This window comes from Triticum aestivum, chromosome 1A, assembly GCF_018294505.1.
Source record: "Triticum aestivum cultivar Chinese Spring chromosome 1A, IWGSC CS RefSeq v2.1, whole genome shotgun sequence".
Lineage (NCBI taxonomy): Eukaryota > Viridiplantae > Streptophyta > Magnoliopsida > Poales > Poaceae > Triticum > Triticum aestivum.
In genome coordinates, this window is record NC_057794.1 from 488,860,705 (window position 1) to 488,932,793 (window position 72,089).

Below are 72,089 nucleotides of genomic sequence, written 5' to 3' on the forward strand. Positions count from 1 at the left end.
TCGGCAAGTTTAAAATCATAATTAAGTTCTTTAATAGCCCAATAAGCCTTGTGTTCTAGTTCGAGAGGTAAGTGACATGCTTTTCCATAGACCATTTTATACGGAGACATACCCATAGGATTTTTATATGCAGTTCTATAGGCCCATAATGCATCATCAAGTTTCTTGGACCAATTCTTTCTAGACCTATTAACAGTCTTTTGCAAAATTAATTTGAGTTCTCTATTACTCAATTCTACTTGACCACTAGACTGAGGGTGATAAGGAGATGCAATTCTATGATTAACATCATATTTAGCAAGCATTTTACGGAAAGCACCATGAATAAAATGTGAACCACCATCACTCATTAAATATCTAGGGACTCCAAATCTTGGAAAAATAACTTCTTTAAGCATTTTAATAGAAGTGTTATGTTCAGCACTACTAGTTGGAATAGCTTCTACCCACTTAGTAACGTAATCAACAGCAACTAAAATATGTGTATATCCATTAGAGGAAGGAAAGGGTCCCATATAGTCAAAGCCCCAAACATCAAATGGTTCAATGACAAGTGAATAATTCATAGGCATTTCTTGACGTCTACTAATATTACCAATTCTTTGACATTCATCACAAGATAAGACAAACTTACGGGCATCCTTGAAGAGAGTAGGCCAATAAAAACCAGATTGGAGTACCTTATGTGCAGTTCTATCTCCAGCATGGTGCCCTCCATAAGCTTCGGAGTGACACTTAAGTAGGATCTGTTCCTGTCCATGCTCAGGTACACAACATCTAATAACACCATCTACTCCTTCTTTATAAAGATGTGGGTCATCCCAAAAGTAATGCCTCAAATCATAGAAGAACTTTTTATTTTGCTGGTATGTGAAACTAGGTGGTATAAACTTAGCAACAATGTAATTAGCATAATCATCATACCATGGAGCAGTATGAGAAGCATTTATGACATTTAATTGCTCATCAGGAAAGCTATCATCAATAGGTAGTGAGTCATCAAGCACATTTTCTAACCTAGACAAGTTGTTTGCAACGGGGTTCTCAGCTCCCTTTCTATCAACAATATGCAAATCAAATTCTTGTAGCAAGAGAACCCATCTAATAAGTCTAGGTTTAGCATCTTTCTTTTCCATAATATATTTAATAGCAGCATGATCAGTGTGAATAAGTACTTTAGAATCAACAATATAAGGTCTGAACTTATCACAAGCAAATGCAACTGCTAAGAATTCTTTTTTAATAGTAGCATAATTTCTTTGAGCATTGTCTAGAGTTTTACTAGCATATTGAATAACATTTAGTTTCTTATCAACTCTTTGTCCTAGAATAGCACCTACAGCATAATCACTAGCATCACACATTATTTCAAAGGGTAAATTCCAATTAGGTGGCTGAACAATAGGTGCAGAGATCAATGCTTTCTTAAGTATTTCAAATGCTTCTACACAATCATCATCAAAGACAAATGGTATACCATTTTGTAATAAATTAGTCAGAGGCCGAGAGATTTTCGAGAAGTCCTTAATAAACCTCCTATAAAAACCGGCATGACCAAGGAAACTTCTTATAACTTTGATGTCCTTGGGATATGGCATCTTTTCAATAGCATCAACCTTGGCTTTATCAACTTCAATACCTCTTTCAGAAACTTTATGCCCCAAGGCAATACCCTCATTAACCATAAAGTGGCACTTTTCCCAATTCAAGACAAGATTAGTTTCTTCACATCTCTGTAAAACTCGATCAAGGTTGCTCAAGCAATCATCAAAAGAAGATCCATAGACAGAAAAGTCGTCCATGAAAACCTCACAAATCTTTTCACAAAAGTCAGAGAATATAGCCATCATGCATCTTTGAAAGGTAGCAGGTGCATTACATAAACCAAAAGGCATATGTCTATAAGCAAAAGTACCAAAAGGGCATGTAAAAGTAGTCTTTGATTGATCTTTGGCTAACACAGGTATTTGAGAGAAACCAGAATAACCATCTAGAAAGCAAAAATGTGTATGTTTGGACAATCTTTCTAGCATTTGATCGATAAAAGGTAAGGGGTAATGATCCTTTTTAGTAGCCTTATTTAATTTGCGGAAATCAATTACCATCCTATAACCTGTAATAATTCTTTGAGGAATCAATTCATCTTTATCATTAGGAACAACAGTAATACCTCCCTTCTTAGGAACACAATGGACAGGGCTTACCCACTGACTATCAGCAACGGGATAAATTATACCTGCCTCAAGGAGCTTTAGTATCTCCTTTCCTACCACTTCTTTCATTTTAGGATTCAACCGGCGTTGATGATCACGAACTGGTTTAGCATCTTCTTCCAAATTAATTTTATGTTGACATAGAGTGGGACTAATGCCCTTAAGATCATCAAGAGTGTACCCAATAGCAGCGCGGTGCTTCTTCAGAGTTTTCAATAATCTCTCTTCCTCATGCTTTGAAAGGTTAGCACTAATAATAACAGGATATATCTTTTTCTCATCAAGATAAGCGTATTTAAGAGTATCAGGTAACGGTTTAAGGTTAAACACGGGATCACCCTTGGGTGGAGGAGGATCCCCTAGGATTTCAACAGGTAAATTGTTTTTCAGAACAGGCTCCTGTTTAAAGAATACTTCATCTAATTCCCTTCTTTCATTCATAAACATATCATTTTCCTGGTCTAACCAATATTGTTCTAAAGGATCACTAGGAGGTATGGCAATAGAAGCAAGACCAATAATTTCATCCTTACTAGGTAATTCTTCTAAACCGATAGTAACAACATCTCTTTTGCAATCTATGGTAGCATTAACAGTATTTAAGAAGGGCCTCCGAAATATAATGGGACGAAAGCTATCTTGTGGGGAACCAAGAACAAGAAAATCAGCAGGATATTTAGTTTTCCCACACAAGACTTCAACATCTCTAACAATTCCCATCGGTGAAATAGTATCTCTATTGGCAAGTTTAATTGTGACATCAATATCTTCCATCTCAGTAGGTGCAATATCATGCATAACTTCTTGGTATAAAGAATAAGGTATTGCACTAGCACTAGCACCCATATCACATAAGCCATGATAACAATGATCTCCTGTTTTAACAGAAATAACAGGCATGCCTACCACATGTCTAGGTTTATCTTTATCACGGGGTTTAGCAATTCTAGCAGTTTCATCACAGAAATAAATAACATGCCCATCTATATTATCAGACAAGAGATCTTTAACAATAGCAATATTAGGTTCAACTTTAACTTGCTCAGGAGGTGTATATGTTTTAATATTGCTTTTACAAACTACAGTTGAAGCTTTAGCATGATCCTTTATCCTAACAGAGAAAGGTGGTTTCTCAACATAAGAAGTAGGAACAATAGGATCATTATAAGTGATAGTCTTTTCTTCAACTTTAATAGGTGCAGCTACTTTTACTTCTATGGGAGGATGATATTTAAACCACTTCTCCTTGGGGAGATCAACATAAGCAACAAAAGATTCACAGAAAGAAGCTACTATCTCAGAGTCAAGTCCATATTTAGTGCTAAATTTACGAAAAATATCGGTATCCATAAAAGATTTAACACAATCAAAACTAGGTGTCATACCTGACTCCTTACCATTGTCGAGGTCCCAATCTTCAGAGTTGTGTTTAATTCTTTCCAATAAATCCCATTTGAATTCAATAGTCTTCATCATAAAAGAGCCAGCACAAGAAGTATCGAGCATGGTGCGATTGTTATCAAAAAGCTGAGCATATAAATTTTGAATAATTATTTCTCTTGAGAGCTCATGATTGGGGCATGAATATAACATTGATTTAAGCCTCCCCCAAGCTTGAGCGATGCTTTCTCCTTCGTGGGGCCAAAAATTATATATATAATTCCGATCACGATGAACAAGATGCATAGGATAAAACTTCTGATGAAATTCCAATTTCAATCTTGTGTAATTTCAAGACCTCATATCATCACATAGCCTATACCATGTCGATGCATCTCCCCTCAAAGATAAAGGGAAGACCTTCTTCTTAACAACATCTCCGGGTACACCTGCAAGCTTAAATAATCCACAAACTTCATCCACATATATCAAATGTTCATCAGGATGTTTTGTTCCATCTCCTAAAAAAGGATTAGCTAGCAGTTTTTCTATCATACCCGAAGGAACTTCAAAGCAAGCATTTTCATTTTCATTTTCAGTAGGTTGAGGAGCAACTCTTTGCTCTACTGGTCGGGGTGAAGATACCCTGAACAAGCCCCTCAGAGGATTACTTTCCATGATAACAAGTGACAGTAAATTTCAGCACACTATATAAATTTTTCCTTACCAAATTCCACCTACCAAAGGCGCTTCACTCCCCGGCAACGGCGCCAGAAAAGAGTCTTGATGACCCACAAGTATAGGGGATCTATCGTAGTCCTTTCGATAAGTAAGAGTGTTGAACCCAACGAGGAGCAGAAGGAAATGATAAGCGGTTTCCAGCAAGGTATTCTCTACAAGTACTGAAATAAGTGGTAACAGATAGTTTTGTGATAAGATAATTTGTAACGAGCAACAAGTAACAAAAGTAAATAAGGTGCAGCAATGTGGCCCAATCCTTTTTTTAGCAAAGGACAATCCTGGACAAACTCTTATAAGATGTAAAGCGCTCCCGAGGACACATGAGAATATCGTCAAGCTAGTTTTCATCACGTTCATATGATTCGCGTTCGGTACTTTGATAATTTGGTATGTGGGTGGACCGGTGCTTGGGTACTGCCCTTACTTGGACAAGCATCCCACTTATGATTAACCTCTATTGCAAGCATCCGCAACTACAACAAAAGTATTAAGGTAAACCTAACCATAGCATGAAACATATGGATCCAAATCAGCCCCTTACGAAGCAACGCATAAACTAGGGTTTAAGCTTCTGTCACTCTAGCAACCCATCATCTACTTATTACTTCCCAATGCCTTCCTCTAGGCCCAAATAATGGTGAAGTGTCATGTAGTCGACGTTCACATAACACCACTAGAGGAGAGACAACATACATCTCATCAAAATATCGAACGAATACCAAATTCACATGACTACTAATAGCAAGACTTCTCCCATGTCCTCAGGAACAAAAGTAACTACTCACAAAGCATAAACATGTTCATAATTAGAGGGGTATTAATATGCATATAGGATCTAAACATATGATCTTCCACCAATTAAACCAACTAGCATCAACTACAAGGAGTAATTAACACTACTAGCAACCTACTAGCACCAATCCCGGACTTGGAGACAAGAATTGGATACAAGAGATGAACTAGGGTTTTGAGATGAGATGGTGCTGATGAAGATGTTGATAGAGATTGCCCTCTCCCGATGAGAGGAGCGTTGGTGATGACGATGGCGATGATTTCCCCCTCCGGGAGGGAAGTTTCCCTCGGCAGAACAGCTTTGCCAGAGCCCTAGATTGGTTCCGCCAAGGTTCCGCCTCGTGGTGGCGGAGTTTCGTCCGAGAAGATGGCTTATGATTTTTTTCCCATCGAAAGACTCCATATAGCAGAAGATGGCCACCGGAGGGCCACCAGGGGGCCCACAATGTAGGGGGCGCGCCCAGGGGGTAGGGCGCGCCCCCACCCTCCTGGGCAGGGTGTGGCCCCCCTGGTGAAGTTCTTGCTCTCGGTATTTTTTATATAATTGGAAAACATCTTCCGTGAAGTTTCAGAACTTTTGGAGTTGTGCAGAATAGGTCTCTAATATTTGCTCCTTTTCCAGCCCAGAATCCCAGCTGTCGGCATTCTCCCTCTTTATGTAAACCTTGTAAAATAAGAGAGAATAGGCATAAGTATTGTGACATAATGTGTAATAACAGCCCATAATGCAATAAATATCGATATAAAAGCATGATGCAAATGGACGTATCAATGAGTTGTCATTTGATAACGGGATCACATCATTAGGAGAATGATGTGATGGACAAGACCCATCCATTAGCTTAGCATGTTGATCGTTCGGTTTTATTGCTATTGCCTTCTTCATGTCAAATACATATTCCTTCGACTATGAGATTATGCAACTCCCGAATACCGGAGGAATACCTTGTGTGCTATCAAACATCACAACATAACTGGGTGATTATAAAGATGCTCTACAGGTATCTCCGAAGGTGTTTGTTGGATTGGCATAGATCGAGATTAGGATTTGTGATGTCTACTATGCAACTTTATTCTTGTAGACTCGTGTTGGGCCTCCAAGCGCAGAGTTTTGTAGGACAGTAGCAATTTTTCCTCAAGTGGATGACCTAAGGTTTATCAATCCGTGGGAGGCGTAGGATGAAGATGGTCTCTCTCAAACAATCCTACAACCAAATACAAGAAATCTCTTGTGTCCCCAACACACCTAATACAATGGCAAATTGTATAGGTGCACTAGTTCGGTGAAGATATGGTGATAAATGTGTAATGTTGATGATAGAAATATATTTCTATAATCTGAATAAATAAAAATAGCAAGGTAGCAAATAGTAAATGGGCACAGAAATGGTATTGCAATGCTTGAAAATGAGGCATAGGGTTCGTACTTTCGCTAGTGCAATCTCTCAACAGTGCTAATATAATTGGATCATATAACCACTCCTCAGCGTGCAATGAAGAATCACTCCAAAGTTCCAATCTAGTGGAGAACATAAGACGGAATTGTTTGTAGGGTACGAAACCACCTCAAAGCTATTCTTTCCGATCAATCTATCATAAAGTTCGTACTAAAATAACACGAAGCTATTCTTTCCGATCGATCTAACCAAGAGTTCATACTAAAATAACACCAAAGCAAATTCAGATTCATAATATTCAATCCAACACAAAGAACTTCAAAGAGTGCCCCAAGATTTCTACCGGAGAAACAAAGACAAGATCATGCATCAACCCATATGCATAGATTACCCCAATGTCACCTCGGGAATCCGAGTTGAGTGCCAAAACATATATCAAGTGAATCAATACAATACCCCATTGTCGCCATGAGTATTCAATTGCAAGACATATATCAAGTGTTCTCAAATCCATAAAAGTATTCAATCTGATAACAACGAAATCTCAAAGGGAAAAACTCAATTCATCACAACAAGATGTAGAGGGGAAAACACCATATGATCCGACTATATTAAAAAAAGCCCGCGATACATCAAAATCGTGACATCTCAAGAACACGAGAGAGAGAGAGAGAGAGAGATTAAACACATAGCTACTGGTACAAACCCTTAGCCCCAAGGGTGGACTACTCCCTCCTCATCGTGGTGGCCGCCGGGATGATGAAGATGGCCACCGGAGATGATTCCCCCCTTCGGCAGGGTGCCAGAAAGGGTCTAGATTGGTTTTCGGTGGCTACAGAACCTTGCGGTAGCGGAACTTCTGATCTAGGTTAACCCCGAGGGTTTTTGGAATATTTGTGAATTTATAGGGTAAAGAGGGGGTGCGGGAGGCCACCGAGGTGGGCACAACCCACCTGGGCGCGTCTGGGCCCCCAGACATGCCCTGGTGTGTTGTGCCCCTCTCGGGGCACCCCGGGTGCTGCTCTAGCACATCGGGAGTCTTCTGGTCCATAAAAAATCCACAAAAAGTTTTGCGGTGTTTGGACTCCATTTGATATTGATTTCCTGCGATGTAAAAAACAAGCAAAAAACAGCAAATGGCACTGGGCACTGGGTCAATAGGTTAGTCTCAGAAAATGATATAAAGTTGCCATAAAATGATTGTAAAACATCCAAGAATGATAATATAACAGCATGGAAACTTCATAAATTATAGATACGTTGGAGACATATCAATTTGTCACTCTGGGTATCGGAGAGGTATCTCTGGGTCCTCTCGGTAATGCACATCATGATAAGCCTTGCAAGCAATGTGACTAATGAGTTAGTTGATGCATTACGGAATGAGTACAGATACTTGCCGGTAACGAGATTGAACTAGGTATGAAGATACCGACGATCGAATCTCGGGCAAGTAACTTATCGATGACAAAGGGAATAACGTATGTTGTCATTACGGTACGACCGATAAAGATCTTCGTAGAATATGTGGGAACCAATGTGATTATCCAGGTTCCGCTGTTGGTTATTGATCGGAGAGGTGTCTCGGTCATGTCTACATAGTTCTCGAACCCGTAGAGTCCGCATGCTTAACATTCTATGACGATTTTGTGTTATATGAGTTATGTGATTTGGTGACCAAATGTTGTTCGGAGTCCCGGATGAGATCACGGAAATGACGAGGAGTCTCTAAATGGTCGAGAGGTAAAGATTCATATATAGGACGATAGTATTCGGACACCGAAAAGTGTTCCGAGGGTACCGGGTACGTATCGGGTCACCGGAAGGGGTTCCGGGCACCCCCTCCCCCCGGCAAATATATGGGCCTTATTGGACCAAGGGCGGGATAGACCATCCCCTAGTGGGCTAGTGCGCCCCCATATAGGCCGAATAGGAGGAGAAGGAAAAAGAGGAAGGGAGAAAGGAAAGGGAAGGATTCGGCCTCCCCCTTCCCTTCTCTCCCCCCTCTCTTTCCTTCCCCCTCCAACACTTATGGAAGGGGGAGGCCGACTTGTGGGAGGCGCCCAAGTAGGATTACTCCTTCTTGGGGCGCCCCTTGCTGCCCCTCTCCCTCTCCCACCTATATATATGTGGGGAGGGGCACCGCTAGAACACATAACATTGGTTCCTAGCCGTGTGCGGCGCCCCCCTCACTGTTTACGCCTCCGGTCATATTCACGTAGTGCTTAGGCGAAGCCCTGCGCAGATCACTTCATCATCACCGTCACCACGCCGTCGTGCTGATGAAACTCTCCCTCGACACTTTGCTGGATCAAGAGTTTGAGAGACGTCATCAAGCTGAACGTGTGCAGAACTCGGAGGTGCCGTGCATTCGGTGCTTGATCGGTCGGAACGAGAAGAAGTTCGACTACATTAACCGCGTTGTCAAACGCTTCCGCTTTCGGTCTACGAGTGTACGTGAACACACTCTATCCCTCTCGTTGCTATGCATCTTCTAGATAGATCTTGCGTGAGTGTAGGAATTTTTTTAAAATTGCATGCTACGTTCCCAACAAAAGCCACCCACATTTGTCTCCGGTTTGCGGAAAAAAGTACGTCTGAACCTTGTCGTGGACCGATACATAACCGTGCTAGATGGCTTCTATGGTTCGATCAGTGCGGTCCAAACAAATACGAATGGTTTGAGGATCGACATTGAAGATGCCATCACAGCTCACGCAACACATGTGTGATGTGCCACTCAGTAGCTTGTGCAACTCAACATGTATACTTTTCCGTGCAGCACACGTGCGTAGCACGCGCATCACACTTTGCACGCACTATGCAGCATACCTGCATGGTAACGGAAAAACCGACAGTAAACAAGGAAGGCTGATATTGAAAGTGTCCTTCTGCTCTCAAGCTTAAATGAGTTCGATGAACAATAAAATAGAATAAAATTCTGGTTTTTTAATAAAAGTTTTAAGTGCTTGTAAAAAAATTTCATCAAATCACATTCTTGTAAAGCCTTAAGTTCAAACTTTTGTTAATGTTTGTCAAAAAATCAATTTTTTTGGAAACTTTTTAATTTTACTGTTCACCCGAGCTCATCAGAGCTCGGACTCAAAATCTCTACGTCCAGCCAATATTTGCATTTTAGAAGAAAAAATGGTTGTGCACACTCTCACTTTGCTTGCTCGCCTCCGCCCTACGCGCTAACCAACGGCCACACCGCAACGGCCCATGCGTCCCCACGCACTCCTAATTGGTAGCACCATTATCTTAAGCTTGCCACGTAATCAAGAGAAAGCAATAAAATATGATGTACGATGGATCATGTCTTATCCTTTATCTCTAGTAACTAGATATTCTAAATATGCGGTGAGAGGTATGATAAGATATCATCTCCAATTAAAAGTAGACAAGTCTTTTCTTCTGGTTTTTCTCTCCTCTACCTCAACATTTATCCTATGTGACACTTCTAAAATAGCATCATTTTACACGCTCTTAGATTGGGTTTAATTGATCAATGCGCATCCATGTTTATCTAAACTTTTATAGGGGACCTAATGGGCTAATTGTTACATATTTCCGTTTGGGCTATATGAGTTCATTGGCAATGAGTTTTTCTTGTGAATTTATGTTATTTTTCTCTTTTGTGGATTGACCAACCCAAAACGCGTGGTTCATGAGTTTTTACCCCACTTGGGGATGACAATGGGTCAATTTTACTTCACACAAAGCTATTTAAAAAAAGAATCATAAACACATGATATTCCACATGGACTGAGTTGACAAACTATGACCCAAGCCCGACACCCACTAAAACAGGTAGCATCTATCATGTAGGGTCCCCAAACCCCAAAACTCTATCTTAATCTCGCCTTCATCCCCTAATTTATCAGTCAACCCACTTCCAACCACGACACCATGAAGAAAACTGTCAAAAATCCCCAAAACCTAATGATGTTGTTAATGTGTTTGAGTGTGTGCCAATGTTGAATTCATGATGGAAAATGTTGTGCCAAATACTGCTGATTTTTTGATATTGCTATAGTTGTTTGTTTGCATGTGTGGGTTCCAATTTGGATGGGTAAACCAGACAAGAACATGGATGGTTTGGGCAAGCACTACCCTATAGGATTTTCTCCGTGGCCACTTGGCATCCTTACTTAGCAGTTAAAAAGGATCTGACATTGAGAGAGTGAGGAAGCATGCAAGTCGCTTCAACTTTGTGAATCTAGTTTTTGTCCTCCTTTCTTTCATGCTTATTACGATGGTTAGAGTGGAATTTTGAAAAAAAGCAGTATATGAATTCCCCCCCTAACATGCACATTTTTGTTCAATAAATCAAAGAATCTCCCATGACATTTTATATTCAACAGATCCAAGAATCTACCACGCACAATTGGCCACACAAATCATACATGCCTTTTCTGGGTTCTGGGACAAAATACAATTCAAATTCATCGGTTATTTATGCCTTACGTAAGACAAATGACCTAAACAACATTTCATGGTTCTTGTTCAAGTTTTATGTCCAATGGTAGTGACACAGCAGTATACTCCCTTCCCATAATATAGTGCACATTGGCTTCTAAAGAGTCAAATTTCACAAAATTTGACCATGTTAATAGAAAAAAAAATCTACAAATCAAATGTATACCATATAAAAATATATTGCATGATGAATATAATGATATATATATTTGGTATTATAGGTGTTAACAATTTTTTCTGTAAAATTGGCCAAAATTTACAAAAATTTGACCATAAAAAATCTTATACGCTCTATATCATGGGACAGCTGGAGTACTTGGGCTATCTTGCTTCTTTCTTGTGAAGGGATAACATGCGCTGCTTCTACATCTATTTATTGCTAGATCAGGAACACATAGATACACTAGGACACATACATGTCATTGCTCAAGCCCACATAAAGTCCACAGGGCGGGGCGAAGCCCAAACAAACCTGGGCCAAACACAATCCACAGACAGTACCACAGAAAAGAGACATGGGGTGGGGAGGGGGAGGTTTTTTTTGCAGAGAGGGGGAAGGGGAGTTTATAGTACAGTTAGACCCGATCGACTTTCTGTCAAAAAAAAGACCCGATCGACTAACACTTGAGGAGTTCTCGGAATTGATGGATGGGGAAGACAGAGAGGTCAACATCAGATTGATTTTGGGTCGATGTTGATAAAATGCAAGGTTCTAAATGCAAAAATGTCCGCTCACGTCCGCATCCACATTTGTCGTTGGTAGGTAGCTACTCAAAACAGACATGACAATAGACGAACACTTAGGAAAACCAATTCTAGGACCTTTAAGATCAGACGGGAGATTTTGTAAAAAAGATAATAGTAATAAAAACTTATCCCCACCACAGCCAAATATCACAGTCATGGCTCGGTAAGCTTTAAAATAGGGCATTTTACCGTACGATGCTCATGAGTATCGCATATGTCACGAAAATGCACCACTATACAATCTTTTTTTGACTGCCCCATTGAGTATCATGAACAAACTAGCATGATTTTCATTTTACTCATTGGCTCTAGCAACCCCTTTTGTGTTGTCATCGTGCACATCATCATGCACATTAGCGAATCTTTAGTTTTATTTACATGTAGTCCCTCACTTTACATTGGATTCTCCGACACTTTTTTGACCCGATTCACACATATATAGTTTCCTTCGCGTTGTTTAAGATTGCCATTGAAACACCAATTTGCACATGAATATCCCTCGCATAGATAACATATTAATAGAATCCATGGTAATTGCATTTAATTGGTGAAGGATTATAAGTGGTGGGCAACTTCTCATTTTTCTAACCAGGGTCAACATTAGCATACAGGTGCTCTTTTGTTCATGCCAAGTGTCCTTCTCCCATGACCGATTCGTCCAACAAGGGCATGCCCATCATTTTGGTAACTTTTTCATTCTCTTACACGATGAGGTGTGAATCAAACACCTCACCTGATTCTTGTCTTCTCCCCACCACTTGTCAAAAGCTATTTATTGGTTCTTCTAATTTGAAACGTCTGTTGACTATCATGTAAGTTTTTTTAGTTAAAAAAAACTGAAGGGGGCACTGCATTCTCACCAAGAAAAGATGCAGTATGACATACATTACGTACATTGGATTGTTTTTGTGAAGCAAAAAAATCATGAATCCCTGTAGGCTGTAGCAGTCGGTACTTAACGGCAACAATGGTACTAAGCAATTCATAAGCAAATTAACAGTTAAATTCATTTTCTGAACACAAAATTTCCACTAAATGGTACAGTACTACTTATTACTAGTAGCTAGGCTTGCAATCATCATAGTGAAAAATTAACAAAGTTATCACCGTTGGTGCTTGGGATTAGCGGCCGACAGAGAATCAGCAGCCCTCTGTGGGAGAGGAGGGGCAGTCAAACGTCTCACTTCACTCTTCCTCAGCAATTCAACGCACGCATAGGCATTTTGGCTAAAGGTAGAAATTCCAAAGAGGCAGAGATGGTACAAGATACACTTGATTTAATTAGCTCGCCACTAACTCTCTTTGATTGCTCTAAAATAAGAGAGGTACTCCGGTCCCTTATGCTAATCTGTTTTGCAAATTCCTACCATATATTAGGTTGGAAACCTACAATCTCTGAATTTAAATAACCTTTTTTTATGACGTATTACAGCTTCTTGTCACTTTAAATTTGACTTGATGGATCCGATGATTCCTTGCTTACTTCTTCATCTTAGGAATCTTCCATTAAAGCATCTAAAGAGGTAGTATGTATGATGCATTTGGTGATATCACTACAACACATAAGTTGGTACATAGCATTTTAAAACGCCTGGGAAGGTCTGAAAAATGCCTCAATTTTTTTTCTGCGACGTAATTTAGAACACTGGGTATAATTGTGAAGTCAAAGGTGATTTGCGTTGTTTACGAGAACGCTGCACAAGCACTCGAACAGAACACCTGCATGGTCAGCCATGGGCCGAGCCAAAATGCATCCAGTCGAAAACTAAAAATAATAATGAGCTGTCCCCCACGCCTTGGGTTCGGAACTTGAACTTGAGATCTCTCTCATTTCGCTGTCAAAAAGAAAAAAGATTTCATTAGAGCGCCTTGGAAGGTATGAAAAATGCCTCCAATTTTTTTGCTCAGTAATTTCAAAACGCTGAATTTAAGGCAAAGGTAATTCACGTCGTTTGTTAGAAAGAAAAAGATCTTTCATATTGGAAGCTTTTCCCACCGCCACCATCACGTTGTATGATAGGTGAAAGTAATGAACTATAAATATTGAATAAAGTATAAGATCAGTGGCACGCAGGGCATGGAGGCATCCCACTTTTGAGGCGATTTTTTTCAAAATGGCTCGGATAGTCTTATCTTTCGAGGCGATTTTGTTGAAACACATTGTTATTCCTACCATTTTTGACGTTCTTTTAACTGTCTTAGTACAGGGTGATATTTTGATGTGTTAGGAAAAAACACCTTAGTTATGTGATGTTTTGAGGCATTTTTCTAAATTGTCTTAATATAGATCAAACTTTTGAGGCATTTTGATAGAAAGGCCTTATAATATCAATTTTTATGGCGATTTTTTTCAATGTGCCTTCTTAGATATGAATTTGAGGTGTTAAAAAAAGTGCCACTAAGAAAACGCCTTTGATCCACGACTATGTCATACTCTTTCCGTCCCTCCCTCCGTCCCATAATATAAGAGTGTTCTTATAGTAAACACTCTTATATTATGGGACGGAGGGAGTGTATGTTGGTTGGCAGCACCCTCCCCAATAGCATTTGACACTTGGGCTTGGTTTCAGTGCTCGTTTCTTCTAACAGTGTGATCCAGAACTCTCGCCCAGATGATAATGATAATAATAATAATAATAATAATAATAATAATAATAATAATAATAATAATAATAATAATAATAATAATAATAATAATAATATTGCAAAGGTAGATAAAAAGAAACAGTGACTGTGAGGCATCCACAATGTGCTCCAAGACCAAGAGGGATCCATCCTAAGAGGAGATATACAAGACATAGGACTGCTCCTACGCATAGGAGACAAAGTTGCGGCTCTAATTAACTCCTATAAGCATGAGAACAAGGCACAAGCTTAGGACCCAGGTCTCTGATTCCCCTCTGATGCTTTGACCGATCTCCTGGCCGTCTCTGGTGCTGCATGCACTTACGGCAATCGCAACTTAGCAGTTGGGAAGGGTAGTTTTCTGTTCGTCCTTTACCTCGTCCAAGATTCCAAACACGCACAATATATATGGGATCCCGCAATAGCTAGATACGCTGTACGGCTTGAGAGAGAAGCGAGCACCCCTCGCGCTTCTTGTGAAGCTACGTTTGTAGGGCGATTAGTGCTGTTTTATTCTCCATCCTGCTCATTTGCTGCAACTGAGCCCGTTATAGATGTGGTCAAACCTCAAAAGGGGAGGATCAGCTGCATTTGGGGCTCTAGTCCCTCCCGGCTAATGTTTGAGGGTTTCTGCTTCGGTCCCCTTGTCTAGAGAATTTTCTACATCTCAGACATTTTTTCCCTTTTTGCGATGATCTTAAGCCAAACACAGTAAGGAATATTAGGACGTATACAAACTTTAAGACTAGGTTCGTACAGTATTAATGTTCTTCTGGGTTGGAAAAACTCTCATTTCTTCACCTCTCAACCTGGTTAGAAGTTAACAAGCAGACAAGATGTAATGTGCAAGAACAACGGCACCGAACTTTTACGTGCAAAACCCTTGGAGAAAAACCACAGGTGCACGACGACCAACTTCCCCGAGTCAAGAATGAATTGCAACTCATCCACAAGATCCGCTCCAACAGAACCCGGCCGCTCATTATAAGTTTATAAGCAATAACTGCTCCAACATAACTCTATTTTTTTTAGTATTTGTGATATATTGGGGAATTTTTTATTCCCATCTTTATGATTCTTAAATTCTTTGAACTTTTTGCTAGATTTCTTAACAAATTATAGGTTTAGTAAGCAAATAAATACTTACATTGTATAGAGGTTGCCTCAATTAATTTGGATCGGAAGGAGGAGTAAATTTCTTTGATAATTCATCCCCTATTTTTATTTTTCTAGAGAAAAAAGGCATTTGTCCCGCTTTATAGATAAAGCTAAAATTTTATTTTTCAAATAAACATTTCTATATTGGGTTTTTTTATTAAATTTCCTAAAATATGTTTCGACATGTCGTGGTGATTAGGATCCTTGTGGTGCCACACAAGAGAAAACCCACCTTTGACTGGTGGGGCAAGCTATATGGTATTGACAAGGATATGGATTTGGCAATTTAGACTTGAAGGGTGAAATATAACTAATATTGAAAGAGTTATTTTTTGCGGGGAATAATGAAAGAGTTGAGACCTTGGTTGTAAAATACTGAAATTTCTCCTTTAGATTAATACATATTTTCTCAGTATTAAATACTCCCTCCGTCTCATAATATAAGAGTGTTTTTTACACTAGTGTAGTGTTTAATATAAGAGCATTTTTTACACTAGTGTAGTGTCAAAACACTACACTAGTGTAAAAAATACTCTTATATTATGAGATGGAAGGAGTATTAGAGTTAATTCACATTTTACTCTCTAATTGTGACCTCGTGGTAGCTTTAAAATATCTTATCGTTTTACCACTTAACTGTGACCTCGTGATAGCTTCCACTAATTTTATTATTGTGCTATAACAATGACAACCCACATGACATGACGAAGTGGTAGCCAACTCTCAACTCAGATCCATATTCGTTTTGACGTACTCCCATTGTCTGAGTTTATTAGTCTCAATCTTATTTTGAGTCAAACTTTGACCATATAGTTGATTAGCAAACATATAAATAATATATTACAAAAATATGTTTCTGGATTTGTATTCGAAAGTATTTTCTATTGGTATGATTTTTGCTACATATGATTTATATTTTATTAGTTAAATTTACGTTCAATGTATTTTCCAAGAAAACGCAAAAAGTTTTAAGTTTCATTCCATTGATAGAGAGAATAGCGATTACATTCCCCACGAAGGACATGCCTCACGAAGGACGCACGCGACGTACAATAGCCCAAGAAAGGCCACACCTAACACACAACACAACGCTCCTAGGCGTTAATCGTGACTCCCTTCGGGAGCAAAGACGCAAGCCGAGAAGCGTGTGCTAGATCCCACTACTTAGCCTTCGACTTGATTGTGTCGAAGAGACAGTCGAGGCTAAGCCGAGCTTTGTTGACGATGATTGTGTTACGATGCTTCTAGATGCACCAAGACACCAGTTGGATGACCAAGCACCCTTTCGAGCTGAGGTAGGAACCGAGAGATGAGTTTCTTGCCACCAATCCACAAAGCCTGCCGCCTCGACTTTGCCGGTGGCAGTCAAACTAATCCAGGAGAGCACTTCGTGCTAGATTGTGCGTGAGAAATAACAACCAAAGAGGAGGTGCTCCATTGTCTCCACGAGTGGTCGCACAACACACAACTTTGTGTGTGCTGCAAGCCACAACTCGCAAGATGCTCCGCAATCCAACAACAACCGTAGCAAGCGAACCGCATGAAGAACTTGACCCTTAGCATGGCTTCCAGATGAGCCTTCAAGACCGAGATCCGACCGCGCCCTCGAAGAGACCATCATAGCAGCTCTTGGTCATGTTGGCCATGTACTGCGCATCTAGTGTCCAACGCAACTGGGGGGACGTCTGGGTGGGGAGCGAGTTGGGTTGTGCATACCAATCGCTAAATCTGGATCTGTTTCCATAGAGTAAGCGGCCCCACCCTCCCTGATATCCAAATCCAACGACGGTCAGTAAGGGCATCTCAAGTAGTCCGCCGCTTTCTGGTATGACTGGAGACCAACATGAGCAGCTCGGGCACAGTCTCTGAGATTGCCCGACCATCAAGCGAGTGGTCCTCCCAGAATGGGGCAATATCTCCATTGCCGTTCACTTTCTTGTTGGATGTTGTGAACATTGCGCGTTCATCCCGGGAGAAATGGAGGTTGAGGTCCTTCTAGGGACGGCCAAGATCAATGTGCATCCTCTAGAGCCAGCGGACCCAAAGACTAATCGACACCCTCCCGAGGTCAGGAACACCCAGGCTACCCAAACGAAGGGCCCTACACACCTAATGCCGGTTCACGTGGTAGTGCCCGCCCTATGCAGCCACCGTGCCGACCCAAAGGATGCTAGTGAGGATCTTGCCAATCTGCTTCTCAGACCACTTGTTCAAGCCAGGAACCACCATTTGGTGCAAGAACATGGTGGCTAAGACCGACCTAACCAAGGTTAGGTGCCCAACCTTCACCATCATCGATCCCCCCTCCCCACCCCAAGTAGGAATGCGACCCACGATCCTATTAACCAACGGCTCCAGAGCCGCACTCGACAACTTCCAGAGAGTGAGGGGGATCTCGAGGTATTTTGATCGAGCAAGGAGCCAGCTAACACTACATCAACGATGCAGCCTTGAGGCCCCCTCATCAAACAACCTGCGGAGGACACTGAACACTTAGCGAAGTTGGTGTGCAACCATGATGTGTGCCCGAAGAGCACCAAGAAGCCGTGAATGAGCAACTCCTCCCTATCCAGGTGACTGAAGATGAACACCTGTCTGTGTAAAAACGAGACGCCAACCAACAAAGTGTGAGGTGCAAGACTACGGAGCATCATGAGCTCCCTGGCCCTAGTCAACAACCTATAAGAGTGTCAACCACTAACACAAACAACATGGGGATAGCAGGTCACCCTGACGGAACCCCCTTGTGGTGCCAAATCGGCGGCCTTGGCTCACCATTGAGCATCACCCGCATGCTGCTGGAGGACAGCGGGATGGCAACCAACTCGTAGAAGCAAGGCCCAAAGCCGATCCTACGCAGCACCTCCAAGAGCAATGCCTAAGACACCCAGTCGAACGCGTGAGAGATATCGAGTTTGAGCGGGACCCGAGGCTTTACTAGCCGTTGCAGGTACCTCGCCATCTGTTGAACCAACATGAAGTGGTCATGAATGCAGCACTTGGCGATGAACACACATTGATTCTCCTCAACCAAGGCACCCAACCTCCGCAACAACCTAACATCAGGATCTTCGCAACCAGCTTCGGGAAGAGGTGGATGAGGCTGATAGGGTGGTAATCCTTCATAGCAGAGGTGCCCACTCGCTTGGGAAAATGATCAACATAGCTTGATTCAGCCCTTGAAACTTGGGCCCACATAGGAAGTGCAACTTGGCGAAGGCAACCAAGATGTCGGCCTTCACAATCTCCCAGCAGGACTGGAGGAACCTCGCCATGAATCTGTCTAGTCCCGGCACCTTCCCATGCGACAGCCTACGAACAAGCTCCCAAATCTCCTCCTTTGTAAAGGGGGCATCCAAGTCAACCAAGTCCTCGGAGCAGGAACCCAAAATGTCTAGGTCCAACGAGTCCCTTTGGCCAGTCGTATCTAGGAGCAAGCTGAAATGCTTGAAGGCCGCCTCTCGGCCATGGCTACGTGATCTAAGACCACAACGCCATCAACCATCAGGCTATGAATCACCTTCTTCTCCTTCCGGTAGGACGCGTGCTAGTGGAAGAAGGTTGTGTTGATATCCCCCTCACCCAACCAGGTAATCGTTGACCGCCGCCAGGCCATAGTGGGATCCATTGAAGCGAGTCATAGGTATGTGTGTTTGAGCTTGGCACGCAACTGACGCTCGAGCTTCGAGAGCTCGTGACTCCGTGGCGACATCGAATCAGAAGATAAGCTCCCAGGCAATCATAAGTTGTTGTTGGGCACAACCCACCCGCATGTCGCTCTAGTTGGACAGATGGTGAGCTATGTTCCGGAGTCGAAGAGCGGTGTTCCCTGTTTTGGTTTATTATTAGTTCCCCTTGTATTTTAGGTCAAATATAAACATGAGGGAGCTAATAAACCTGAATCGATGAAATATCTACCATGGCACAAGAGCTGAGCGGTGTGGCTGGTTTAGCCCTAGGCTCCATCCCTCTCCTTCGCTCGGATTAGGGTTAGGGATTGCACTTGTCGCCTCCAACGTAGTATGTACATCCGAGTTGTCCACTGGTCAGCTGCCACACCATTCTGACGTGTGGGCCTTAGTTGTCAATTTGGTAAAAATAGGTATAAAAATGGTAATGTTTGTTGTAAAACTATTTTCCTTTTTATTAGAAGCAGGCTCCTTCCAGCGTGATGTTGGAGAAAGCAGTATACCGATTCCGTGACCTAAATAGTTCCCAAGGCAGGAAAGCTATTCCACCAACATTCTGATTCCACGACACCCATGACCGAAATGGCCTGCATCTCTGCACCATCCCCACACACAAAATGATTCTTGAGACAATGATAGCGTCAAGCTTTCCAAGCGGAAATGACCAATAAAAGGACAGTTAGGAGATGCATCTTTTCTTTCCAGGAACTGCTAGTGTGGTATCTTTTATAGCGGGGGAATCATAGTGCAAAGCCCGCACACCGGTCAAGCTGCACAGAGTTTTGCATGGCAAAAGGGGGTAGCGATGGTGAAAGTGATCAGCACCAATTTGTTTGCGCCAATGAGACCGTCGCCATTCGGCAATTTGCCATCCGCAGCAAGGGGCCGGAACCTTCGGGTTCGGCGGCGCACGCCATGACTCGGTGAGTCAGTGGCCTCCCCGATCAGCAACAGCAAGCATGTCGAAAACATGCACGCACCAGCACTGACATTCGCAAAGCGAGAGCGATGAAAAACAGACAGAACGGGACACGAAAGTTACGGCAAGGAGATTTGTTTCGATTTTTCGGGTGCGTATGGAGGAGCAGAAAGCAACGGCAGGGCCATGCTTTATGGAACAAGACTGTAAAACACGAGTAGAAACTATAGAAAGTAGTGCTAACTGTCTGACTCGGACGGAACACACGGAGAAGAAGCTGGGAGGTGAGTGAGAGGTCCTCTTCATCCTCGTCTTTCTTTCTTTCTTCTACTAAAGGATAAATAATTAAGCTGCATGCACGCACTACGGGTACGGTGGCGGGCGGGCGGGCGGGCTTAAGAAGGTCAGCGACGCCGCTCTGACCACCTGCAGCCGCCGCCGCTCGGTGCTCCTTGCACCAGCAGACCAGACAGCACCAATCACAATCAGGCGCCGGAGCTAGCACATGTCAGCGAGGCTGGCCCACAGCTGGGATTCGTCGTCGTCGATGTCGAAACCAAGCTGCTGCTGCTGCCTGTTGGTTGCCACCGGCGTGCCCCACCACCACTTGCTGTCGTCAAACGCCGTGCCATCACCGACGGTTTCCATGCCCTGGCTCTGGCTGTCGTAGCGGTTGCCGCCGAGGTTGTTGTATGGGCAGTACTCATAGCTGATGTCAGACGCCTCCATCTCCATGTCGCCCTCCGCCTCAAGGTTCCTGGCGAAGCGGCCCTGCACCCTCGGCCGGCTATCTGCCAGCGTCTTCCTGCAAGCGTACTGGAAGACCAGAGAGATGGTGGACAAGATATATGTTAGAATTGGCAAGAGAACAGAAGCATTCACAGGTTGTGAGGGGGATCAATACACACAGTTATCTTCTTGTGGAAGTTCCTCTGCTGGCGCTTGGCGCGGTACCTCTCGATCCTCTCCTTCCGTTCTTCGGCGCTGTAACGCCCCACCTTCTCTGAAAAAGGATCACCGGCTTCCTGGCTGCAGTTGTCGCCTGGAAACTGTGGCGGTATTGGCGGTGGCGGCAATGGTGGTGAAACAGTGTTGCCCTGTTTTGCATCAACATGTGGTTAGCAGCTGTTTAGTGGTATGAACTGCAGTCCCAACTTGAGTCTTGTTGCATTACCTGCAGGTCGCCGGTGCTGAGGACACGCCGCATGGTATCGGAGCTGCTGAATTCAAAGAAGTCACCAGAGGACGAGGAAGGGGAGGAAGCAAAAGGGGGTGGATGCAACTGCCATGTCGAATGAGATGGGCAAGAGAAGGCAGCATTACCGTTGAGGGGGTCAAGAAACTGGAGGTGAAATGGTAAGGGGTGTGTGCTGGTGCTCGTGTTGATATTGTATGGAGGAAGGGGAGAGATGTAGGAAGGCGGTGCTGAAGCAGCAACATCGACCGGAGAAAACAGGCCACCATTGGCATGGAAGAAACCGGTGCCGCGAGGAATTTCGGTCGGAGCTGTGTGCAAATCACCAGAGGGGTTCACTGCATGGTGCATGGAGGGGTCACTGTAGGTGGGCGCGGGCGAGGAAGAAGGATTGAACATGGCTTTTGGATATGAATCCCTCTAATGTGTCTGGGGCTAAGTGCAAGTGAAGGGGGTTGGGTATAAGAAGAGAACGCTTGATGTGCATGGTGTACACTATATACCAAAGGTGGTAGGGCGGCTAGGGCCACTACTTTTAACAAGGCAGACATTTCCTAATTGATATGCCAGCTCAGTATGGTCAACAGTGGACATGTTGTGGAAGGATATCAAACTGATGAGCTGGGTGGGAAGTCAAATAGCTCCTACAAAAGCTGGGGCCCTTTCTGTCCGGCGAAGCCACTGGAAATGGGATTCTTTACCTTGGAAGGAAAAGAAGTTCGAAATCTGCCTTCCTCTGATAGAAGATAAAAAGTATGCTGAACATAACACTCCAGAAGACGAACAGGTGTCAGACATGCTGCTAAGGAATATGCTCCAACTATATATTATGCATTAATAAACATGGGGAGATTGATGCCATTGGCCATTCTGCACAAAAATGAAAAAAAACCCTCCAAAATTGCACCTTACTGGCAATATTTGCGCATGTGGGCCAATCACGAGTATGTATAAGTTAGATAATGTTATGAAGAACATACATTACTAGTTTTAAAAAAAATATAACCCTTTCTGAAAAATACAAGAAAATATAACCACATCACAACCACGTTAAGGAACACCTAACGTTTTCTTAAGAAACCCATGAGAAGATCATAGTACTAGAGAAAATATTACAGATGAATGACTAGATTTTGGATTTATACTGGACATGGAAACTAACTTCACTGCAGTTCTGAATTTGGTTTTGGATTTGCCAATAATTACAAATACAGTAACTAGCAGTGGAGTAGAAAAACAAATGTATAGTTCCATCTACAATTGTCAACGAGATCCACTTACGAAGACAACAGGACTAGTAACTAGCATTATGGAGCAGGAATAGAAAGGTATACAAGATAAAACAATCTGTAGCTGGATAACTGATGTGATGCTTGCTGGAACGAAACTCAAGCCCTTCTTTATCAATTTCAAGAGCTTTAATCTTTAGCTAGAGTCTAGAGATTGCCGGGTACCTACCTTATCTTTGATTCTGTACAATGGGTTCCTACTTCTGTAGCAACTAGCAAAGTAGGAAACAGGAACCCACCACCTTGGGAAACAGAAGAACTTTGAGGAAACCTGTGAACCGACTAGGAAAGAGCTGCACAGTTTCGACAACTACAGAGTTTAATTATACAGTAAACTATGCATAAAACTGAAAACAGTGAGTATATAATGGATAGAACAGGGCTAAGCCATATCTGATAACTGCCACCTCACAGCCCATTTTCCATTTTCGAATTAAGTACTAAAAAGTAAATACATCAAAGAACGGACAAGGTAGCATTATTAACTTCATGTGATGTGCCGTCTAGAGCACTGATATGAAACATACCTGATCAAGTCTATCCGAGCCAAGATTCTGACACCATCCTGTCATATGATTCAATGAAACCAACAGTCACTTATCTTTCCTGCTAAGGAAGTAGCAATGACTCAAACTTATGCTAAAATGTTAAGAGGCTAAAGATGCAATACAACAAACAACTGTAGTAAACAGCAACACCACCTTCCATATAAAAGAGAACAGAAGAAAATAGTACAATATTAGTTTTATAGGCAACCTAGCCTTCCTTTTCCTTTTTTGGATGTTAACAGATCATCGTATGCAAACCAACTTTGAATTTGGACATGAACCAAACACAATGAAGTCAACAGACATTTTTGTCTGGTAATTTTCCACTATATTGACACCATGCATTGAAGAAAGACATTGCCAAACGAGGGGAGACCCGCTTCTCCAAGATTGCATATCCTGAAAAGTGATTTCAATGACTGCTGAACAGACCACCAGAGGAAGACAAGGATATTGTGGGCATGAGAAATTCAAAAAACGTTTGTATTTTGTCTGGAATCTGAGTGGTAATAGTTTCCTCCCAACAGCTTTATGAACGATGCCCCGAAGGATTGCCAACTTGACCTCAGTTTGACCATTGAAGGCAAACACAGTTTCTTCCGGTACCAGGACAGTAGTATGATGAACAAATATGACATTATCCTTCCCACCAAATTTAGTTCTGGCAGTAAGGTTAGTGCAGGAGTATATTGAATCATAAAACAAATTTGAGTCAAGTGATGCAGGTCCTATACATTTAAGCCCTAAGGAAAGACACGTATAGCTCCAAATCAACTGGCAACTACAATGAAATCTCTCATGTATTAATACCAAGAAACAAATAGCAGATAACCCAACCATTCTCATCTATGACCATGCTTCGAGCTACCATATTGCTTATGCATCCCAGGACCCATGCAGGAGAAGAGTGATGGCTTCTTCGGCTTCACACCAAACAGGAAAGTTCTAAGGGGAACCACAGCTTTTGTTGACAAGGTTCGAAAGTTCTGTTGAGCGCGGTTGCTTCTTGCTATAGATAGCTCAAGATTCTCCCGGAGTTTCAAGAGCTCCCTCCCAACCTCCACTTGGAGACCTCTTACGTGGTCCAGCCCAGCTTCTAGCTCTTTAGCAACTTTGTTATTCTCTTGTTTCATATTAAGAACCTCTCCTTGGAATTTTGCAGCTTGGATGAGGGTAAAATGATCTTCACCACCTTTATCCAGAATTGTGATCTTTGATATATCCTCTTGTATGCTGCATAGTGAAGAGAACCTGTTCTCCAGCTCTCCTTTTAATAGCACATTCTTTTCCATCCAAACTTGAAGATCTGTATTCAAATCCCGAAATTTCTTTTCTAAAACAGCTGACTCCAGTTTTGCTACCTGATGATTAGTAGGAATTCCATCTGCAACTCCCTGTGCCTGTGCATCGGTCAACTTGATCATCTCGGCTTTTAGCCTGTCAAATGCTGTTTGGAAATGTCGTATTTGATGGTATGATGTGCTAAACCTCAGCCAGAAGTCCATGGTCTGCTCCAACACCTTGTCGATCTCTGCTCTAAATTTTTCCTCCCCAACTGAATACTCAAGTGGTTCTTCACCTTCGCATTGCTTAATATATTCATCTACATCAGCAATCTCTTTGTCTTCAGTTGTAGGAGTGCTGCTTATTTTGGACGTTTCTTCAGACATCTCCCCGCTCTCCGAAACAGAAACATTCATCTTTCTCTGCAAAGAACTTAGCATGCGGCGAAGAGAATGAATCTCCTCGTCTTTCATTGTATTAGAGCTCTTCAGTTCCTTCAGCTCTGACATCGCCTCAGTATGATACTTTTGGTTTTCCTTCTCAATTTCAGAAAGTTGTTGCTCTGTATCTTTGTAGATCTGAAGCACAGATGCATAATCTTCTGATAAAATATTATCCTCGCCTTCAGATAGATTAGCAACAAGCTGTTGCTGCACCACAATATCTTCCGAGCCCTTTTCAGACGAATCAAAAAACTTGCTGTTTTGAGACGCTGGAGAGTTCAATGCTTCTACAAACCCAGCAAGTTCACTGCAAGCTTCAGTCATTTCTTCACGAATATTCTCGGTACCATGTTGTATGGACCTACCAATTTGTAGGACGACTTGTAGCACCACCTCAACTTGCTTCAACCTTTCGGCCAACTTACTGGAATCAACAACCAAAGCTGCCTTCTCCTCCTCCAAGGCATGCAGGCGCTTGTGAAAGTCATCTATCTCAGATTTCATTCTATCGATCTGAGCATTCTGAGACGTAGTAGCAAGCTCCAGGTTGACTACCTTCTCCACAAGTCGATCAACTTTTTCCGCTATGTCTGAAACTGATGCCTCTGGGCGCAATTCAATTAGTTCTTTGATTTTTTGGCATACTTCCTGCAGGTCAAGCTTAGCCTCGTCCTGAACAGAATCGCCACCATCCACAGGTGGCAGTACTTGGGTAAGTCCTGTTTCATGGTGATCGGGCCCGTCATCTTGCGTCTGGGGCTGCCCACACTCATCCTTGAAGGTTTTCAGTTTCTCCTTTGCCTCGTTGAATCTTTGAAATTCAGTCCTCGCCTCTTTAGATGACCTCTTTTGCTGGCCCTGCAAGTTAACCAATGTATGCTCACAAGACATAAGGGCTCGTGAAGCCATCAGTGCTCGGGCTTCATTGTCTTCAATGCCCGAGCTAGTGCTAAAAGTATCTTGCAAGCCGCAAACTTCCTCCTGCAACTCGGCCACCTTCCTTTCAATGTCTAGATACTTGCCCAGTGCACTGTCATAAGTGGTCTTCAAGAACTCCTTCTCGGTCTGCAGCACCAGGATTTGCTTCTGCAGCTTGTCGATCTCTTCCAGTGCCCTGTCCTTATTCATGTGGGAGCCGACTCGTCGGTGTGTCTGGGTCCTCTTTGGAGCCGGGTTCGGGCTCGATCCCCGGCTTGTGACGCGTGAGCCCATTGGCAAACCTTCCAGAGCAGGGAATTTGTAGTTGATGAGATCAATACTTGTAATTGCCTTGGGGACTCCTTCGGCGTCACCCTCTTGCATGGAGAACTGGACATGGTCCGGGAAAACGGTGGCAATGGTGTGGTTGGCCTTGTGCAGCTCGCTAGATATCCGGTCGTACCGGTCAGCCAGTGCTTGGTAGGATCTGAACATCTCCTCGACGTTGCTGATGAGCTCCGGCCGGCTCCTGAAGTAGAGCTCCGCCTTCTTGCCGAACGTGTCGGCATCCGCCCCGATGAGCTTGATCATGAGCTTCACCCTCTCCTCCATCTCTGCACGCACGATGCAGACACAACATTGTCACGGCCACAGTTTTCAGAAATCCGCAACGCGCAATGCGCCACGCCGGGGATGGGGAATGGATGCGTACCGTTGAGGGTGGCGTCGAGCCATTTGGACTGGCTGGTGCGGATGTGGGACGCCCACCACCAGGAGTAGGCGTTGCCCGCCGCGCGCTGCAGCATGGCCGGAGGCCGGAGGGGGTCACGCCGCGCCGGGGCCGCCCGCTTGCTCTCAACCCCCTCCTCCTCCTCCTCCTCCTGCTACTCCGCGTCGCCGGGCGCGCGCCCTCGGTGCCGTGGGTGGCGTGAGCTGCGCCGCGACGAGGAGGGCTGGATGCGGATTGCGCGACGCGGTGTGCGGTGCGGCCGTGCAGCGAAGGCCCTTAGCCGCCGGAAGCCGGAGAAGGAGAGGAGAGGGGAGGTGGGTCGGTGGTGGAGGGTGGCATGGCGAAATAGGACGAGGGGGAGGGGGCGCTGGTTTCGCTCCGGTTGCCGCGGGGGTCGGTGGGCGGGCGCGAGCGACGCGCGCGGCCGGTGGTGGGAGCGGATGGCAGCGCGCGCATGGCGGGGGTGGCGTTTTCCGCCATTCGGGCGGCGGGGGGTGGTCGGTGGTTGGTGGTGGTGCGGTCGGTCGGCTGCCGTGGGGGGAAGGGAAGGGCGGGCGGCCGCGGTTTGCCTCGCCGGGGTGCGGCGGGCGGGCGAGAACGATCCAGGCCCAGAGCACGACCGTGAAACACGGGCCTGGATTCTGGAATTGGCTTGATGGGCAGGCTGATGGGCCGTCGTGAGCTTGTAGCGTTTCTAAGTGCACCTCTAATCCTTCCTCTCTTTTTTATGAAAGCACTTTTTTTAGGATTTTACGAAAGCATTAATTAAGGAGTACTGCTAGCAAAGGTCACTTCCGTCTCTCCCCTGGTTGCGCCAAGTAGCGCACTAATTTTCTTTCCTGTTCTCATAGATTCGTTTATTCAAAATGTTTTATCAAAACCGTTCGTCCAAATCTCGAACCGTTTCCACCGTTGAATTCATCGCGTCGAGATCTTCAAAACTAGATCTTGTGTTGATAGGATTCGACGAACTATTCTTCACTGAAAAAACTACGTCACAAGGATGCTCGAACAATTTAATGAGAAAGAAGAACAAAACCGATAACGAGGATGGCGGTATAGTGGGCATGTGTATGACTCGGGAGGATACCGATGCATCTTGGGTTTTGTAAAGTATCGTGAAGCAAAGGGAACATCACATGATAACCAAAGTTTCACTCAAATACCATTCATGCAACCAAAGGGATCGATATGGACGTCCACGGTTCCGCTATCGGTCATTAAACGAAGGAGTTTCATTCATGTCTATAATTTACTGAACCTACGGGGTCACAAGCTTAAGGTGATCACGATATGCTGAGTGTTAGTAGGGCGGGAGTAATGAGGAATTATTTATGAAATAGCTCCGTTAATATTCAAAATAGTTTCGAGAGGAACCTGAAGCGTTTTGGGATCACCGGAAGAGTTTCGAAGTTTATCGGGCAATACCGGGTATTACTTATAAATAATATGTAGGTGGAGAATGTTTCCGATGCTGTTAAATTAATAATTAAAGGCCCTAGATATTGTTATAAGGCTTTTATATTTAATTTAATATCAACGGGTTTTAAAAGGCCAAGTAGTGAAAGGACTATCAGGCCATGAGGGCCCAATAAAGGAGGCGCCACCCCTTAGCCTTTTTGGAGGCCAAGGGGAGGCCGAATTGGAGTGGGAAACCCCCTCCTTGGCTGGCATAAGGGATGAGGTATCCTTCCCCCATTGTGGCACCCTTTCCTCCAACCAATATATACTAGAGGTTTTTTTTTCATAATTAACACAAAAAGCCTCCTCTAGTTCCTCTAAGTCTAGTTCTAGTTGATCCTAGTTGATTAATTAGAGCTTGACCTAGATCCTCTAATCCACATAATTAGAAGTTCAGTGTGGTTCTAATCTCTTCCCTCTAATTCTCCTGTGACGATTAGTTCTAGACAGCGAAGCGCTGCCGAATCATGAAGACCGTACGCTTGCAACCAAGTAGAGAGGTCGTGCTTTCGGTCTTCTGTTCAAGGGACCGTTCGTGGGTGGTTCGCGGGATCGTTCATCCATGATGTGAGGGACTCCAAGTACAATCTACACAGACTCGTCCACTTCCGCTGCACTCGGAGTCAGTAACGATCATTGATCCAAACCTTATATGCATCTTCATATTGTTCCTAGGTGATTGTAGGGCGGATTTTTTGTTTTCTACTATGTTTCTCAACATCACTAACTAGCCTACTAACACACGTACATTACATGGAAAACAATCGGCTGGATCCTACACAAATGACCAGTGCATCACACATGGACACACAGGGGAGCCAATAGATTTCACAAATTGACATCTGGAACTCGGCTGGTTGAACCGCCTCGCCTAGCCTGTCTGAATCTAAGCCCCTCACCGCCCAAGATTAAACATATTTTTCTGGGGCCTTGATGAAAAAAAATTGTTCTTTTCTATAGGTTAGCTCGCCCAAAAAATGGGCAGCTGGTCCACCATGGATTGGGAGGCTAACATTTGGGACCCATTGCATTGTTATAAAAAACAAGTTCTATCATGAAGAGCCACGTTTTAATAAAAACTCATGCAGAGCCAGCCACTGAAACAAATTTTGCGTATGTTGATTAGATATCAATCCAATGGCTGGCATGCTTCTTCATTCTTCGGTCTGCTTGTCCCTCCCCCCGCCCAAACCAGCATGATTGGACCGCATGGTGCCGCCCACAGCGGCCGGTGACGCTCCCTCGCGCCATGACCCGCTTAACTCTAGCTCGCTCCACACCTCAACCGTCACCTCGCCACCTCGGGATGGAAGTTCCATTTTCTTCCTCCTCGTGTTGTGCGTGGGAATTGAAGAAACGTGACATCTCATGCACCACCGACGATGGCTGCTAGCCATTAGTGCCTCCAATTATGGAGTATGCCGGATGACCACCACGTGTGATCCTACTCGTGGTAGTCTGTGCAGCCGAGAATCATACGAGAAGGTGGCGATAGCTTTTGCCACCGGGAGACCCGCCTTTTGTCTGCCCACCATCGGACGCCCGCTGCCTATCCAACCTCCTTAATGGAACTCGCGGCGACCTAGAATAGGTCGCCACACTCCCATCTATCGCCCCAATCCTCTCTTCGGCACCTCTCATTATCATCTCCAGTCCACCAGTACTCCCTCATCAATGGTGCAACCGGAGGAGCACCCAGTCGTCTTCAATTTTGGAGAGGAGGAGCTGCCCATGGATTCTCTGGCCCCATTGTGGGAAAAGATGGATCTGGCCTTGGAAATGGATGCACGGTTGGATGTGGTGGCAGAGTAATAGATTGGCGGCCCTGCGCCCGCGCCTCTCGCTAGGCCTTCCCGCCGCCACAGACGATGGCCTTCCTTGGACTTCAATGCCACAAAGGCGTATTTCCATGCCACCCACATTCTAACACGATTGTGGTGGTGGTGGAGGATGTGGGGGTGGCGGTGGCCACGACCATGGCATCGGCGGATGGTGCTGATGGGGGTGGCACTGGCCGTGGCCGTGGCTATTAGTATAGTTTTTGGTTCAGCTTTAGCTACCAAATGTAAAGACTTATTTGTATATTTTTTATTTAAGTGTTCTAATTTCATGGTGCGACAAATTTGGAATGAAATTAGCTACTATCTTCATCTAGATAAATAAAATGTCAGGGGACACAAATGTTTTTCTTTCTACCAACAGTTGGGTTCATCTCAAATGGTTGGCGGGCCTTTTCTCTTCATTTTCAATCTCCCGTCTTCCTCTTCCTCCAGCCTCTCAAACCAGCATTGTCTGGACTGCATGCTCCCACCACCCCACGATCAGCGGCTAGGGATGTAAGTGGGTGCATCCGCGATGTCCGCGAAGGTAAAAATAAGCAAACGCAAAATCAGCTGATGCGAAACAAATGTCCTTGCACTAGAAAATAGTAAAAGCGCAAAAAAGTGTTGCCCCCTAATATAATGCTGAATTTGGGACATAGAAAGTTGTCAAGATAGTTATTACTCCACATACCAACCAACTTTTTTTGTTTGGGATAAATGCCCAACCTAAAAAAATTATAGGACAATGCTCAACCCAGACCAGCATTTTCCTCGCCGAGCCCAGCTGCAAATCTTTCAAGAAAAAGGATGAATGTGGGCCTTGATGGAACTTTCAGTCTTAAAGTTGGCATTGCCAATACTTAAATGGGTTATAAATTCATTTTTTTAACAAATGGGATGTATGTCCGCCAAAGATTTGGAGGCTGACATATGGGATGCACTATGTTGAAGCATATGCAAGGCTTTGTCAACTTAGACAACAAAGGGTTATGGCGGCATAACCGTTGGATTGACATCCAACGACCAACACGCTTCTTCAATGTTAGATCTTCTTTTTCCATCCGCCCAAAATAACTCTCGCAGGAATGCTAGATCCTACCTCCAATGGCTGGCAGCACCGTCGGGCACGCCCGGCCGCTCCACCTACCCTAAACCGCTGGTCAAGCCATTCCTCTACTCCCCCACACCTCTTGTTTTTCTTCGATGATGGCAGCCTCACCCCACATCCAAACCAATCAACCCTCTTACTCCCCTCCACCTGGGACTCCACTACTGATTTTCATCGGCTCTAGGTGATTCTCATCTGAGGCCTCGCCATCGTCCATCGCCTTGGTGTGCTCTTCACAGTGTTGTCAAGGTGGTCAACAAATGAGAGACATTGGAAGAGAACTTTACATGGAGAGTATGACAGTACAAACCCACCAAGTCCATGATCGTACACAGACAAGTGTCTCCTTATTAAGCACAAAAAATACTTCCTCCATCTAACAGCTGGGACCCACAAGGTTTAAGCGTATGTATTGCATTAGTTGTCCGCTCCTAGACGTGTACATATATATGTTGGGGAACGTAGTAGAAATTCAAAATTTTCTACGCAACACCAAGATCAATCTATGGAGTAATCTAGCAACGAGGGAAGGAGAGTGCATCTACATACCCTTATAGATCGCTAAGCGGAAGCGTTCAAGTGAACGGGGTTGATGGAGTCATACTCGTCGTGATCCAAATCACCGATGATCCTAGTGCCGAACGGACGGCACCTCCGCGTTCAACACACATGCAGCCCGGTGACGTCTCCCATGCCTTGATCCAGCAAGGAGAGAGGGAGAGGTTGGGGAAGACTCCATCCAGCAGCAGCACGATGGCGTGGTGGTGGTGGAGGAGCGTGGTACTCCAGCAGGGCTTCGCCAAGCACCGCAAGAGACGAGGAGGGAGAGGGGTAGGGCTGCGCCAAGAAGGAGATGTTCTCGTGTGTATGGCAGCCCAAAACCCCACTATATATAGGGGAAAGGGAGGGGCTGCGCCCCCATCTAGGTTTCCACCCCTAGGGGTGGCGGCCAGCCCTAGATCCCATCTAGGGGGGCGGCCAAGGGGGGAGAGAGGGGGGCGCACCACTAGGTGGGCCTTAGGCCCATCTGAGCTTAGGGTTTCCCCCTTTTCCCTTCTCTCTTTGCCTTGGGCCCTGGTGGGGGGCGCACCAGCCCACCTGGGGCTGGTCCCCTCTCACACTTGGCCCACGCAGCCCTCTGGGGCAGGTAGCCCCACCTGGTGGACCCCCGGGACCCTCCCGGTGGTCCCGGTACGTTACCGATAGCACCCGAAACTTTTCCGGTGACCAAAACAGGACTTCCCATATATAAATCTTTACCTCCGGACCATTCCGGAACTCCTCGTGATGTCCGGGATCTCATCCGGGACTCCGAACAACATTCGGTAACCACGTATATCTATTCCCTATAACCCTAGCGTCATCGAACCTTAAGTGTGTAGACCCTACGGGTTCGGGAACCATGCAGACATGACCGAGACACCTCTCCGGCCAATAACCAACAGCGGGATCTGGATACCCATGTTGGCTCCCACATGTTCCACGATGATCTCATCGGATGAACCACGATGTCGAGGATTCAATCAATCCCGTATTCAATTCCCTTTGTCTAGCGGTATTGTACTTGCCCGAGATTCGATCGTCGGTATCCGATACCTTGTTCAATCTCGTTACCGGCAAGTCTCTTTACTCGTTCCGTAACACATCATCTCGTGATCAACTCCTTGGTCACATTGCGCATATGATGATGTCCTACCGAGTGGGCCCAGAGATACCTCTCCGTCACACGGAGTGACAAATCCCAGTCTCGATTCATGCCAACCCAACAGACACTTTCAGAGATACCCATAGTGTACCTTTATAGCCACCCAGTTATGTTGTGACGTTTGGCACACCCAAAGCATTCCTACGGTATCCGAGAGTTGCACAATCTCATGGTCTAAGGAAATGATACTTGACATTAGAAAAGCTTTAGCATACGAACTACACGATCTTTGTGCTAGGTTTAGGATTGGGTCTTATCCATCACATGATTCTCCTAATGACGTGATCCCGTTATCAACGACATCCAATGTCCATGGTCAGGAAACCGTAACCATCAATTGATCAACGAGCTAGTCAACTAGAGGCTTACTAGGGACATGGTGTTGTCTATGCATCCACACATGTATCTGAGTTTCCTATCAATACAATTATAGCATGGATAATAAAGGATTATCATGAACAAGGAAATAACCAATTTATTATTGCCTCTAGGGCATATTTCCAACAGTCTCCCACTTGCACTAGAGTCAATAATCTAGTTCACATCGCCATGTGATTAACATTCTCAGGTCACATCGCCATGTGACCAACATCCAAAGAGTTTACTAGAGTTCAATAATCTAGTTCACATCACTATGTGATTAATACTCAATGAGTTCTGGGTTTGATCATGTTACTTGTGAGAGAGGTTGTAGTCTAGGGTCTGTCACATGCAGATCCGTATGTACTTTGCAAATCTCTATGCTATATTTGGAGCCATTTCAAATAACGGTTCTACTTGGAGCTATTCTAAATTGTTGCTCCATTATACGTATCTGGTATCTCTACTTAGAGCTATCCGGATAGGTGTTAAGCTTGCATCGACGTAACTCTTTACGTCGAACTCTTTATCACCTCCATAACCGAGAAACATATCCTTATTCCTCTAAGGATAATTTTGACCGCTATCTGGTGATCTACTCCTAGATCACCTTTGTACCCTCTTGCCAGACATGTGGCAAGGCACACATCAGGTGCGGTACTCAGCATGGCATACCGTATAGAGCCTATGACAAAAGCATAGGGGACGACCTTCGTCCTTCCTCTTTCTTCTGCCGTGGTCGAGCTTTAATTCTTAACTTCATGCCTTACAACTCAGGCAAGAACTCCTTCTTTGGCTGATCCATCTTGAACACCTTCAAGATCATGTCAAGGTATGTGCTCATTTGAAAGTACCATTAAGCGTTTTTTTTATCTATCCTTATAGATCTTGATGCTCAATGTTCAAGTAGCTTAATCCAGGTTTCCCATTGAAAAACACCTTTCAAATAACCCTATATGCTTTCCAGAAATTCTACATCATTTCGGATCAACAATATATCATCCACATATACTTATCAGAAATGTTGTAGTGCTCCCACTCACTTTATTGTAAATACAAGTTTCTAACAAACTTTGTATAAACCCATAACTTTGATTACTCCATCAAAGTATATATTCCGACTCCAAGATGCTTGCTCTAGTCCATGGAAGGATCGCTGGAGCTAGCATACCTTTTAGCATCCTTAGGATCGACAAAACCTTTCTGATTGTATCACATGCAACCTTTCCTTATGAAAACTGGTAAGGAAACTTGTTTTGACATCCATCTGCTAGATTTCATAAATGCGGCTTATGCTAACATGATTCCGACAGACTTAAGCATCGCTACGAGTGAGAAAATCTCATCGTAGTCAACTGCTTGAACTTGTGAAAAACTCTTCGCCACAAGTTGAGCTTCATAGACGATGACATTACCGTCCACGTCCGTCTTCTTCTTAAAATCCACATGTACCTAACAGCCTTACGACCATCAAGTAGTTCTTCCAAAGTCTACACTTTGTTTTCATACATGGATCCTCTCTCGGATTTTATGGCCTCGAGCCAATTTTCAGAATCCGGGCCCACCATTGCTTCTTCATAGCTCATAGGTTCATCATTGTCCAACAACGTGACCTTTAAGACAGGGTTACCACTTAGAAGTTGTACACACCCTTGTCAACCCATGAGGCTCGATAGTAACTTGATCTGAAGCTCCATGATCATCATCATTAGCTTTCTCTTCAACTGAGGCAGGTGCCACAGAAACATTTTTCCTGTGCTGCGCTACTCTCTGGTTGAAGTAAAGGTTCAACAACCTTATCAAGTTCTATCTTCCTCCCACTCAATTCTTTCGAGAGAAACTTTTCCTCGAGAAAGGACCCGATTCGAGAAACAATCCCTATTGCTTTCGGATCTGAGACAGGAGGTATACCCAACTGTTTTGGGTGTCCTATGAAAATGCATTTATCCGCTTTGGGTTCGAGCTTATCAGCCTGAAACTTTTTCACATAAGCGTCGCAGCCCCAAACTTTTAAGAAATGACAGCTTAGGTTTCTCTAAACCATAGTTCATACGGTGTCATCTCATCAGAATTACGTGGTGCCCTATTTAAAGTGAATGTGGTTGTCTCTAATGCCTAACCCATAAACTATCGTGGTAATTCGATAAGAGACATCATGGTATGCATCATATCCAATAGGGTGCAGTTATGATGTTCGGACACACCATCACACTATGGTGTTCCAGGCTGTATTAGTTGTGAAACAATTTCCTCAATGTCTTAATTCTGTGCCAAACTCGTAATTCAGATATTCATCTCTATGATCATATCATAGATATTTTATCCTCTTGTCACGACGATCTTCAACTTCACCCTGAAATTACTTGAACCTTTCAATAATTCAGACTCGTGATTCATCAAGTAACTATACTCAGCATCTGCTCAAATCATCTGTGAAGTAAGAATATAACGATATCCACTACATGCCTCAGCACTCATTGGACTGCACACATCAAGATGTATTACTTCCAACAAGTTGCTTTCTTGTTCCATCTTACTGAAAATGAGGCCTTTCAGTCATCTTGCTCATGTGGTATGATTTGCATGTCTCAAGTGATTCAAAATCAAGCGAGTCCAAAGATCCATCAACATGGAGCTTCTTCATGCGTTTTATACCATTGTGACTAAAATTGCAGTGCCACAAGTATGTGGTACTATCATTACTATCTTATATCTTTTGGCATGAACATGTGTATCACTACGATCGGGATTCAATAAACCATTCATTTTAGGTGTAAGACCACTGAAGGTATTATTCAAATAAAAAGAGTAACCATTATTCTCCTTAAATGAATAATCGCATTGCGATGAACATAATCTAATCATGCCCATGCTCAACGCAAACACCAAATAACAATTATTTAGGTTTAACACCAACCCCGATGGTAGATGGAGCGTGCGATCTTTGATCACATCAACCTTGGAAACTCTTCCAACACCTATCGTCGTCTCACCTTTGGCTAGTCTCCGTTTATTCTGTAGCCTTTTATTTCGAGTTACTAACACTTAGCAACCGAACCGGTATCTAATACCCTGCTGCTACTAGGAGTACTAGTAAAGTACACATTTAATATAATATATGTCCAATACATACTTCTGTCAACCTTGCCAGCCTTCTCATCTACCAAGTATCTAGGGTGGTTCCGCTTCAGTGACCGTTCCCCTTATTACAGAAGCACTTAGTCTCGGGCTTGGGTTCAACTTTGGGTTTCTTTACTAGAACGGCAACTGATTTGTCGTTTCATGAAGTATCCCTTTCTTGCCTTGCTCTTCTTGAAATTAGTGGTTTTACTAACCATCAACAATTGATGCTCCTATTTGATTTCTACTTTCACGGTGTTGCGAATAGCTCAAGGATCATATCTATCCATGATATGTTATAGTTCATCACGAAGCTCCAGTAGCTTGGTGACAGTGACTTTGGAGAACCATCACTATCTCATCTAGAAGATCAACTCCCACTCGATTCAAGCGATTGTTGTACTCATACAATCTGAGCACATGCTCAACGATTGAGCTTTTCTCCTTAGTTTGTAGGCTTAAGAAACTTGTCAAAGGTCTCATACCTCTTGACGTGGGCACTAGCCTGAAATCCCAATTTCAGTCCTTGGAACATCTCATATGTTCTGCGATGTTTCAAAAACGTCTTTGGTGCCTCAATTCTAAACCATTTAGCATTACGCACTGAACTATCATGTAGTCATCAAAACGTGTATGTCAGATGTTCGCAACATCTACAACTGACGCTTGAGGTTCAGCTCACTGAGCGGTGCATTAAGGACATAATCCTTCTACGCAGCAATGAGGACAATCCTCTGTTTACAGATCCAGTCCGCATAATTGCTACTATCAACTTTCAACTAAATTTTCTCTAGGAACGTATCTAAAACAGTAGAACTAAAGCGTGAGCTACGACATAATTTGCAAAGTCCTTTTGACTATGTTCATGATAATTGAGTTCATCTGATTATTTCATGAACTCCCACTCAGATAGACATCCCTCTAGTCATCTAAGTGATACATGATCCGAATCGACTAGGCTGTGTCCGATCATCACGTGAGACGGACTAGTCATCATCGGTGAACATCTCATGTTGATCGCATCTTCTATACGACTCATGTTCGACCTTTCGGTCCTCCGTGTTCCAAGGCCATGTCTGTACATGCTAGGCTCGTCAAGTTAACCTAAGTGTTCCGCATGTGTTCCGAGGCCATGTCTGTACATGCTAGGCTCGTCAACACCCGTTGTATTCGAACGTAAGAATCTATCACACCCGATCATCACGTGGTGCTTCGAAACAACGAACCTTTGCAACGGTGCATAGTTAGGGAGAACACTTTTCTTGAAATTTTAGTGAGGGATCATCTTATTTAAGCTACCATCGTTCTAAGCAAATAAGATGTAAAAACATGATAAACATCACATGCAATCAAATAGTGACATGATATGGCCATCATCACTTTGCTCCTTTTGATCTCCATCTTCGGGGCTCCATGATCATCATTGTCACCGGCATGACACCATGATCTCCATCATCATGATCTCCATCATCGTGTCTTCATGAAGTTGTCTCGCCAACTATTACTTCTACTACTACAGCTAACGGTTAGCAATAAAGTAAAGTAATTACATGACATTTATGTTGACTCGCGGGTCATAAATAAATTAAGACAACTCCTATGGCTCCTGCCGGTTGTCATACTCATCGACATGCAAGTCGTGATTCCTATTACAAGAACATGATCATCTCATACATCACATATATCATTCATCACATCCTTTGGCCACATCACATCACAAAACACTTGCTGCAAAAACAAGTTAGACGTCCTTTAATTGTTGTTGCAAGTTTTTTACGTGGCTGCTATAGGTTGCTAGCAAGAACGTTTCTTACCTACGCCAAAACCACAACGTGAATTGCCAATTTCTATTTACCCTTCATAAGGACCCTGTTCATCGAATCCGATCTGACTAAAGTGGGAGAGACAGACACCCGCCAGCCACCTTATGCAACTAGTGCATGTCAGTCGGTGGAACCGGTCTCACGTAAGCGTACGTGTAAGGTTGGTCCGGACCGCTTCATCCCACAATGCCGCCGAATCAAGATAAGACTAGTAACGGCAAGTAAATTGACAAAATCGACGCCCACAACTACTTTGTGTTCTACTTGTGCATAGAAACTACGCATAGACCTAGCTCATGATGCCACTGTTGGGGAACGTAGCAGAAATTCAAAATTTTCTACACAACACCAAGATCAATCTATGGAGTAATCTAGCAACGAGGGAAGGAGAGTGCATCTACATACCCTTGTAGATCGCTAAGCGGAAGCGTTCAAGTGAACGGGGTTGATGGAGTCATACGTCGTGATCCAAATCACCGATGATCCTAGTGCCGAACGGACGGCACCTCCGTGTTCAACACACATGCAGCCCGGTGACGTCTCCCATGCCTTGATCCAGCAAGGAGAGAGGGAGAGGTTGGGAAAGACTCCGTCCAGCAGCAGCACGATAGCGTGGTGGTGGTGGAGGAGCGTGGTACTCCAGCAGGGCTTCGCCAAGCACCGCAAGAATCGAGGAGGGAGAGGGGTAGGGCTGCGCCAAGAAGGAGATGTTCTCGTGTGTATGGCAGCCCAAAACCCCACTATATAGGGGAAAGGGAGGGGCTGCGCCCCCACCTAGGTTTCCACCCCTAGGGGTGGCGGCTAGCCCTAGATCCCATCTAGGGGGCGGCCAAGGGGGGAGAGAGGGGGGGCGCACCACTAGGTGGCCTTAGGCCCATCTGAGCCTAGGGTTTCCCCCTTTTCCCTTCTCTCTTTGCCTTGGGCCCTGGTGGGGGGGTGCACCAGCCCACCTGGGGCTGGTCCCCTCTCACACTTGGCCCACGCAGCCCTCTGGGGCAGGTAGCCCCACCTGGTGGACCCCCGGGACCCTCCCGGTGGTCCCGGTACGTTACCGATAGCACCCGAAACTTTTCCGGTGACCAAAACAGGACTTCCCATATATAAATCTTTACCTCCGGACCATTCCGGAACTCCTCGTGATGTCCGGGATCTCATCCGGGACTCCGAACAACATTCGGTAACCACGTATATCTATTCCCTGTAACCCTAGCGTCATCGAACCTTAAGTGTGTAGACCCTACGGGTTCGGGAACCATGCAGACATGACCGAGACACCTCTCCGGCCAATAACCAACAGCGGGATCTGGATACCCATGTTGGCTCCCACATGTTCCACGATGATCTCATCGGATGAACCATGATGTCGAGGATTCAATCAATCCCGTATTCAATTCCCTTTGTCTAGGGTATTGTACTTGCCCGAGATTCGATCGTCGGTATCCGATACCTTGTTCAATCTCGTTACCGGCAAGTCTCTTTACTCGTTCCGCAACACATCATCCCGTGATCAACTCCTTGGTCACATTGCGCATATGATGATGTCCTACCGAGTGGGCCCAGAGATACCTCTCTGTCACACGGAGTGACAAATCCCAGTCTCGATTCGTGCCAACCCAATAGACACTTTCGGAGATACCCGTAGTGTACCTTTATAGCCACCCAGTTACATTGTGACGTTTGGCACACCCAAAGCATTCCTACGGTATCCGGGAGTTGCACAATCTCATGGTCTAAGGAAATGATACTTGACATTAGAAAAGCTTTAGCATACGAACTGCACGATCTTTGTGCTAGGCTTAGGATTGGGTCTTGTGTTGGGGAACGTAGTAATTTCAAAAAAAATCCTACGCACACGCAAGATCATGGTGATGCATAGCAACGAGAGGGAAGAGTGTGATCTACGTACCCTTGTAGACCGACAGCGGAAGCGTTAGCACAACACGGTTGATGTAGTCGTATGTCTTCACGGCCCGACCGATCAAGCACCGAAACTACGGCACCTCCGAGTTCTAGCACACGTTCAGCTCGATGACGATCCCCGGACTCCGATCCAGCAAAGTGTCGGGGAAGAGTTCCGTCAGCACGACAGCGTGGTGACGATCTTGATGTACTACCATCGCAGGGCTTCGCCTAAGCACTGCTACAATATTATCGAGGATTATGGTGGAAGGGGGCACTGCACAAGGCTAAGAATATGATCACGTGGATCAACTTGTGTGTCTAGGGGTGCCCCCTGCCCCCGTATATAAAGGATCAAGGGGAGGAGGAGGCCGGCCCTAGGAGGGGGCGCGCCAAGTGTGGAGTCCTACTAGGACTCCCTAGTCCTAGTAGGATTCCACCTCCCATATGGAATAGGAAAAGAGGAAGGGAAAAGGAGAAGGAAGGAAGGGGGCGCCCCCCCTTCCCTAGTCCAATTCAGACCAGACCAAGGGGAGGGGTGCGGCCACCCTTGAGGCCCTTTTTTCTTCTTTCCCGTACGGCCCAATAAGGCCCAATATGTATTCCCGTAACTCTCCGGTACTCCAAAAAATACCCGAATCACTCGGAACCTTTCCGATGTCCGAATATAGTCGTCCAATATATCGATCTTTACGTCTCGACCATTTCGAGACTCCTCATCATGTCCCCTCATCCGGGACTCCGAACTCCTTCGGTACATCAAAACTCATAAACTCATAATATAACTGTCATTGAAACCTTAAGCGTGCGGACCCTACGGGTTCGAGAACAATGTAGACATGACCGAGACACGTCTCCAGTCAATAACCAATTGCGGAACCTGGATGCTCATATTGGCTCCCACATATTCTACGAAGATCTTTATCGGTCAGACCGCATAACAACATACGTTGTTCCCTTTGTCATCGGTATGTTACTTGCCCGAGATTCGATCGTCGGTATCTTAATACCTAGTTCAATCTCGTTACTGGCAAGTCTCTTTACTCGTTCCGTAATACATCATCTCACAACTAACTCATTAGTTGCAATGCTTGCAAGGCTTATGTGATGTGCATTACCGAGAGGGCCCAGAGATACCTCTCCGACAATCGGAGTGAGAAGTCCTAATCTCGAAATACGCCAACCCAACATGTACCTTTGGAGACACCTGTAGAGCTCCTTTATAATCACCCAGTTACGTTATGACGTTTGGTAGCACACAAAGTGTTCCTCCGGCAAACGGGAGTTGCATAATCTCATAGTCATAGGAACATGTATAAGTCATGAAGAAAGCAATAGCAACATACTAAACGATCGGGTGCTAAGCTAATGGAATGGGTCATGTCAATCACACCATTCTCCTAATGATGTGATCCCGTTAATCAAATAACAACTCTTTTGTTTATGGTTAGGAAACATAACCATCTTCGATTAACGAGCTAGTCAAGTAGAGGCATACTAGTGACACTCTGTTTGTCTATGTATTCACACATGTATTATGTTTCCGGTTAATACAATTCTAGTATGAATAATAAACATTTATCATGATATAAGGAAATAAATAATAACTTTATTATTGCCTCTAGGGCATATTTCCTTCATCTTGTCCATCACATGATTCTCCTAATGATGTGATCCCGTTATCAACGACATCCAATGTCCATGGTCAGGAAACCGTAACCGTCAATTGATCAACGAGCTAGTCAACTAGAGGCTTACTGGGGACATGGTGTTGTCTATGTATCCACACATGTATCTGAGTTTCCTATCAATACAATTATAGCATGGATAATAAATGATTATCATGAACAAGGAAATAACCAATTTATTATTGCCTCTAGGGCATATTTCCAACAATATACTAGTCTCCAATGATGAGTTGTAGCCGAGGAAGGACCTGTAAATTCTCGCTCTCACTTCTACCATCTTTTTTTACGTCATGGAAGACCAAAACAATGCCATTCAGGCGCATCGCCGGCCCGCCCGGGACAAAAATCCTACTTTCATCATAATTTATTATCATAGAGTACGAGCCCTACACATTCATGATAATACGTGTTTTTGTCATGTTCAGGACAAAATGCCATGATTGTGTCTTTTTCTTGTAGTGATGGGATGAATTCAATCGGGTGGTACTTCTTGTGTACCCGCTCTCGAACTCCAGGGTAAAAACCCTAGATCTGACCCTAATTGGTGATACCTGGCGATTTTAGCATTCTTTGTGTTGTTACCTTGATGAAGGCATTGCTCGGAGTTTGCTCAGATTTGATTCAGGGTGAAAACTCGGGATTTGACCTTAGTGGTTGGATCCGACAACGGTGGCACTTCCACGTCATTCCCTTCTTGGAGGCATCCTTTTTGTAGAATCTTTCTCATAGTCCTTGTGTTGCCAACAAATGTTTGGCACTGTTGGTCACCGTTGTATGTCGTCGGTCATTGTTGGTTTTTTCATTTCTCCCTCCGCCTAGGCATAGCTTTTATCTTCTATGACTCTGCTCTTTGTCTGTGTGATCGTGTGTGTGTGTGTGTGTGTTGGTTGTTTGCATCTTGTTTATTCAGAGGCCGGATGTGTACTCATTATGATCTCCCTCGATGCTACATCGTGAGTCAATAAAAGCACCCTATATGAAAAGAATGTATTCGACAAGTTCAATTCCAAATTAAGATAAAGTCAAATCAGCAATTGTTCATAAACCGCCTATTCACCCCCCCCCCCCTCTCTAGGAAACATATAGGTCCCTTCATGTAGCAAACTGACATTGGTATAAAAAGGAAATTTTTGGGGTGCTTCAACATACCTTAAGAGAATGTGTGCTTGGAGTAATATCAGAGTTGTCAAAATGAAATTAAACTTTTAAAATCTTTGACATGGCTATAATTTCACTTATGTTCATCATGTTTCATCCAGACCATGGCAACCATAACATATTCAAGGAGTATGTTCACTTCTATTCACAGGGAACTCAAAGTTTCATTTGTTGAAAGATATAGATTTTTTAAAAGGAGGTTCAAACCCCCGTCCTCTACATCATCCTGATGCACACAACCATCTTTATTGAAATTGATGCAAGGCAACAAGGCCAAATACATCAAAAGGTAGGGTACATGACTTGGGCAGCTACAACCGAACCATTACAAGATGTTTTATTGAAATATATGGATAACGATAACTAGAAACGATTTACAGCTTCAGTCAGATGTACAACTAAGGTGTGTACAACTAACAACCATTTATTGAATTCTTCTTCTTGTTCCTTTGACAGAATGATTTGATCCTTTCAAGACCATCTTGAAGAGAAGATGGAACGCAAGCAAAAGTAATGCGGACCCAATTTTCCATTCCCAAAACACTCCCTGCATTTGAGAGAAAACATTTACAAGTTTTTTTAGAGTTAAACGTATATAAGTTTTGTTTCTGAGAATTGTGGAAGTATATAAGTTGGACTGCAAAAACATCTCAAAATTATTAACAATCATTTGGAACATGTGCTTGATATTTTTTGTGAGCATCACAAACATGTAAACAGAAAAAAAAGACACTGGTCATGAAAGCAAGGACACGTACATGTTATGTTAGTCTTCGCATAAAAACAAAGAATATTCTAATGTGGTTATACATTTTCTGATAATGATATGCTAATCATTTATATGTGTAGTCATCTAAACTGATAAGAACTTCATATCCAATCAAACGACATAATAGAACATGATTCACATTTAAGAAGCATATATCAGTCAAACATAATCTTATGTTCGTACAAAACATATACTACTGTTTATTATAACAAAAAAGTTACGACCATTCCATATAGTTTTTAGAAAAATGACCATATGCATTCCTACCTGGACATAAAATTACTGATTCTTCCTTTGCGAGCTTGCAACAAAAATCAATGTCATCATGGATCGCCTCCAAAAGATGTAAGTTTAGTTTCACCTGTTTACATGGAAATTAATACATGGTTATGGATCGGAACATTGATGGAGACACATTGCGGTCCCAAATTAATACATGGAAATTCTTAACGCCTTGAAGGTGTTGTAGCCTCCAAAACATAATTATATTTTCACTTGATTATTTTGGACGCATTGCGGTCCCAAATTAGTCCTGAAAAAATAAGTCTATGCTTAGCTTACCATTACAAACATCGATCCTTCTGGCTTGTGAGGACATGTAATGTATTTATTTTCCTTTATTTCTCTATAACATATCTCTGATGATTCCTTTAGTAGACCAATAATCCTCTTAAAGAAATCTTCTTTTGTGTTCTCAAGAATTTGAGGAAGAGCAGCCTAAACAATTTGATAGTGCAACAATCCATAATCAAGTTGTGTCAATCATAAGAGAACAATAGTATCAAGGATATCAAAACATGAAGATGCAAGAGAAGGTGTTGTAGCCTTGTAGGTAAATAAGTTCTTAACAAAATGGCATACTCACAGTACAAAAATGTATATATTATAAAAGAAGTTTTAGTATATTGCATATTTGACCGAAAAGAATATGTCATGCTCATAATATGATGTATATTTTCTAAGAACAGTATATAGTTCTATTCAATAGTTAGTTGCTGCTTTATGTTTATTTATTTTATGAAAATCGAAGCAAATAAAGGTGAATAACTACAAATGTGTGTATCTTTCTAACATCATGCTGGACTTCGACTTTCAAACTTACTCAGGGACAGGAGCAAAATAGGACTAGGTACCAAAGACTAACCTGGACGAAGGTTGCTGGGTCCGTTGAGACGTTAAGGTAATTCGTAATAGATGTAGAGATCTACCCAGAAAAAATGTCAGTACAAACTTAGCAAAATGCTAATCCTCACAGTATATATAGGATACGAAAAGAATGACAGGGAGTTAATTACCCTAGTTTCCTCTAAAATCTTTGTGGGGTCGTACACCGCCACCCATCCAAGTCGCCATCCGGGCACTATCCATGACTTGGACAGAGATCCGATGGACAAGACAGGGGCAATGTGCCCGAAGACGCCCATGGGGATAAATGGGGCGCTGCCCAGAACCAGCTTGCCGTACACCTCATCAGCAATCACCAATATTCCGAGCTTTCTCGCCACCTCCGCGACCTAATCAAGCAACATCAGCAAACGATTAGCAGATGCAATCCATATATGTTCAAACAAACCGGTCGATCAGCAAGGCAAAGCATGGATGCAAAACCTTGGCCAAATGGTCGTAGGAGTAAACGCTGCCGCACGGATTGTTTGGGTTTATGATGAGCATCGCGGTTGTGTTCTTGTCGGCGATGGACTCCAGCGAGTCGATGTCGATCTCCCACCCCTTCTCGGGGATAAGGTCGAAATGCCGAACCTCCAGCTTGTTGAACGCCGCGCGCGCCTCGTAGTTCGGGTAGCCTGGCCTGGGGAGCAGGATGTTGGCGCCGGCAGTTTGGGCCAGGACCGGGATTATGACCTCGATCGCTTGAGTTCCACCGGCGGTGAGGAAGATGTCGTCGGCCGATAGCTTGTAGGGCACGCCCTGTGACAAGTGCTCTGCTACAGCTCTGTTTGTTTTCATATAAGGTACGTACAGTAAAAGGTTAAGTTTTCGAACGCACAGGGAAGAACATTCGTGGACACCAACGTAAGAGCATCTGCAACAGGCGCCGAACCCGCCGCGGGAAAAAACAGTTATAGCGCGCGCCCATCGTCTGGTTTGACGCGGCGCGCAGCGCTGGCTCCAGCAGCTGCGCTAAAATGCAGCGCGCGCGCCGCTCCAGCAGCGCGTAAAAATGCAGCGCGCGCGACACATATGGATGGGGGGGAGTGAAAGGTGCGAGCGAGCCCGCGAGAGTTCAGCGCGCGAAAGCGGGCGCAGCAAATATGCGGCGCGCGATTACGTTTCGGCCCACGTGCTGGACTACGTATGCCGCGCGCGTTGTTTTCGCACACCCCCTAGAGCAACTATTCCGCGCGCGCGCTAAAATGAAGGATTTTGCGGCGCGGCGCTAGTTTGGCGCGCCTGTTGGAGATGCTCTAAAGCGGCATATGGGCATCCGCATGCAGCTTTTACACGCGAGCGGAGAAACTGAAAATGAAACCGTGTGTGTAAATGTTACCTTCGTGCGGCGGGCAGGCCGACGCCGGCGGCGTAGCAGCTGAACTGCCCGGTGCGCAGCGCGGCGGCGACGGCGTCCTCGGCCTCGACGGCCGTGCGGAAGGCCGGGAACACGGACGGGTCCCCGTGGGCCAGCGGCAGCACGGGCCTTGGCCCGCTCTCCTCCACGCTCGCGCTGATCTTGTACCGTATCGCCCGGATGCTGTTCTTGGCCCCCGTCCTCGCCAGGATGCCGTCCTTGCCCCCCGCGAAATTCCAATCCGCCGCCGCCGCGGCATGGCCGTTGCTCTTGCCGTTCGCGGCGGCGTGCCCGTTGCTCTTGCCGTTGGCGGCGGCGGCCTCACCGTGGCCGTTGCTCTGGCGTACCGTGGCCATGAGGAAACGAGGAGGAGGAGTGCTGAGTGGTAGGGAACAAGGTGTCAAGGTAGTCAACCAAGGGATGGATTGAACAGCGGTGCTTGACTGTCCTATATAGCCGTTGGTCCGTCCGATCGCCTGCGCATTCGGGGCCGGCGGCAAGAAGCACGCATGCAGGCACGCTGCCGGTTGACGGGCGTGGCCGTCGCGACCTGTCACCATTATCCCGTCATATTTTTGGGTGCTCCGTCTTTGTTTTATGTACGGAATGCAGGTCCAGCGCCAAGGAGTACACTACTGGCTACACTCTTTGAGAAAGGGAAAAGGACCTGGACGCATGAACCATGCTTCTCGACTCCACCCGGTGCCGTGCAGGTGGCAAGCTGATTGGTTCAATGTCACCCACTCAATTCCACTCAAAGTATATATAGCCGAGCCCTCCGGCTCCACAGCGGTTTTTGGAAGTGCAGGCAAATCACCGTACCAAAAAAAATGTACGGCTAATCCAGAAATGGTATCTCTGCACCTAATTCAGAATGCCGGTGAGGGAGGGGCGATGACAGCGGCGTGCCTTCGGCTCACTTTAGTGCTTGTCGTCATCGCTAGGTGGTCTACGGGCTTCGATATTTTCTTTTTTTAATGTTCGTTGTACTACCATGATTGAAATGAATAGATCGAAATCTTTCTCGCAAAAAATTTATAATGCTATATCTTTCTTTCGGTGCTTGAAGAAAAAACTCTAGCACTTTCCTTGGTTGATCGTGTGATAATTATAGTTCTTTTTTTCTTTTTGACAGATAGATACAACAGAAGTTTGCCGGTGCTCTTCATTTTTTAACATGGTAGTGGCTGGCAAAAATTGCAATTCCTTCGTTTAGTAGTCAGGAGTGCTGATATTAGACAACCCTTTATTTGGGGCTTGTCTTGCTGTGTCCCCGGCATGATTCTATGACTTTTTATACTTGACTTTGTGACTTTGGATGCTTGGTGGTATGCTTTATAATATAAAGCGGGGGGAAACCCTTTTTCTTATATTAGACCACCCTATCGCATGAAAGCTCTGCCCTGTTTGAATTTGTGTTCTTTTAACGATGCTGTGTGTACGTACGATAGTTTTCCTATGATTTCGGTCCGAAACATCAAATCAAATCATTTCATACTTTTGCGGCAAAGTGCATGACACCATTAGATCACTCATCGTACTGAAATCGTACAAGGAGAGCGCCTCCCCAGCACCTTAAGCACCAGAGAGAGTAGCCAGAGGTGATCGACCCAACAAAGGAGGTGATCGCTTGTTCAGGGAGTCGCTGGTTTACCCGGTTGGTGGCTGCGGTTGAGCAGTCACCTGTTAACCGTTGACCGTTGACTTCTCAAGAAAATCATTTTTAAAACAAAATAGAAAAAGTTTGTCGAATTTGAAAAATGTTCATGGATTTGAAAAAAGATTGTGGATTTTGATAAAAACTCACTGGTTTGAAAAGGTTGATCGATTTTGAAGGGGAATGATCATGAAATTGAAAATGTTCATGGATTTTAAAAAAAGTTCTCGGATTTGAAAAAAGTCATCGATTTTGGAAAAAGAATTCACAAATTTGAAAAAAACACAGATTTGGTAAAAATAAGTCGTGGATATGAAAAAAATCACGAACTTGAAGAAAAGTTCACGGTTTAAAAAAATTGAAGAAAGTTTTGAATTTGAAAAAATTCCACGCATTTTGAAAAAGAAAAATAAAACCCAAAAAGAAAAAAAATAAGTTGAATAACCTATCCAATAAAAAAGTGGTCATAAGCTTCTAGAAGCTTTCGAAAATCAGCTGGAAGTTTCTAGAAACTTGATAAAACTAGCTGGTCTCTTCCAAAAAAAGAAACTCGTTTAGGACCGTGCGGTCAAAAGAAGGAAATAAAAGTATAATGGGCTGGCCCAAGTGGAGGAGGGGTGTGCACCAGACTGAAAAATAACTTATAACTAGGAGACCTCCTAATAAAAAAGCGCTAGCTAGGAGAACCAGCGCCCACGCGCTCACATTCTCTGGGCCGGCCCAACATCATGGCGGCGTGGTTGCTCGCTCCAGGGCGCACCATGGTTGGCCAGTCAACCGTTGACTCCTGAAAAAAGGAAAAGGTTTGTGAACTCAAGAAACTTCATGGATTTGAAAAAGTTAGCTAAATCAAAAAAATCATGAATTTCACAAAAAGTTTCAAAAAATAGGTTCACGAATTCAAAAAAAGTTCATAGTAATTGTGAAAAGAATCCTGGATTTTGAAAAAAATACATTGATTTTGTAAAAAATGTTCACGAAACGAAAGAGGTTCGCTGGTTTTCTGTAAAATTCATGAATTCGAAAAATGAAGGATTTAAATAAAAGCTCACGATTCTAAAAAACTTCATGAATTTTAGAAAAGGAAAAGAAACTAAAAAAATAAACAGAAATAATCGGCCAAACAAAACCGAAATAAGAAAAGCAAACAGGAAAACCAATGCGTTTTTTAGCATTACATTTGGAGAAGAAAAATAAGCACAACAGGTAAGGTGTGACACTTGGTTACCGCGGTTTGAACTAAAAACAAAAGGTGTGGAGTTTGAATCACGTCACACACCCATTTTTTGAAGGTTAATAGAAAAGAAAAGAAAAGTAAATGGGTCAGGGCCCAAGGCGGAGGGGTGTGTGCGCCGGTTGGCGAAATAGCCTATTACCGACGCTTAAGGCATGGAGTAGGATCGGTGTGTAACTATTCCTCTATATAGATGGGCCTCTTCAGTCTTCGTTGTTATTTGTGTTTGTCGCGCGTGAAGAAGTGTGGAGTCAAGAAGCATATCTCCACACTCCGGCCCTCTTTCCTTGCTCTTGAATCCCTGGTTGGGCGGTTCAAATCCAACGTGGCAAGTTCTTTTCACGAGGCAGGATGGCACGACCACGCAAATAGCAGCCGGCAGGGAGGACTATGTGAAGGGAAGGAAATTTTAGGCCATCTCTCGATCTCTGATTTTTTAGGCATCTTCGCAACGATATTGGTGTTCTCATGAGCTCGTGACTTTGAGTTTTGATTTCCACCCACTATTTTTCTTTACTAAAATCTTGTAGTTAATTTTATTCTTTTCATCTATTAGGCATCTACTATTGCAAGATCAAAGTGGCAAGTCATGTCTTCATCTAGAAAACATGAATATGGTTACCAAAAGCGTTTGAAGAAACTAAAAATATAGGATTTAACTCGGTCCCAGAAAGGAGATATGGATAAGTTTGTTACAAAAAAACCACAAAGTGTCCTCCAATAATAAGTCACTTGATCAAGAGCATGCATGTGATAATAATGTTGACATTGATCCTAACCCTAGAGATGGCTAGAGAGAGATAGAAAATGATGTTGAGGATGAACAAAATTGCGATGACATTGGGGCTAGTAATATTGATGGTAACTTGAATACTTCACCTAATGTGGATGTTGGTGAGTGCATCTTGACATATTTGATCCAAGACATTGGGATTCCCTTGATTCTAATCAAATTATTATTTTCAGCACAAAAGGGCCCTCAAAAGGACACACCATTTAAGAAAGGTCATACAGATAAATACAAAGGGAGGTTTTCTGCACTATTCTACACTAGAATTATATTCAAATGGAGACTTGCTTCGGTTCTAAATTATTTGCAAAAGGGAATCGAAAAGGTATTTTGGCAAATGAGGGGTATATGGATTGGACATATCTTGGCACTAGACTTAAAGAGCACGAGACAAGTGCAGGCCATGTTTTGAATCTGACCACTTGGTATGAGTTGCGTACTAGATTGCAAGAGCATGAAACTATTGATAAAGCCGCTCAGCGGCAACTTAAGAGTGAAAAGGAGCACTAGAGAAAAGTTTTGTTGAGAATCGTTTGCATTGTTGTATTGTAAAGTTCTTACCGAGCATAATCTAGCCTTTTGTGGTACTAATAGCAAATTGTATGAAGATAGCAATGAAAATTTCTTGGGTTTGGTTGAGAGTTAGCTGAATTTGACCCACTTATCCAAGAGCATGTTCGAAATGATGAAATGCATGCTCACTATCTTGATTTTAAGATTCAGAATGAGTTGATACACTTGCTTGCTTCTGCTATTCGGTCTAAGATTGTTAAGATAATAAAGAGTGCAAAGTATTTCTTTGTCATACTTGATTGTACCCCTGATGCAAGCCATCAAGAATCCTATGTAGGATTTTTAGATGTAAATGATACGACTGGGCAAGGAATGTTTGAAGTGCTAGAAAATGAACTAGAACTTCTTGACATTGATATTTTTTTAGAAAAGGAGGATGACCCCCAGCCTCTGCATCTGGGAGATGCATGAGGCCATTTTATTGATTATTCTCGAGGACCTTACAAAGTAGTACAACAATATGCCTGAATCCACCATCTTGGCAACATCTGCCGCTACTCCAATCCATATGATGAAGGGGTGCAAGCTGGGCCAAATACCCAGACCTCTCACCTAAGCCTAACATCTAAAGCCGGAGGCCCCGACCGAGCCACATACCGAGTCTAGGGCACAAACCAGTCTGACGAACTCACATGTGTCGTGATACGTCTCCAACGTTATCTATAATTTTTGATTGCTCCATGCTCTATTATCTACTGTTTTGTACTATATTGGGCTTTATTTTCCACTTTTATATTATTTTTGGGACTAACCTATTAACCGGAGGCCCAGCCCAGAATTGCTGTTTTTTTGCCTATTTCAGTGTTTCGGATAAACGAAATATCAAACGGAGTCCAAACAGAATAAAATCTTCGGGAACATGATTTTCTCACCGAACGTGATCCAGGAGACTTGGACCCTGCTCCAAGGAACAAAAGAGGCGGTCACGAGGGTGGGGGGCGCGCCCCTACCCTGCTCCAAGGAACAAAAGAGGCGGTCACGAGGGTGGGGGGCGCGCCCCCTGCCTCATGGGCCCCTCGTTGCTCCTCCGGCGTACTTCTTCCTCCTATATATACACACGTACCCCCAAACGATCAGAACAGGAGCCAAAAACCTAATCCCACCGCCGCAACTTTCTGTATCCACGAGATCCCATCTTGGGGCCTGTTTCGGAGCTCCGCCGGAAGAGGGCCGTCATCACGGAGGGCTTCTACATCATCCTAGCCCCTCCGATGAAGTGTGAGTAGTTTACCTCAGACCTTCGGGTCCATAGTTAGTAGCTAGATGGCTTCTTCTCTCTCTTTGAATCTCAATACAAAGTTCTCCCCCTATCTTGTGGAGATCTATTTGATGTAATCTTCTTTTTGCGGTGTGTTTGTTGAGACCGATGAATTGTGGGTTTATGATCAAGTCTATCTATGAATAATATTTGAATCTTCTCTGAATTCTTTTATATATGATTGGTTATCTTTGCAAGTCTCTTCGAATTATCCGTTTGGTTTGGCCAACTAGATTGGTAGTTCTTGCCATGGGAGAAGTGCTTAGCTTTGGGTTTGATCTTGCGGTGTCCTTACCCAGTGACAGAAGGGGCAGCAAGACACGTATTGTATCGTTGCCATCGAGGATAACAAGATGGGATTTATTTCATATTGCATGAATTTATCTCTCTACATCATGTCATCTTGCTTAAGGCGTTACTCTGTTTTTAACTTAATACTCTAGATGCATGCTGGATAGCGGTCGATGAGTGGAGTAATAGTAGTAGATGCAGAATCGTTTCAATCTACTTGTCACGGATGTGATGCCTATATACAGATCATGCCTAGATATTCTCATAACTATGCTCAATTCTGTCAATTGCTCAACAGTAATTTGTTCACCCACCGTAGAATACTTATGCTCTTGAGAGAAGACACTAGTGAAACCTATGGCCCCCGGGTCTATTCTCATCATATCAATCTCCATCACTTTAATCTTGTTTTGCTTTTTTACTTTACCTTTACTTTTTACTTTGCATCTTTATACCAAAAATACCAAAAATATTATATCTATCAGATCTTTCTCTCGTAAGTGACCGTGAAGGGCTTGAAAACCCCTAATCGCGTTGGTTGCCAGTAGCTATCGCTTTGTGCAGGTACGAGGGACTTGAGCGTGGGCTCCTACTGGATTGATACCTTGGTTCTCAAAAACTGAGGGAAATACTTACGCTACTATGCTGCATCATCCCTTCCTCTTTGGGGAAAACCAACGCAAGCTCAAGACGTAGCAAGAAGGATTTCTGGCGCCGTTGCCGGGGACTCTACGCAAAAACTCAACATACCAAGTACCCATCACAATCCCTATCTCTCGCATTACATTATTTGCCATTTGCCTCTCATTTTCCTCTCCCCCCAATTCACCCTTGCCGTTTTATTCGCCCTCTCTCTCTCTATCCTCCCTCTTTATTTGCCTCTTTTTGCCCGCTTGCTTTTTGTTTGCTCGTGTGTTTGATTGCTGGTTTGTCGCGATGGCTCAACCAAGATTTGGTGATCTTCACCTTAAAAGGTTAGAGGAGATCGAAACCAACGTCAGGAAGTTTATGGTTTTGCAATTTGAGCATAATAATTTGTTTAGAAACGAGCTTAAGGAACAAAAAAAATTTATGAGTTATATGAATAAAGAGCTAGATGATATGTCTAAAGAATTTGATGGTATAAGATCCCAAATTGCTCGTTTAGAAAAGATGACTGCTGAAATTTCGGATATGCAAGCCACCTTAGTTAATAAGATGGCTGCTAAACCAGATACCTATGAAAATTAAGTGATCTAAAAGTTATTGATGTGTCTCCTATTAAATCTTTATTTTGCAATATGAATCTTGATGAAACTGAATATGATCTTCCTTTACCTAGAAGGCATTCTAGAAATTCAGAGTATTTAGATCTTAATGATGAAATTGATGAAAGTGGGATTGAAAGAAATAAAAATCTAGATGTTGCTAAACCCACTATATTGGATTTCAAGGAATTTAATTATGAAAGATGCTATTTAATTGATTGTATTTCCTTGTTGCAATCCGTGCTAAATTCTCCACATGCTTATAGTCAAAATAAAGCCTTCACCGAACATATTGTTGATGCCTTGATGCGATCTTATGAAGAAAAACTTGAGTTGAAAGTTTCTATCCCTAGAAAACTCTATGATGAGTGGGAACCAACTATTTAAATTAAAATTAAAGATCATGAGTTTTATGCTTTGTGTGATTTGGGTGCTAGTGTCTCTACTATTCCCAAGACTTTGTGTGATTTACTAGATTTCCGTAATTTTGATGATTGCTCTCTAAACTTGCATCTTGCGGATTCCACTATTAAGAAACCTATGGGAAGGATTAATGATGTTCTTATTGTTGCAAATAGGAATTATGTGCCCGTAGATTTCATTGTTCTTGATATAGATTGCAATCCTTCTTGCCCTATTATTCTTGGTAGACCTTTCCTTAGAACGGTTGGTGCGATTATTGATATGAAGGAAGGGAATATTAGATTTCAATTTCCATTAAAAAAGGGCATGGAACACTTTCCTAGAAAGAAAATAAAATTACCATATGAAACTATCATGAGAGCCACTTATGGATTGCCTACCAAAGATGGCAATACTTAGATCTATCCTCGCTTTTATGCCTAGCTAGGGGCGTTAAACGATAGCGCTTGTTGGGAGGCAACCCAATTTTATTTTTATTCCTTGCCTTTTGCTCCTGTTTAGTAATAAATAAATTATTTAGCCTCTGTTTTGGTTGTGTTTTTTGTGTTTAATTAGTGTTTGTGCCAAGTAGAACCGTTGGGAAGACTTGGGGAAAGTCTTGTTGAACTTGCTGTAAAAAACAGAAACTTTAGCGCTCACGAGAACTGCTGTAATTTTTATTTGAAGAGTGATATTTAGTTAATTCTTTTTGCAGATGATTAATAGATAAATTCCTCACGTCCAGAAATTTATTTTAGAATTTTTGGGGTTCCAGATCTTGCTCTAGCTACAGATTACTACAGACTGTTCTGTTTTTGACAGATTCTGTTTTTCGTGTGTTGTTTGCTTATTTTGATGAATCTATGGCTAGTAAAATAGTTTATAATCCATAGAGAAGTTGGAATACAGTAGGTTTAACACCAATATAAATAAAGAATGAGTTCATTACAGTACCTTGAAGTGGTCTTTTGTTTTCTTTCGCTAACGGAGCTCACGAGTTTTCTATTTTGAGTTTTGTGTTGTGAAGTTTTCAAGTTTTGGGTGAATTCTTTTGATGGATCATGGAACAAGGAGTGGCAAGAGCCTAAGCTTGGGGATGCCCATGGCACCCCCAAGATAATCCAAGGACACCAAAAAGTCAAAGCTTGGGGATGCCCCGGAAGGCATCCCCTCTTTCGTCCACTTCCATCGGTAATTTACTTGGAGCTATATTTTTATTCACCAACATGATATGTGTTTTGCTTGGAGCGTCTTGTATTATTTGTGTCTTTGTGTATTAGTATGCCACAATCATCCTTGCTGTACACACCTTTTGAGAGAGCCATACATGAATTAAAATTTGATAGAATACTCTATGTGCTTCACTTATATCTTTTGAGCTAAGTAGTTTTGCTCTATGTGCTTCACTTATATCTTTTGAGCTAGATAATTTTGCTCTATGTGCTTCACTTATATCTTTTGAGCTAGATAATCTTGCTCTATGTGCTTCACTTAGATCTTTTAGAGCACGGTGGTGGATTTTTTTAAAGAAACTATTGATCTCTCATGCTTCACTTAAATTATTTTGAGAGTCTCTTAATAGCATGGTAATTTGCTTAATAATAATATGCTTGGTATTCAAGATTTGTGAAACTTTCTTTTGAGTGTGTTGAATACTAAGAAAAGATTGAAGCATGATAATTGTTTTGAGATATGGAGGTGATAATATTAAAGTCATGCTAGTTGAGTAGTTGTGAATTTAAAGAATACTTGTGTTAGAGTTTGTGTTTCCCGTAGCATGCACGTATGGTGAACCGTTATGTAACGAAGTCGGAGCATGATTTATTTATTGATTGTCTTCCTTATGAGTGGCGGTCGGGGATGAGCGATGGTCTTTTCCTACCAATCTATCCCCCTAGGAGCATGCGTGTAATACTTTGCTTTGATAACTTCTAGATTTTTGCAATAAGTATATGAGTTCTTTATGACTAATGTTGAGTCCATGGATTATACGCACTCTCACCTTTCCACCTTTGCTAGCCTCTCTAATACTGCACACTTTTCGCCAGTATCATACACCTACCATATACCTTCCTCAAAACAGCCACCATACCTACCTATTATGGCATTTCCATAGCCATTCCGAGATATATTGCCATGCAACTTTCCACCACCTAGTTCATCATGACACATTCATCATTGTCATATTGCTTAGCATGATCGTGTAGTTGACATAAGTATTTGTGGCAAAGCCACCGTTCATAATTTCTTCATACTTGTCACTCTTGATTCATTGCATATCCCGGTACACCGCCGGAGGCATCCATATAGAGTCATACTTTGTTTTAGAATCGAGTTGTAATCATTGAGTTGTAAATAAATAAAAGTGTGATGATCATCATTCAATAGAGCATTGTCCCAATAAAAAAAGAGAAAGGCCAAAGAAAAAAAGAAGGCCCAAAAAGAAAATAAATAAAAGGGGCAATGCTACTATCCTTTTTCCACACTTGTGCTTCAAAGTAGCACCATGATATAGCGAGTCTCATATATTGTGCTTCAAAGTAGCACCATGTTCTTCATATAGAGAGTCTCATATGTTGTCACTTTCATATACTAGTGGGAATTTTACATTATAGAACTTGGCTTGTATATTCCAATAATGGGCTTCCTCAAATTGCCCTAGGTCTTCGTGAGCAAGCAAGTTGGATGCACACCCACTAGTTTCTTTTGTTGAGCTTTCATACATTTATAGCTCTAGTGCATCCGTTGCATGGCAATCCCTACTCACTCACATTGATATCTATTGATGGGCATCTCCATAGCCCGTTGATACGCCTAGTTGATGTGAGACTATCTTCCCCTCCTTTTTGTCTTCTCCACAACCACCATTCTATTCCACCTATAGTGCTATATCCATGGCTCACGCTCATGTATTGCGTGAAGATTGAAAAAGTTTTGAAAAAGTTAGAGTATGAAACAATTGCTTGGCTTGTCATCGGGGTTGTGCATGATTTGAATACTTTGTGTGGTGAAGATGGAGCATAGCCAGACTATATGATTTTGTAGGGATAACTTTCTTTGGCCATGTTATTTTGAGAAGACATAATTGCTTTGTTAGTATGCTTGAAGTATTATTATTTTTATGTCAATATAAACTTTTGTCTTGAATCTTTCTAATCTGAATATTCATACCACAATTAAGAAGATTTGCATTGAAATTATGCCAAGTAGCACTCCGCATCAAAAATTCTCTTTTTATCATTTACCTACTCGAGGACGAGCAGGAATTAAGCTTGGGGATGCCTGATACGTCTCCAACGTATCTATAATTTTTGATTGCTCCATGCTATATTATCTACTAGTTTTGGACTATATTGGGCTTTATTTTCCACTTTTATATTATTTTTGGGACTAACCTATTAACCGGAGGCCCAGCCCAGAATTGCTGTTTTTTTGCCTATTTCAGTGTTTCGGATAAACGGAATATCAAACGGAGTCCAAACGGAATAAAATCTTCGGGAACGTGATTTTCTCACCGAACGTGATCCAGGAGACTTGGACCCTGCTCCAAGGAACAAAAGAGGCGGTCACGAGGGTGGGGGCACCCCCCCTAGGGCGCGCCCCCTGCCTCGTGGGCCCCTCGTTGCTCCTCCGGCGTACTTCTTCCTCCTATATATACACACGTACCCCCAAACGATCAGAACAGGAGCCAAAAACCTAATTCCACCGCCACATCTTTCTGTATCCATGAGATCCCGTCTTGGGGCCTGTTCCAGAGCTCCGCCGGAAGAGGGCCATCATCACGGAGGGCTTCTACATCATCCTAGCCCCTCCGATGAAGTGTGAGTAGTTTACCTCAGACCTTCGGGTCCATAGTTAGTAGCTAGATGGCTTCTTCTCTCTCTTTGAATCTCAATACAAAGTTCTCCCCCTCTCTTGTGGAGATCTATTCGATAATCTTGTTTTTGCGGTGTGTTTGTTGAGACCGATGAATTGTGGGTTTATGATCAAGTCTATCTATGAATAATATTTGAATCTTCTCTGAATTCTTTTATGTATGATTGGTTATCTTTGCAAGTCTCTTCGAATTATCCGTTTGGTTTGGCCAACTAGATTGGTAGTTCTTGCCATGGGAGAAGTGCTTAGCTTTGGGTTCGATCTTGCGGTGTCCTTACCCAGTGACAGAAGGGGCAGCAAGGCACGTATTGTATCGTTGCCATCGAGGATAACAAGATGGGGTTTATTTCATATTGCATGAATTTATCTCTCTACATCATGTCATCTTGCTTAAGGCGTTACTCTGTTTTTAACTTAATACTCTAGATGCATGCTGGATAGCGGTCGATGAGTGGAGTAATAGTAGTAGATGCAGAATCGTTTCGATCTACTTGTCACGGACGTGATGCCTATATACATGATCATGCCTAGATATTCTCATAACTATGCTCAATTCTGTCAATTGCTCAACAGTAATTTGTTCACCCACCGTAGAATACTTATGCTCTTGAGAGAAGCCACTAGTGAAACCTATGGCCCCCGGGTCTATTCTCATCATATCAATCTCCATCACTTTAATCTTGCTTTGCTTTTTTACTTTGCCTTTTACTTTTTACTTTGCATCTTTATACCAAAAATACCAAAAATATTATATCTATCAGATCTCACTCTCGTAAGTGACCGTGAACGGCTTGACAACCCCTAATCGCGTTGGTTGCGAGTAGCTATCGCTTTGTGCAGGTACGAGGGACTTGAGCGTGGGCTCCTACTGGATTGATACCTTGGTTCTCAAAAACTGAGGGAAATACTTACGCTACTCTGCTGCATTATCCCTTCCTCTTCGGGGAAAACCAACGCAAGCTCAAGACGTAGCATGTCGTCGTCGCCATCTTCCACTGGTCCATCTTCAGAGCGGATTGAGGTGCCAACCTTGGCAGGTGCCTCCGCCATCGACGCCACCATGACACCAAATGACGATGTCCACCTACGCGAGTCCATCTCCAAGCAACGGACGCAGATCCATGCTAGGATAGGGCTGAGGGAGTCCTGGACTAAGGGGTCCTCGGGCGTCCGGCCTGTTAGCCATGGGCCGGGCTGATGGACTGTGAAGATACGAAGACCGAAGACTGCACCTGTGTCCGGATGGGACTCTCCTTGGCATGGAAGGCAAGCTTGGCGACCGAATATGTAGACTCCTTTCTTTGTAACCAACCTTGTGTAAACCTAGATCCTCCCAGTGTCTATATAAACCGAAGGACTTAGTCCGGATAGGGGAGATTCATTATCATAGCCATACAAGCTAGACCTCTAGGGTTTAGCCATTACGATCTCGAGGTAGATCAACTCTTGTAATACTCATATTCATCAATATCAATCAAGCAGGACGTAGGGTATTATCTCCATAGAGAGGGACCGAACCTGGGTAAACATCCTGTCCCTTGTCTCCTGTTACCATCGACCTTAGACACACAGTTCGGGACCCCCTACCCGAGATCCGTCAGTTTTGACACCGACATTGGTGCTTTCATTGAGGGTTCCACTGTGCCATCGTCAGAAGGGTTGATGGATCGACTTATCGTCAAGGAAAATATCACCTCCGGACGAGCTCTGGCCTCAGGCCAAAACCTTCGACTGGGCGGTTTTACCATGATCGCCCGCTCGGCCTTTGAGCCGACGTTGATGACCTCTCGAGTCATCGAAAATCGCCTCTGCGTTGATTCTGAATACGCCAAAGGGATGGATCCGACGGAGTTGTCGTCTTTGAACGAACTCCTAGATCGCATTGCCGCCTTGGGGGTCGCTACAGACTATGATCATATTGGGCTTAAACCCGACCAGAGAGAGATATTAACTCTCCACCGATCACCCATCAGATAGTGGTAGTCGAGGAGCAAGATAACCCTTCCTCTATATTGAGGACGAACTATGTTCGGATCTCCGACCTCGAGAAGCCGGACACCTACCGGCAGAAAGACACGCCTTGTCCTTCGAACATAGAGTCGGACGATAAGCTTCAAAAATCAAAAGATACTCCGGAGCCTGGACTGTTCAGTCTGGAAAAACCTCAGACTCCGGATCATCGATCGGGTCAGGGTTCAGATCCAATTCCACCCACCCACCTAGACATAAGTGCCCTCACGAGCATACAACAGCAGTCTCAGGAAATGGTCCACCACTTTTGGGCCAGATTCCTCCTTGTCAAGAACAAGGTTAAAGATTGCCGCGATGAGGACGCGATATCAGCGTTCCGCAACAATTGCATGAACGAAGGAATTCTCAACGCCATTAATCGCCGCCGCATACTACATTTTGCTGACTTGGCAACTATCGTACAGAAGTACAACGCAATGGAAAGCGCCTGGAGAGATCAGAAAGCTTGGGAGCCACCAGTCCCAGCTCAACCACTGGCCCAGGCGAAAAGGGCGCACCCCTGTGACGCGCCCAGACCAATAGCCAAGAAATACAAACCCATTACGCGACGCGGAACCGTTCTGGATGGATTGCTCGATGGCCCATGAAAAATACACACCACACCGGATACCATATCAACCCGCAGCATTAGAGCATGTTGGATACTCCGTAGGTAGCCAAAAGTGGCGAGGACATCCTTACCAAAAACCCCGCAGAGCAACACCCTCCAGAAGACGACGACCCCATAGTACTGACGGTCTTTGAGACATTTGCTTCAAACAATAGGCGCAAAAGGGCACTTCACGAACTCGCCGAAGTCTGCCAGATCACAACAATAAACCCCTGGAACGACACGGCGATAACCTTTAACGCTGGCGACGAGCCAAAACACAGGACAATCCGAGCACCAGCCGCCTTGGTCCTTAGCCCAATTGTGGATGGCTTTCGGCTCACCAAGGTTCTCATGGACGGCGGCAATGGACTAAACCTCATCTATGAGGATACAATACAAAAAATGGAAATAGACAGGAGCCGCATCGAGCAAAGCAACACGACCTTCCGAGGAATCATTCCCATTCAGGAGGCACAGTGTGCGGGACAAATCACACTCGACGTGGTATTCAGCACACCGGATAACTATCGGTCCGAAGAAATAACCTTCCAAGTGGCCCCCTCCAACAATGGATATCACGCCCTCTTAGGAAGACATGCATTTACGCGCTTTCAAGTTGTACCCCATTACGGGTACATGAAGCTTAAGATGCCCGGGCCCAACGACATAATCACTCTAGCTAGTGATCCGGACATAGCACTCCGTGTCGAGAATAAAACCGCGTCCATGGCCCTCGAGGCATTATCTAAAGCCCTCGCGACCGAAGAGTTAACCGCGCTGCGCTCCACGATGGACAGGGATGATGTGGTCCTAGACAAACGACCCAAATCCACCTCCTTCAAACCGGCAGAAGAAATAGTCAAATTCCAAGTCCATGCAACGGACCCCAAGAAGACAGCATCCATTGGAGCACAACTAGACCCGACGGTTGACGCCGCTCTACGAGAGTTCCTGCGCGAGAATTTGGATATATTCGCCTGGCACCCTTCTGATATGCCAGGAATGCCACGCGAGTTGGCCGAACACAGCCTCAATATATTGAAGGGATATAAGCCAGTCAAGCAAACACTGCGGCACTTTTCGGAACCCAAACGTCAAGCTATGGGGGAAGAGCTAGGCAAGCTAATTGAGGCCGGATTCATTAGAGAAATAAAACATCCGGACTGGCTGACAAACTTGGTGATGGTACCAAAGAAGGACAAATCCTGGCACCTGTGCATCGATTTCAAAGACCTCAATAAGGCTTGCCCCAAGGATCCCTTCCCCCTCCCCCGCATTGATCAAATCATTGACGCTACTGCAGGACACGACTCACTGTGCTTCCTTGACGCATATTCTGGATACCATCAAATCAAAATGAAGGAGTCCGATCAAGCTGCAACAGCATTCATCACCCCATACGGGCCATTCTGCTTCAACACCATGCCCTTTGGGCTCAAGAATGCCGATGCCACATACCAACGCATGATTCAAACATGCCTGGAGAAACAGATCGACAAGACAGTTGAAGCTTATGTGGATGACGTCATCATCAAAACTAGGCATGTCGAAACACTAATAGACGATTTACGTCTCACATTCGACAACCTCCGCGTGTATGACATTAAGCTCAATCTAGAAAAGTGCGTTTTCGGCGTCCCGGCCGGAAAACTAGCAGGTCTAGGAGGGGGCGTCGTTTTAACGTCCCCTACTGGAGACGTCGTTCAGTGCGTACTCCAAATACTATACGTAGACTCCAATAACGCAACCGAATACGAGGTCTTATTGCATGGTCTCCGGATGGTTGTCTCCATGGGCATACAACGCCTAGAAGTGCGCGGGGACTCAAACCTTGCAATATCTCAAATAAATGGAGACTTCGACGCTAAAGATCCGAAGATGGCAGCTTATCGTAACGCAGTCATAAAAATGTCGGCCTGGTTCGAGGGGCTCAAGTTCCATCATGTGGCTCGAGAAAGTAATCAAGCGACGGACGTTGTTGCTCGTATCGGCGCTAAGCGCGACCCCATCCCACCTAATATCTTTCTGGAAAGGCTTTTTAAGCCATCCATGGTGTGGCAGGGGGAAGACAGTGACACTAGTCCGGATCCAAACATAACCCCAGATCTCGGAAACACCGACATCATCGGAGGCTCAGCCACCGAAATAACACCGTCGGCGCATCTCATCATGGCAGGCATTGCCCCATGGACCGAACCCTTCCTGGCCTACCTTAACAGTAAGGAGCTTCCCGAGGACCAGAATGAGGCCCGCTGCATTGTCCAGCGTTCGAAGACCTACAAGGTTCATGAGGGAGAGCTCTATAAGAAAAGCGCTGCCGGTGTTCTTCAATGATGTATCTCCGAAGAAGAGGGGCGACAGCTCTTGGCTGAAATTCATGCCGGACTCGGCGGTCACCACGCTGCAGCTCGGGCCCTTGTTAGCAAGGCCTTCCGTACAAGGTTTTATTGGCCGACGGCCCGAGAAGATGCACAGGACCTCGTCCAACATTGCGTCGGATGCCAACTCTTTGCCAACCAAAGCCATATGCCCCCACTGCCTTACAAACAATCCCCATTACTTGGCCTTTTGCGGTCTGGGGACTTGATATGGTCAGACCCCTTGAAGGAGGAAGCCATAAGAGAAAGTATCCGCTGGTCATGGTGGATAAATTCACTAAATGGATAGAGGCCAAACCAGTCAAAACGGCCGAAGCGGGGTCAGTAATAGATTTCATATCCTGTGTGGTACACCGTTATGGTGTCCCGCACATCATAATCACCGATAATGGCTCTAATTTCACAGCCGATGAGGTGAAAACCTGGTGTACTAATCTAGGCATTAAGCTCGATTATGCCTCTGTCTATCACCCGCAGACAAACGGTTAAGTCAAATGGGCTAATGGTCTTATTATGAGCGGCATCAAACCTAGACTAGTGCGGTCTTTGAAAGAATCAGACAAGCACTGGGTGGAGGAACTTGACTCCGTACTCTGAGGGCTGCGGACCACGCCCAACCGCACTACTGGATATACACCTTTCTTCAGGGTGTACGGTGCAGAAGCAGTGTTACCCTGCGATATTATTCATGACTCACCTTGAGTGCGCATGTACAAAGAGAGAGAAGTCTAGCTTGATCGGCAGGACAGTCTAGATGCCTTGGAGGAGGACACGACGTCGCAAAAGCCTGTTCCGCATTTTATCAACAGTAGGCTCGCAGGTATCGAAGTAGAGAAGTGTGGGCCAAGACTTATAATGTTGTTGAACTCGTTCTACGCCTGCCGGAGAAGAAAAAGGACAAACTCAAGCCCAAGTGGGACGGTCCCTTCATCATTGACGAAGTTCTCACCGGAGGAGCGTACCGCCTGCATGATGCATCAGACAATCAACTGGAGCCGAACTCCTGGAATGCGGCTAGACTACGACGATTTTATGCCTAGCGCCGAACTCTGTGTTTGTCTCCTCCCTCCTGTTATTAATGTTATTTTTATATCTTTTCATTTTTTATCTTTCTTTCGCTTTGCTCTTTAGCCTTACGGCTTCAGTACGACTAGACCGTCCTTACCTGATGCGTACATCTCTACATATGTACGTTCATTATACCTGGGGGCTACTCTTACAGAAGCTTGCTATTATTCTTCGAGCATCAAGCTCACCACATATGCGTTTTTCCATATGTACCTTTTCTTCTCCACTATATGCATCGATATGACTTAAGTTTTGGCCAAGCTGGGTTGCCTGGCTCCTGTGCTTATGCCCTACGTCCCCGTTAGTTTGGCTAGGGCATAAATGGAGCACCTCTGCGATTGTTACTGCCGTGTCATATGGATGTGTACCTCAGACTGGGTGAAGCCGAAAGCTAGCATTCTTAAGGGAATATTTAGTCGGCGAATTAAAGACGTTTCTGCATTCACTCCATTGTGAAACCTCAGATGTTACTTACTCTATGATTTTTTCAATCACAATTTGGACATGCACATTAAACGCACGCACACCCAGGGAAAGGAACCCTTAACGGAACTATTCCCTCTGGAAGATGTTTCTTACATAATGTAATATAACATAACTAGCCGGATACACATTGTCTGTTCAAGCAACTATGACCCCTACGCCTGGTTCCCATGCATACCCCTATATATTCTACCGCCAGGGTATTCGGAAACACTCTGCACCTTCAGGTCCAGAGGTCGAAGCGAAAAGGTCGGCCATGACAATTGTCTTTATTATCCAGCTAGAAGGAAAGTACATAGTCACTCAAGACTTAAAGACTTCCTCCCCTATACCGTCCAACAGGCAGTCTAACTTACAATCCTGTTGGGAGTATCTAGTGGCCATCTCCACTTGGTCATATACTAAACTAACAGGATTTTCTTCCCCATTCGACCCTAACGGTCCAACCCGGGCCATGTGATTTGGATACAGCTTGGTATGCCGCATTTTTACCATGGCGCAGGCCTCTCGCGCACCCTCTCGGCAGGCCGATATCTTCCATAGTCAGATATGCCGCCACGCTCCCTTGAACAGCTCTACCAGCTTCTCCATACTCCCTGGAGGGGAGTCAGATGGCCATAAGGCCTTGGCTACATTCTGCATTGCCTGCCGAGTTTGCTCGTGCAGCTGCGACAACCCTTGCAGAAGATCACTTGATGATCCGGACACCTCCTCTTCCGAGCGGCCCGTCAATACACCTGCAGTCACAGCTATATCAGCTATTGTTACTTCCAAACTGTTATAAGATAAATGCTGCCACATACTGAATATGCCGCCTCGCAGTTTCTTGTTCTCCTTCACGGAGTCAGCTAGCTGAGCTCACACATCTTTCAGTTCTTCGACTAGTTTGGTGTTCGAATCCTGGAGCTTCATTTTCTCCTGAACGACTTTTGTTAATACACGCTCGCCCGCTGCTAGCAGTTTTTTGGCTCCGTGTTCTTCGCTTCGAGCGGCATCCAGCTGCTCTCGCAGTTGGTCTAACAATCCAATACAAACATAAGTAGCCAGATTAGCATTATTAGTGTACCATTATGATTTCTCGATGGAGGGAAACATTACCGGGGGATGCCTTCTTGGATTTCTCCAGTTCGGCATTGGCAGCAGACAGCTGGCTCCGACACTTTTCTAGTTCCTGAGTTAACAAGGTGTTCCTCTCCGTAAGCACCTGGTTGTACATTGATCCTTAAATCAGTTGTTTCAACTACTTTAAGTCTTGAGGGCTACTGGCATATGGTTATCATAGTCAGACAAAAGAAACCTACATGCACATCTTTTAAATGCTGCTTTGTGGCTCTGTTAAGCCCATCTCGACCAGCTCGGATATATGCATCGGCCGAGCTGAAGGCGTTAAATGACTCTTCTGAAAAGCCAGGGTCTTGTAAAACGCCCCTGTGGCGCCGATGATTCATGGCGCTCTCCACTTTCGAGTTGGTAACGGATACATCATCCGAGTCCTCGGCTGGAGGAAAGTCCGGCGTCACCCCCGCATCAGCCCCCGTCTTCACGGCAGGATTTGAATCCTGGCTGTGGGAAGTGTGACCGTCTGGACCCCCGGATATAGTTTGGCACACCTTTTTCCTGATACAAGGTAAACGGAAAGGTCACAATTGGATGTGACTGCCAAGGTGCATACTTGCAAATTCATACCTCTTCGATGAAGGCTCGACCGTATCTTCGTTTGCCTTCCTCTTCAAAGGCTTGCTTGGTGTGGGGGGCGCTCTCTTCGGAGATGCCCACGGGGCAGCATGGCGCGCCGAACGCTTCCCCTTTTGAGCACAGGACAGTGCGGTGGGTAAGGAGGAATGAGAATACTCTTTTGGATAAGGTGTCTTCGGATTACTTACACGAGAAGAAGGAAGGAGGCCGGGGTAATCGGCGATAATGGGTACTGATGACCCACGAGTATAGGGGATCTATCGTAGTCCTTTCGATAAGTCATACTATCGAACCCAACGAGGAGCAGAAGGAAATGATAAGCGGTTTTCAGCAAGGTATTCTCTGCAAGCACTGAAATTATCGGTAACAAATAGTTTTGTGATAAGGTAATTGGTAACGAGTAACAAGTAACAAGTGTAAATAAAGTGCAGCAAGATGGCCCAATCCTTTTTGTAGCAAAGGACAAGCCTGGACAATTTCTTATATAGAGAAAAGCGCTCCCGAGGACACATGGGAATTATCGTCAAGCTAGTTTTCATCACATTCATATGATTCGCGTTCGATACTTTGATAATCTGATATGTGGGTGGACCGATGCTTGGGTGTTGTCCTTACTTGGACAAGCATCCCACTTATGATTAACCCCTATTGCAAGCATCCGCAACTACAACAGAAGTATTAAGGTAAACCTAACCATAGCATGAAACATATGGATCCAAATCAGCCCCTTACGAAGCAACGCATAAAATAGGGTTTAAGCTTTTGTCACTCTAGCAACCCGTCATCTACTTATTACTTCCCAATGCCTCCCTCTAGGCCCAAACAATGGTGAAGTGTCATGTAGTCGACGCTCACATGACACCACTAGAGGGATGACAACATACATCTCATCAAAATATCGAACGAATACCAAATTCACATGACTACTAATAGCAAGACTTCTCCCATGTCCTCAGGAACCAACATAACTACTCATAAAGCATATTCATGTTCATAATCAGAGGGGTATTAATATGCATAATGGATCTGAACATATGATCTTCCACCAAGTAAACCAACTAGCATCAACTACAAGGAGTAATCAACACTACTAGCAACCCACAAGTACCAATCTAAGGTTTGGATACAAAGATTGGATACAAGAGATGAACTAGGGTTTGAGATGAGATGGTGCTGGTGAAGATGTTGATGGATATTGACCCTCTCCTGATGAGAGGATCGTTGGTGATGACGATGGTGATGATTTCCCCCTCCCGGAGGGAAGTTTCCCCGGCAGAACAGCTCTGCCGGAGCCCTAGATTGGTTCCGCCTCGTGGCGGCGGAGTCTCGTCCCGAAAGCTTGCTTATGATTTTTTCCTCGACGAAAGACTCCATATAGTAGAAGATGGGCATCGAAGGGCCACCAGAGGGCCCATGAGGCAGGGGGCGCGCCCCCACCCTCGTGGCTGGTGGGTGGCCCCCCTCTGGTACTTCTTGCGCTCATTATGTTTTATATATTCTGGAAATAACTTCCGTGAAGTTTCAGGACTTTTGGAGCTGTGCAGAATAGGTCTCTAATATTTGCTCCTTTTCCAGCCCAGAATTCCAGCTGCCGGCATTCTCCATCTTTATGTAAACCCTGTAAAATGAGAGAGAACAAGCATAAGCATTGTGACATAATGTGTAATAACAACCCATAATGCAATAAATATCGATATAAAAGCATGATGCAAAATGGACGTATCAACTCCCCCAAGCTTAGACCTCGCTTGTCCTCAAGCGAAAGCCGGAATCGAAAAATATGTCCACATGTTTAGGGATAGAGGTGTTGATAAAAATAAAACACAGACATGAGGGCATCATGATCATTCTTAGAACAGCAACATATATATATATATATATATATATATATATATATATATATATATATTGTCATATGATCTCTTATGATAAAGTAAAAATTCAATCATAATTTCAAGTATGAATCATAAACTTCATTGAGAACCAACAAACTCTAATATCAGTCATTGAGGCAATTGCAATTTATCATAACATAGGAAAGAGTCAATATCAACAAGTCCACATACTCAACCATCTTTTAGTCTTTCACAATTGCTGACACTCACGCAATATTTATGGGTACGAAGTTTTAATCAGACATAGAGAAAGATAGGGGCTTATAGTTTTGCCTCCCAATGTTTTACCTCAAGGGTAATGTCAACAATAATAGTTCATGAAGACTCACATCCAATTAGCTATATATATTAGGATCTTTCCAACATATTGTGCTTGCCAAAGGATAAAATGTAAAAAGGAAAGGTGAAGATCACCAAGATTCTTATGTAAGGTAGAAGATAAAAGTAAAAGATAGGCCCTTCGCAGAGGGAAGCAGAGGTTGTCATGCACTTTTATGGTTGGATGCGCAAAATCTTAATGCGAAAAAACGTCACTTCATATTGCCACTTGTGATATGGACCTTTATTATGCAGTATGTCGCTTTTATTTCTTCCATATCACAAGATCGTATAAAGCTTATTTTCTCCGCACTAATAAGTCATACATATTTATAGAGCAATTTTTATTGCCTGCACTGATGACAACTTACTTGAAGGATCTTACTCAATCCATAGGTAGGTATGGTGGACTCTCAAGGCAAAAACGGGTTTAGGGATATTTGGAAGCACAAGTAGTATCTCTAGTTGGTGCAAAGAAATTGGCTAGCACGAGAGGGAAGCTCAACATGTTGGATGATCCATGACAATATAATTTATCTCAGATGTAAAAAAACATAACCCATTACATTGTCTTCCTTGTCCAACATCAACTCTTAGCATGTCATACTTTAATGAGTGCTCACAATCATAAAAGATGTCCAAGATAGTATATTTATATGTGAACCTCTCTTTCTTTATTACTTCCTATTAATTGCAACGATGACCAAAACTATGTTTGTCAACTCTCAACAACTTTTATTCATCATACTCTTTATATGTGAGCTCATTACTTTCCATAAGATCCATATGATCTCTTTGTTTCTTTTTATTTCTTCTCTTTTATTTTATTTAATTCCCTCAAGATCATAGAAAAATAATCAAGCCCTTGACTCAACACTAATCTTTATTATATATAGCTCACGGACTCGATTACATAGAAGGATCATAAAGCAAAACTCACAACTAGATCATACTAAAACTTTATTCTACTAGATCAAGATATTACCAAAAGGATCGAACTAAGAAAAACGGCAAAGATAAAAGGTGATGGTGATACGATACCGGGGCACTCCCCCAAGCTTGGCAGTTGCCAAGGGGAGTGCCCATTCCAGATACTCAGTTCTTCTTTGTTGGTGAAGAAGGTGGAGTTGTTGATGATGTAGGCTTGTCGTCCCTCTTCCAAGGCATAGGCTCACCATCATAGAAGGATGATCGAGTCTCCTGAATCCTCAAATCTGCAGCCAAACTCATCCTCTTGAATCTATATTCATACTCACACTTTTGATTTTGTAGGTCATAGATCTAGGCTTGGAGGTGCTCGATTTTCTCATGAAGCTTGAAGATGGCCTCCCCAATGTCCTTGACGTCCAGCTTGTGATTGTTGGCGAACTCTATGATCATAATGTGGTTGGAGTCGAGTCCACGCTCCACCATCTCCTGACACTTGAAAACTTGTTGCTCCAATGCCTCAAGCCTTGCCTCCGTGCTTCCGGTCCTCCTTGGTCCCTCAACATCGCGGATGTGCAACAACCCCTCACGCATCTCAATGGTTTGAGGGTGTTGCAGCACCTCTGCAAGGTAGGGGTTGATGACCTTCTCGAAGAACTTGTCCTTGGGGGCACTTGAAGATGACATGACGACCTGGATCTATCAGAAAACAACTCGAAACAAAGACAAGAGATATTTGCATGATACGGTGGTCAAAACCTTTGGAAGATTATATAATGAATTTTTACCGACCAAAAGAAGTATTGTGCAAGAAAACGGAGTCCGGAGAGCGCACGAGGTGCCCACGAGGCAGGGGGCGCGCCCAGGGGGTAGGGCGCGCCTCCTACCCTCGTGGAAGCCCTGTGTCCTTCCCGGACTGCTTCTTATTTTCCTATTTTTCTAAATATTCCAAAATAGAGAAAAATTGCCATTAGAACTGTTTTGGAGTCGGTTTACTTACCGTACCACTTATCTATTCCTTTTCGGAGTCTGGAACGTTCTAGAAAGTGTCCCTTATGTATTCCTCCGGGGTTACGGTTTCAATGATATTAGTTTCAACATTTATAGGATTACCTAAGATATAATGTTTGATTCTTTGACCGTTCTCCACCTTTGGATTTGTGCCTTCGAAGTTGTTGATTTTTATGGCACCGAAACGATAAACCTCCTTGATAACGTAAGGACCTTCCCATTTAGAGAGAAATTTTCCTACAAAAAATCTTTAACGAGAGTTGTATAACAATACATAATCACCTACACTGAACTCATGCTTTTGTATCCTTCTCACCGGCAAGTTTGAAGTCATAGTTGAGCTCTTTAATAGCCCAATATGCCTTATGTACTAATTCGAGAGGTAAGTGACATGCTTTACCGGAAACCATTTTATACGGAGACATACCCATAGGATTTTTATATGCAGTTCTATAGGCCCATAATGCATCATCAAGTTTCTTGGACCAATTCTTTGTAGATCTATTAACAGTCTTTTGCAAAATTAATTTGAGCTCTCTATTACTTAATTCTACTTGACCACTAGACTGTGGGTGATAAGGAGACGCAATTCTATGATTAACATCATACTTAACAAGCATTTTACGAAAGGCACCATGAATAAAATGTGAGCCACCATCAGTCATTAAATATCTAGGGACTCCAAACCTCAGGAAAATAACTTCTTTAAGCATCTTAATAGAGGTGTTATGATCAGCACTACTAGTTGGAATATCTTACCCACTTAGTAACATAATCAACAGCGACTAAAATATGTGTATACCCGTTAGAGGAAGGAAAAGGTCCCTTATAATCAAAGCCCCAAACATCAAATGGTTCAATAACAAGTGAATAATTCATATGCATTTCTTGACGTCTACTAATATTACCAATTCTTTGACATTCATCACAAGACAAGACAAACTTACGGGCATCCTTGGAGAGAGTAGGCCAATAAAAACCAGATTGCAATACCTTATGTGCAGTTCTATCTCCAACATGGTGTCCTCCATAAGCCTCAGAGTGACACTTGCATAGGATCTGTTCCTTTTCATGCTCAAGTACACAACGTCTAATAATACCATCTACTCCTTCTTTATAAAGATGTGGGTCATCTCAAAAGTAATGTTCAAATCATAGAAGAACTTTTCCTTTTGCTGGTATGTGAAACTAGGTGGTATAAATTTAGTGACAATGTAATTACCAAAATTAGCATACCATGGAGCAGTTCGAGAGGCATTTATGAAATTTAATTGTTCATCAGGAAAGCTATCATCAATAGGTAGTGGGTCATCAAGAACATTTCTAACCTAGACAAGTTGTCTACAACGAGGTTCTCAGCTCCCTTTCTATCAAGGATATGCAAATCAAATTCTTGTAGCAGGAGGACCCATCTAATAAGTCTAGGTTTAGCATCTTTCTTTTCCATAAGGTATTTAATAGTAGCATGATTAGTGTGGATAGTTACTTTAGAATCAACAATATAAGGTCTGAACTTATCACATGCAAATATAACTGCTAAAAATTCTTTTTCAGTAGTAGCATAATTTCTCTGGGCATTGTCTAGAGTTTTACTAGCATATTGAATAACATTTAATTTCTTATCAACTCTTTGCCCTAGAACATCACCTACAGCATAATCACTAGCATCACACATAATTTCAAAAGGTAAATTCCAATCAGGTGGTTGAACAATAGGTGCAGAAATTAATGCTTTCTTAAGTGTTTCAAATGCTTCTACACAATCATCATCAAAGACAAAAGGAAAATCTTTTTGTAATAGGTTAGTCAGAGGCCGAGAAATTTTTGAGAAGTCGAACCTCCTATAAAACCGGCATGACCCAGAAAACTTCTTATACATTTAATGTCCTTGGGACATGGCATCTTTTCAATATCATCAACTTTAGCTTTATCAACTTCAATGCCTCTTTCAGAAATTTTATGCCCCAAGACAATACCTTCAATAACCATAAAGTGGCATTTCTCCCAATTCAGAACAAGATTAGTTTCTTCACATCTCTGCAAAACTCGGTCAAGGTTGCTCAAGCAATCATCAAAAGAGGATCCATAAACGGAGAAACTGTCCATGAAAACCTCACATATCTTTTCACAAAAGTCAGAAAATATAGCCATCATGCATGTTTGAAAGGTAGTGGGTGCATTACATAAACCAAAAGGCATACGTCTATAAGCAAAAGTACCGAAAGGGCAAGTACAAGTGGTCTTTGCTTGATCATCAGCTGACACAGGTATTTGAGAGAAGCCAGAGTAACGATCTAGAAAGCAAAAATGTGTATGTTTGGATAATCTTTCTAGCATTTGATCAATAAAAGGTAAGGGGTAATGATCTTTTTAGTAGC

At 43.7% G+C, this 72,089-nt stretch overlaps 2 protein-coding genes and 1 pseudogene across 2 annotated transcripts; all 3 read right to left on the reverse strand.

Annotated features, from left to right (window-relative positions):
* Positions 1–20,345: 20,345 nt before the first annotated feature.
* Positions 20,346–23,662, reverse strand: LOC123059553 (uncharacterized; annotated as a pseudogene).
* Positions 23,663–23,892: 230 nt separating this feature from the next.
* LOC123059545 (protein NETWORKED 2A) lies at positions 23,893–27,162 on the reverse strand. The gene is made up of 2 exons (XM_044482091.1): positions 26,530–27,162; positions 23,893–26,431 (listed from the first exon to the last, which is right to left on the reverse strand). The coding sequence occupies exons 1-2, from the start codon at positions 26,621–26,623 to the stop codon at positions 24,015–24,017; spliced, it is 2,511 nt and encodes an 836-aa protein (XP_044338026.1). The 5' UTR covers positions 26,624–27,162; the 3' UTR covers positions 23,893–24,014.
* A 15,750-nt stretch (positions 27,163–42,912) lies between these two features.
* Positions 42,913–46,460, reverse strand: LOC123154591 (nicotianamine aminotransferase A). Its single transcript, XM_044573304.1, has 7 exons — positions 45,968–46,460; positions 45,070–45,412; positions 44,757–44,975; positions 44,606–44,665; positions 44,023–44,178; positions 43,729–43,822; positions 42,913–43,239 (listed from the first exon to the last, which is right to left on the reverse strand). The coding sequence occupies exons 1-7, from the start codon at positions 46,339–46,341 to the stop codon at positions 43,106–43,108; spliced, it is 1,380 nt and encodes a 459-aa protein (XP_044429239.1). The 5' UTR covers positions 46,342–46,460; the 3' UTR covers positions 42,913–43,105.
* Between the last annotated feature and the right edge of the window lie 25,629 nt (positions 46,461–72,089).

What these genes read in the sequence shown, in the direction of transcription:
- LOC123059545 (XM_044482091.1), bottom strand. Translation starts at nt 26,623, where the DNA reads ATGCTGCAGCGCGCGGCGGGCAACGCCTACTCCTGGTGGTGGGCGTCC. An exon ending in GCTCGACGCCACCCTCAACG is followed by an intron (nt 26,432 to 26,529) that starts GTACGCATCCAT and finishes TCGTGCGTGCAG; the next exon opens with AGATGGAGGAGAGGGTGAAG.
- LOC123154591 (XM_044573304.1), bottom strand. Translation starts at nt 46,341, where the DNA reads ATGGCCACGGTACGCCAGAGCAACGGCCACGGTGAGGCCGCCGCCGCC. An exon ending in GGCCTGCCCGCCGCACGAAG is followed by an intron (nt 45,413 to 45,967) that starts GTAACATTTACA and finishes GAAAACAAACAG; the next exon opens with AGCTGTAGCAGAGCACTTGT. An exon ending in ATCAGTAATTTTATGTCCAG is followed by an intron (nt 43,240 to 43,728) that starts GTAGGAATGCAT and finishes TCTCAAATGCAG; the next exon opens with GGAGTGTTTTGGGAATGGAA.